The sequence below is a fragment of the Zalophus californianus genome, chromosome 4, assembly GCF_009762305.2.
Source record: "Zalophus californianus isolate mZalCal1 chromosome 4, mZalCal1.pri.v2, whole genome shotgun sequence".
In the NCBI taxonomy this organism is placed as follows: domain Eukaryota; kingdom Metazoa; phylum Chordata; class Mammalia; order Carnivora; family Otariidae; genus Zalophus; species Zalophus californianus.
Genome location: NC_045598.1, coordinates 115,025,846 through 115,095,490, shown reverse-complemented (window position 1 = coordinate 115,095,490; position 69,645 = coordinate 115,025,846). Strand labels below are relative to the sequence as shown.

The 69,645-nt window shown below is 38.1% G+C and overlaps 1 long non-coding RNA gene across 1 annotated transcript; it reads left to right on the top strand.

Annotated features, from left to right (window-relative positions):
* The first annotated feature begins 14,439 nt into the window (after positions 1-14,439).
* LOC113932934 lies at positions 14,440-40,738 on the top strand. The gene is made up of 4 exons (XR_003523181.1): positions 14,440-14,585; positions 19,794-19,873; positions 39,164-39,273; positions 40,606-40,738. It is a non-coding gene; the product is annotated as an uncharacterized LOC113932934 (long non-coding RNA).
* The last annotated feature ends 28,907 nt before the right edge of the window (positions 40,739-69,645 follow it).

The window sequence follows — 69,645 nt, the reverse complement described above, 5'->3', positions numbered from 1 at the left end:
GATATGATTTACATTTTAAAAGAAGCATTCTTGCTGCTACAGAATAGCGTGTACAAGGGCAGGAATTAAAGTTCAAGAGGCCTCTTAGGAGGCTGTAATGGTGAAGGAAAGGCATGACTATGGCTTGGACCAGAGTAGTAGCTGAGTAGGTGATGGCTAATAATCAGATTTCGATACATTTTCTAGAACAGGAGTCAAAGATGACTCTTAATGTTTTCAGCTTTGGGTAATTATAGGAATGGAGATGCATATACTGATATGATTAAGACAGGGGCTGAACAAAATTTGGAGGGAAAGTAAAGAATTTGATATTATACATATGTTTGAGATGCCTTAGTTAATTTTGTCAAGAGGAGGGCTCAGGACTGAAGATATAATTTGGGAGTTGTCAGCACATGCATGTCAGCACAGGATCCCGGGGCACAATAGCTCTCAGGATCTGGCACATGAGAAGGATCTAGTGAAGGAAACTGAGATAGGATAAGAACGAAGAAATAGTCATGTCTTTGATGTCAGGTGAAGAAAATGTTTCAAAGAGGTGATTATGTGTATGAAACACTGCTACTAGGTCAAGTCAAGACAGATAATTGACCAGTGAATTGACCCAGCTGTTTTGATTTTGTTTAGCAAATCAAACCTCTGGACAGGAGTCCATCAAAATCCTAAAGGACAACACAGGCAGCAACCTCTTTGACCTCAGCTGCAACAAATTCTTCCTAGAAACATCACCAAAGTCAAGGGAAGCAAGGGCAAAAATGAACTCTTGGGATTTCATCAAGATAAAAAGCTTTTGCACAGCAAAAGAAACACTCCACAAAACCAAAAGACAACCGACAGACTGGGAGAAGATATTTGCAAATGACATATCAGATAAAGGGCTAGTATCCAAAATCTATAAAGAACTTATCAAACTCAACACCCAAAGAACAAATGATCCAATCAAGAAATGGGCAGAAGACATGAACAGACATTTTTCCGAAGAAGACATCCAAAATGGCCAACAGACACATGAAAAAGTGCTCAACATCGCTCGGCATCAGGGAAATCCAATCAAAACCTCAATGAGATACCACCTCACACGAGTCAGAATGGCTAAAATTAACAATTCAGGAAACGACAGATGTTGGCGGGGATGCGGAGAAAGGGGAACCCTCTTACACTGTTGGTGGGAATGCAAGCTGGTGCAACCACTCTGGAAAACAGTATGGAGGTTCCTCAAAAAGTTGAAAATAGAGCTACCATACGATCAGCAATTGCACTACTGGGTATTTACCACAAAGATACAAATGTAGGGTTTCGAAGGGGTACGTGCACCCTGATGTTTATAGCAGCAATGTCTACAATAGCCAAACTGTGGAAAGTGCCAAGATGTCCATCGACAGATGAATGGATAAAGAAGATGTGGTATATATATACAATGGAAAATTTGCAGCCATCAAAAGGAATGAGATCTTGCCATTTGCAACGATGTGGATGGAACTGGAGGGTGTTATGCTGAGTGAAATAAGTCAATCAGAGAAAGACATGTATCATATGACCTCACTGATATGAGGAATTCTTAATCTCAGGAAACAAAGTGAGGGTTGCTGGAGTGGTGGGGGGGTGGGAGGGATGGGGTGGCTGGGTGATAGACATTGGGTAGGGTATGTGCTATGGTGAGCGCTGTGAATTGTGCAAGACTGTTGAATCACAGATCTGTACCTCTGAAACAATGCAATATATGTTAAGAAAAAAAAAAAGAAGAAGATAGCAGGAGGGGAAGAATGAAGGGGGGAAATTGGAGGGGGAGATGAACCATGAGAGATGATGGACTCTGAAAAACAAACTGAGGGTTCTAGAGGGGAGGGGGTTGGGGTGATGGGTTAGCCTGGTGATGGGTATTAAAGAGGGCACGTTCTGCATGGAGCACTGGGTGTTATGCACAAACAATGAATCATGGAACACTACATCAAAAACTAATGATGTAATGTATGGTGATTAACATAACAATACAAAAATAAAAAAATCAAACCTTTTGGCCAATTCAGTAATTTCTTATCGACTGCTACTTTTCCTGAGTATGATCATACTTCCAATTTCTTTGCATGGCTCACAATTTTTGGCTAAAAAATGGATATTTTATACAATATATTGAAGCAACTCTGGATTCTACCTTACAGCAAATCAAATGCAGCGACATACAAAAGGATTATACACCATGTCAAAATAGCATTTATCTCAAGAATGCAGAATTGGCTTTACATCTGAAAAAATCAATTAAAAACAATATTTTAAAACAAAATAAATATCAATATCAATATCAAAAATTAATGTCTAACAAGCTCTTAACTGCTGCAGGAAAAGCTTTAGACAGTCCAACATTTATTCATGATCGGAACTAGAAACAGAGACCTTCTTTAACCTGATAAAGTACCCACAAAAAACTTACAGCTAAGATGATACTAAGTGGTGAAGAATAAATTCTTTCCCTCTAAGACAGGAAATAAGACAAAGAAGTCTGTTTTCACCACATTTATTAACATTGTACTAGAGGTTTTAGCCAGTGCAAGAAGGCAACAGAAAGGGTTTTCTAGGTTGAAAAAGAGTAAGTAAAACTGTTTATTTGCAGACCACATGATCTTATATGTAGAAAATTATAAAGAATATATGAAACAAAAAAATCCCTAATAGATCTAATAAATGAGTTTACTGAGGTTGCGGGATACATGATTGGCATGCAAAATCAATTACATTGATATATACTAGCAACAAGTAACCTGAAAAAGAAATTAATGAAAGAATTCCATTTGCAATAGCATCAAAAAGAGTAAAATAGTAATACATTTAACCAAAGATGTGTAAGAATTGTACACACCCAAAATAATGAGATGTTGCTGAGAAAATGTAAAAAAAAATCTAAATAAATGAAGAGATATTCCATGTCGTGGGTTGAAAGATTTAATATTTATAAGATAATAATTTATTTCCAAATTGAGCTAAAGAGTCAGTGCAATCCCTATTCAAATCTCAGAATGCTTTTGTGGAATTTGAAGCCTACTTCCAAAACATTAATTAGATGTAAGAGACTCAGAATACCCAAAATATTTTGAAAAGAACAAAGATGGAGGTCTTATATTACCTGATTTCAAAAGTTACTATAGAGTTAAGGAAACAAGACTGTGCAGGTAAAGGTATAAGGGTAAACATAAAGATCAATGACACCGAATAGAGAGTACAAAAATAAACTCATGCATTTATAGTCAATTGATTTTGAATGAAGTTGCCTAGGTAACTCTTTTTAACAAATGGTCCCATAACAATTGGACATCCAAATGTAAAAATAAAAAAGCCTCCTCGTTCATTCTATATGCAGAATTAACTAAAATAGATCATATGCCTAAATGTAAGAACTAACTCTACAAAACTTACAGGTTAAAACATTGGAAAAACCCTAGTGATTTAGGTTTGACACGTGTTTCTTAGAGACTGCACTGTAAAAAGAGAAATAAAACAATAAATTAGATTTCATTAAAATTGAAAACTTTTGTTCTTAAAAAAGTACAACTAAGGAAACAAGAAGATGAGCCAAAAACTGGGAGGAGAATATTTGCAAATCAAATATCTGATATAAAACTGCTATCCAGAATATATAAAGAACTCTTAAAACTCAGTCATAAGAGGACAAACAACCTAATTTAAAAAATTATTTGAACCAATAATTTACCAAAGGTAAGAATCACAAATGAGTATACAAAATGATACTCGATATAATTTCCAGTCTAGGAAATAAAAATGAAAAGCATAATACAATACCACTACAAAACAAAAGCTAAAATTTTAAAAGATGGACAATACTGAGTCTTGGCAAAGACCTGGAGAAAGAGGCATTTTGTGTAAATTTGAGAATACACTTGTTTCATCCAGAAATTCTACTGCTAGTTATTTACCAGAGAAATAAGATGAACGTTTATGTATTTGCATATGAATATTCAAAGCAGCTTTCTTTATTTGTAATATCTCCAAGCTGGTAATAACTCAGATATGCATGGACATATGGTATATTTATACAACAGAAAATGACTTTGTAATATACAGGAATAAATTCTTGGCATATGCAACAATGTGGAGGAATCTCTAAAACATTATGTTAAATGGGAGAAACCAGATACAAGGAAATATATTCTGAGTGGTTTCATTTATGTGAGCTCTTAGAAAATATGAACACATCTCTAATGGCAGAAAGATCAGTGGTTGCTCTGGGGCCGGAAGTGTAAGTGTATTGATTATAAAGAATCAGGAGAAAACTTTTCAGGTAATAGAAATATTTTATATTTTCTTTGGTGTGGTGGTTAGATGGGTATGAACATTTGTCAAAATTCATTTTTACACTTAAAATGGGTGCATTTTGTTGATTGTAAATTATACTTCCATAAAACTGATTTAAAATATTTTTTAAGAGGTACCTGGGTGGCTCAGTTGGTTAAGCGTCTGACTCTTGATTTTGGTTCAGGTCATGAGATTGCCTCACATTGGCCTCTGTCCTGGGCATGGGGTCTGCTTAGGATTCTCCCTCTCCCTCTCCCTGTCTGTCTCTCCCTCCTCCTGCTCTCCTGCCTCTGCTTGCACACTCACTCTCTCTCTCGAAAAATAAAAATAAAATAAAATAAAATAAAAATTTTTTAAAAAGTAGTACAGCAATAAATATCTTGTACTTGCATCTTTTGGCATTTTTGCCAGTGGCTTATTGGTATAGACCTCCACAACTGTGATTGATGGGCCAAAATGTGAATTTGTAGGAGATTTACTAGATATTGCCAAAGTCCCCTTCATGAATGTTGCACCATTTTGCATTCCCAGTCGTAAGGTTAGAAAGAACTATTTATTTCCCCAGTCTTGATAATAGTGTGTGCTGCAAAGTTAGATGTTTGTCAATCTAACAGAAATATATGAAATCTTAGTGTATTTTTAATTTGCATTTTTAAAACATGAATGAGCAAGTTTTAACAACATTTTACATATTTAAGACCAATTTCTATGGGGTTTTTCTCATAAGACTTTTTTTTTTAAATAGGACTTTTGATTTTTTTAAAAATCTGTTTTTAAAAGCTCCTTATAGGAACGCCTGGGTGGCTCAGGCAGTTAAGCAACTACCTTCAGCTCAGGTCATGATCCCAGGGTCTTGGGATGGAATCCCACATCGGGCTCATTGCTCAGTGGGGAGTCTGCTTCTCCCTCTGCCTGCTTTGCCTGCTCTGCCTGCCACTCCCCCTGCTTGTGTTCTTTTTCTCTGACAAATAGATAAATAAAATCTTAAAACAAATAAATAAAAGCTCCTTATATATCAAGGACATTAATCCATCTGTGATGGAAGATGTAAATATTTTTTTTCCAATTTTTTGTTTTCACTTTGCTTATGGTGTTTTTTTGCTGTGGATTTTTCATTTTTTTAAATAAAATCAAATGTGATACGTTTATTTCATATATTTGGATTTTGACTCATGGTTAGGTAAATTTCCTCTAGTGTCAGGTTACAGAAGAACTCAACAGGAAGTCTATTCATGCTTTGTTTATTTTATTTTCAGATGGGAGATATCATAGTTAGTTGCAATGCTGATGGCAGTTATCTGGCAAAGAAAAAATGATAATGCAGAAAGGAGGGAGAACTTAAGAAGTTCAAGATTAGATAAGGTAGGAATGGGATCTAGTCAAAAGAGTAGGATTATAAATATTATCTGAGATATTTTAAAGGATATCTTGGGAAAGGGGAAAAAGGAAAAGAAAATTTCTGCCATAGGAAAATCAAAGTATTGCCTTCAGGGTTTTTCCACACAGATCTTCTATATTGAGAACTATCATTGTTCAGGACATCTTTTTTTTTTTTTTAATGTAATTGAGCTGAAATTCAAATAACATATTTACATAAAGCATAGCCATTTTATTTTTTATTTTTTAATATATGTGATTATACTGCACTTATAGTTTTATAATATGTGCTTTCACTTGACAGTATGTTTTTGATGATTTTTTTTTAAAGATTTTATTTATTTATTTGATAGAGACACAGTGAGAGAGGGAACACAAGCAGGGGGAGTGGGAGAGGGAGAAGCAGGTCTCCCGCGGAGCTGGGAGCCTGATGTAGGGCTCGATCCCAAGACCCTGGTATCATGACCTGAGTCGAAGGCAGACACTTAACTACTGAGCCACCCAGGCACCCCAAGCATAGCCATTTTAAAATGAACAATTTAATGGCATTTACTTGTTGTGCAATCACAACCACTACCTGGTTCTAAATAATTTGCTGCCTTCCCCCCTCAAAAAACTCCATACTCATTAAGCAGTTACTCCCCAATCTCTGTCCCCTAGCCCCTAGCAATCATCAATTTGCTTTCTGTTTCTGTGGATTTAACTATTTTGGGTATTTCATGTAATTGAAATTCTATGATATGTAACTTTCTGTGTCTCTGTTCTCTCAATTAGCATAATGTTTTTAGGATTCATTCAGATTGTAGCATATGTCAATAATTCATTCATTTTATGGCTGATAACATTCCGTTGTGCGGTTATACTAAGATTTTTTCATCCATTCATCTGTTGATAGACATTTAGGTAGTTTTCTTCATATCTTCACCAATTCCTGTTATTTTCCATTAAAAAAATTGTTGCCATCCTAGTAGGTGTGAAGTGGTATCTCATTGTGGTTTCAATTTACATCTCACTAATGACTAATGATGTTGAACACCTTTTCATGAGCTTAATGGTCACTGTATATCTTTTTGGGAGAAATATTGTCAAGTCATTTGACTCTTTAAAAAATTGGGTTGTCTTTTGTGCTGTTGAGTTATAGGAGTTTTCATACATTCTGGATACTAGACTCTTAACCTGATATGTGATTTGCAAATATTTTCCTCTATAGGTTGTTTTTTTACTTTCTTAGTAATATCTTTCAATGCATGAAGTTTTAATTTTGATGAAGTCCAATTTATTCTTCTTTTGTTGCTCATGCTTTTGATGCTTTATCTAAGAACCCATTGCCAAATCCAAGGTCATGAAGATTTACACCTATGTTTTCTTCTAAGAGTTTAATGGTTTTAGTGCTTATATTTAGGTTGTTGATCCATTTTGAGTTAATTTTTGTATATGGTGTGAGTTGGGGTATGACTTCATTCTTCTGTATGTAGATATCCAGTTGCCACAACACTACTTACTGAAGTGACTATTCTTTACACATTGGATGGTCTGGACACTTTTATCTAAAATCAATTGACTATAGATGTGTGGGCTTATTTCTGGACTCTTAATTATATTCCATTAGTCTATATGTCTATCCTTATGCCCAAACTACATTTTTTTGTAAATTACTGTAGCTTAGAAGTAAATTTTGAAATTGGAAAGTGTGAGCTCTCCAACTTAGTTCTTCTTTTTCAATATTATTTTGGCTATTTGGGGCTATTTGCAATCCCCTATGCATTTGAGGATCAACTTTTCCATTTCTGCAAAAAAAGTGTATTGGAATTTTGATAGGCTATTTTGGAATTTTTGAATCTGCAGATCACTTGGGGGTAATACTGGCATCTTATCAATATTAAGTCCTCCAGTCCTTGAACATGGGATGTCTTTCCATTTATTGAGTTCTTCTAATTTCACAACTTTTTTTTTTTCTGTTTTCACTATACAAATCTTTGCCCTCCTTGGTTAATTTTTTCAGATATCTTATTCTTTTGGATACTGTTATAAATGCAATAATTTCCTAATTTCTTTTTGGATTATTCATTGATGGTATATATAAACTCAACTGATTTTTGAACGTTGATCTTGTATCCTGCATCTTTGTTGAATTTATTTATTAGCTCTAGGGTTGTGTGTGTGTATGTCTGTATGTGTATTCTTTGGGATTTTCTGTATATGAGATCATGCCATCTGTGAAAAGAGACAGTTTTATTTCTTCCTTTCCAATCAATACCTTTATTTTTTTATTGCATAATTACTCTGGCTAGAACTTCCAGTAAAATATAGTATAGATAGAGTGAAAGCCTGCTTTCACTAGTATAGATAGAGTGAAAGCAGGCATCCTTGTCTTGTGGGGGGAAGCTATCAGTTTTTCACCATTGAATACAATGTTAGCTGTGGGTTTTCATAAATGCCCTTAATCATGTTGAGGAATTTTCCTCCTATTCCTAGTTTTCTGAGTGATTTTTATCATGAAATGGTAAACAATTTTCTCAAATGTTTTTTACATCAGTTGAGATGATCATGTCATTAGTTTTCTTTTGTTCTAATTGGTATATTATATTGATTAATATTCTCAAGTTGAACCATCTTTGCATTCCTGGGATAAAGCCTATTTGGTCACTGTGTATAATCCTTTTAATATACTGTTTAATTCAGTTTGCTAGTATTCTGTTGAGTTTTTCTTCATATTCATAAGAGACATTGGTTGGTAGTTTGTTTTTCTTATGATGTCTTTTCTGTCTTTGGTATCAAAGTTATCCTGGCCCCATAAAATCAGTTAGGAAGTGTTCTTTCCTCTTCTATTTTTAAGTAGTATTTGAGAAGGACTGGAATTTATTCTTTAAATGTAGAATTCCCAAGTGAGCCATCTAGTCCTAGATTTTTTTTTTGTTGTAAGGTTTTTGATGACTGATTTAATCTCTTGTTATCAATTTTTCAGAATTTCTATTTCTTTTTGTGTCAGGTAATCTGTGTATTTTTTATTTTTTTAAAGATTTTATTTATTTTTTGACAGAGAGTGAAACAGTGAGACAGTGAGAGAGGGAAACAGGAGGAATGGGAGAGGGAGAAGCAGGCTTCCCACAGAGCAGGAAGTCCAATGTGGGGCCAGATCCCAGGACCCCGGGATCATGACCTGAGCCAAAGGCAAATGCTTAATGACTGAGCCACCAAGGCGCCCTGTGTATTTTTTAAAAATAATTTGTCCATATCATCTAGATTATCTAATTTGTTCGCTACAATTGTTCATTGGAGTCTCATAATCCTTTATATTTCTGTGGGTTCGTAGTAATGTCCTCATTTTAATTTCTGATTTGAATTATTTTCATTTTGTCCCTTATATTCTTAGTCTAATTTAAGGTTTGTCAGTTTTGTTGATATTTTCAAAGAAATGATCATTTGGTATTGTTAATTGTTTTTTTTAAATTTTCTTTTATTCTGTTTTTCATTTATCTCCCTGAATAAACCATTAATGATGGGATAAGCCATATTAGCAAGGAATCATTATTTAAAGGCATAGAAAATTTTCTTGGTAAATTATTTCAAGCATGTAGGGGAGAAATAATTCCCATTCTTTAAAAACTTTCATAATGTAGACAAAGACAAGAAATGGCTCTTTTATTCTACAAAAATACACAATGTTAATGCACAAATAAGCACAAGAAATGCCAACATAAGTTATTAGCAATTGTGACTCCAGTGCATATTAAAATCCAAAAGCATAGCCTTTTATAAAATGGTTAACACAATACTATAATGTTGATTCAATATAAACAAAACACAGAATCATGTTCATAAATGTTGAGACATTAACTGCAAAAACTTAACATCCATCCTGAAAAGAAAACAGAAAATATAGCTTCTTAAACAAAGTCCAGATTAAATGCAAAGCTGAGTCAGTAGAGACCATTAAAATTAGGGTCAAATTAAAGATGCAACCATCCTTAATAACAGCTATCTTCACTGTTATGTAAACATTAGCTTGGAAGTTCTGTTTTCTATAGTAAGACATGGAACAAAAATCAGTATATAAGTATTGGCAAGGAAGAAAATGGATTACTTTGTAGTTAAAAAAAAAAAAAAACCCAGTCAATTGAAAAAAAAACCAAAATGTGAACAAAGTGATTAACACATAAACATTAAATACATTACCATGTGTCAGCAATGACTAATTAGAAAATAAAATAAAACAAAAATTGAAATGACACACTTCCAGTGTAGCTATAGTAAAGTACATTGGCATAATCCTAACCACCTCCTAGATTCCTTGGATGTTGTTCTGGGCAGGGTATTTATTCCAGGGGGTCTTTAGGGAAGGAGCAGTGCAACATGGAATCATTGTAAAGTAATACAACTCTTTTAGGAAGCAGTGTTGTGGTTTATGTTGAGAGTCATTAAGATATTCATGCCCATTTATTATACTAATTTTACCTCTGGAAATTTGCCCTGAGGTAATAATATAAAATGTAGGAGATTTTTTTTTAATTTTATTTTATTCTGTTATGTTAGTCACCATACATCATTAGTTTTTGATGTAGTGATCCGTGATTCATTGTTTTTGTATAACACCCAGTGCTCCATGCAGTATGTGCCCTCCTTAATACCCATCACTGGGCTAACCCACCTCCCCACTCCCCTCCCCTCTAAAACCCTCAGTTTGTTTCTCAAGAGTCCATAGTCTTTCATGGTTCATCTCCCCTCTGATTTCCCCCCTTCATTTTTCCCTCCCTTCTCCTAAAGTCCTCCATGCTCTTCCTTATGTTCCACAAATAAGTGAAACCGTATGATAATTGACTTTCTCTGCTTGACTTATTTCACTTCGCATAATCTCCTCCAGTCCCATTGGTGTTGATGTAAAAGTTGGGTATTCATCTTTTCTGATGGCTGAGTAATATTCCATGGACCTCAACTCTATGGTCAAATAATCTTCGACAAAGCAGGAAAAAATATGCAATGCAAAAAAGACAGTCTTTTCAATAAATGGTGCTGGGAAAATTGGACAACCACATGCAGAAGAATGAAACTCGACCATTCTCTAACACCATACACAAAGATAAACTCAAAATGGATGAAAGACCTCAATGTGAGACAGGAATCCATCAAAATCCCAGAGGAGAACATAGGCAGTAACCTCTTTGACATTGGCCACAGCAACTTCTTTCAAGATACATCTCCAAAGACTTGTGAAACAAAAGCAAAAATGAACTTTTGGGACTTCATCATGATAAAAAGCTTCGGCACAGCAAAGGAAATAGTCAACAAAACAAAGAGGCAACCCACAGAATAGGAGAAGATATTTACAAATGACATTACAGATAAAGGGCTGGTATCCAAGATCTATAAAGAACTTCTCAAACTCAACACCCAAAAAAACAAATAATCAAGTCACAAAATGGGCAGAAGACATGAAAAGACACTTCTCTGAAGAAGACATACAAATGGCTAACAGACACATGAAAAAATGTTGATCATCATTAGCCATCAGGGAAATTCAAATCAAAACCGCATTGAGATACTACTTTACACCAGTTAGAATGGCAAAAATTGACAGGGCAAGAAAAGTGCAGAAAGGGGAACCTCTTACACTGTTGGTGGGAATGCAAGTTGGTACAGCCACTTTGGAAAACAGTGTAGAGGTTCCTCAAAAAATTAAAAATAGAGCTACCCTATGACCCAGCAATTGCACTCCTGGGGATTTACCCCAAAGACACAGATGTAGTGAAAAGAAGGGCCATATGCACCCCAATGTTCATAGCAGCAATGTCCACAATAGCCAAACTTTGGAAAGAGCCGAGATGCCCTTCAATAGATGAATGGATAAAGAAGATGTGGTCCATATATACAATGGAATATTACCCAGCCATCAGAAAGGATGAATATCCAAATTTTACATCAACATGGATGGGACTGGAGGAGATCACGCTAAGTGAAATAAGTCAAGCAGAGAAAGTCAATTATCATATGGTTTCACTTATTTGCAGAACATAAGGAATAGCATGGAGGACATTAGGAGAAGGAAGGGAAAAATGAAGGGGGGAAGTAAGAGGGGGAGATGAACCATGAGAGACGATGGACTCTGAAAAACAAACTGAGGGTTCTAGAGGGGAGGGGGGTGGGGGGATGGGTTAGCCTGGTGATGGGTATTAAGGAGGGCACATACTGCACGGAGCACTGGGTGTTATATGGACACAATGAATCATGGATCATTACATCAAAAACTAATGATGTATTGTATGGTGACTAACATAACATAATAAAATAAAGTTAAAAAAAACAAAAAAAATTAATTCCTTGAAAGACATTCTCATGAAAAAGATACTCTGGGTTCACAAAAATATTTCAAAATTGATCCTTCACACCCTCAATTACTATCTTATTTAGATTATATTTAAAAATGTGGAACAGAACATATCACATAGGCTTACACATTTAAAGTGAGCACATAGTTTAGATAAGAGGAAAAAGGACAACTACAGCTCAGCTATCTTTTAAATTTTATGTGGTTTCTTATTTACATAAAACAGAAATGGAAGCACAGGTAATCAAAGCACAATAAACTCTAGTCTTGAAGGGAGCTTTGCTGGACTATAGGACAGTGTGCACTATTTATTCATAGTCCTAACTTTTAGGTTAAGCCCTGGGCAGATAATAATGAATCTACTTTGGAAATTCTATCATGAAATGTTGTTCAGTTGAATTTATGCCTTTGAAATAAAAGTTTGGGTATTACAGAAGGGAAAATAAACAGTATACAAGACATTTTTTTCCCCTATAGATCATATTTGAACATGTTAGCAATATATAAAAAGTAATACATTCAAAAATCATCTAGCAGCAGAGTATTGAGTTCACGTGCCAGAAATATATCTACCTACTATTAATGAATTATTGAGTCCTATTCATTCTATAGTCAGAGTAGGAAGCTGTCTATATTATAGCATATTTTGCAAGGCATTTAGAACCGCTGTCTAATGATGTTCTTCTTCCGTGGCTTGAAACATTTCCTATTAGAACTATAATTGAGGTCCAAAAGGTCATAATCAGACCACTTGTCACCTAGAAAAAGGCAGGACAATCTTGGTTAGGGAGCGGAATGCAGGACAAAGTTCCTTCCTTCTCTTAGTGTGTAGCACTGATTAGTTCAATGTATTATATGGTTGTCTCCTTTGCCACTTTGCAAGGCATCGAAGATTTTAAGTGACAAAAGAATATACATTTTATTAGTCACTCAATGGGAATGCTCATTTAGAACAAGCCTAGTAGCTAGAGAGAACCGAGATACTGTTGTATCAGATATACTCACCATGTACAAGAGGCACTCTGTGAATCTTCTTGTTATAAAAAGCCCACTACCATATTTTTCTTTGCCTATTTCCATATTTCCTCTCATTGTTCCTGGTACCTAGTCCATGCATAATACTTCTCATCGAAATTTCAAACTGCTTTTCAAATTGCTGCTCTGCTTTGATCTTAATTGCTGAGTGATAGTTAAATAAAGGCTTGGGAAGAAAAAGAACATTTACTTTTCTCTGAAAAGAAAATACATAAAAATGAAGTTTTACCACAAATGATGGAGGAACTGGATAGATGAACTAACTGCCTGAAAGTGCTATGATTATTTTGTCGAAGTGTGCAGTGTGGTTATTTCCTCTACCTTCTTTTTGCGCTCATCTCTGTCTTTTTTTTCACTTCCTCTTTATCATCACAGAAATCATTTCTTGTGTGAAGATATCTACTTTAGATACAGAAACGATCACAGACATGTTCCTGTATATGAGAAACTTGCCATGCCATTCAAGAATACATCAAGCAAGAATCAGAAAAAGTAACAATAAAACAAAAATAGGGACCTTATGGTAGGATTCTAGTTTTGTCTAACAAACCCGGAGGCACAACTGTGTTCTTGTGGTGGTTGGAAAGAGCCAGGTGATGCCATCACTCCCTGGAACACCTCCATGGTGATGGCGAGAATCCTAGACCCAACAGAAGTATATAGTGGGTCCCTACTCTGTGCCAGGCATTTGGGTGCTTTGCCTACAAGAACTTATTTTAATTCTCAATAACTATATGAATTAAGTATTATTGAAAGTCTTATAATTTCTGTTATTCAGGTGAAAAAACTGAGCCTTAAAGAGGGAAAGTAACTACACAGCTAATAAGGAGTGTAGTTTTGAGGCAAACCCAGATCTGTCTGCCTCCAAAGCCTGAAATGTTATCTTCAGTGAACAAGATTATCTTCCTGGGGCCTTTAAGATCAGTGTTTCTTTGTTTTTGTTTTGGTTCTGGCTATTTCTATGTGGCCTTTCTACCACACAATCTTCAAGCTTCTAGGTACTTTTAACTCCTCTACAGTGCTTTAACGCATATGGCAAAAAAAGTATGTGCCTGGCTTGAGCAGTTGTATAACTGGAGGTAGCCACTGGTTTTCATTAACTCTGCTCTCATTTCCATCTGCTGACCTCAGGGGGCTTTCTGTTTTTGGTAGTTTGAGATCCTTGTAGCTGTTGTAGTAGACAGCTGTGTTTTTGTTTCCCCAGCATCAATTCTTGTTTCCCTTTTTCATGACAACCTCAATTTTCCAGCCCAACTACAATTCCAAGACTTGGTTGTGATTGGTGGAAGTCTGCTGGCCATCCAATCTCGCGGGCCACAGGGATTGGTTCATAGATGAGCGCATAATCCAACCAGAATCAAAGAGATATAATGTAACATTGGCCTCCGGGAAGGGGAACTTTCTCATCTTTCAGAGCAGCCGCTGGTAGAGTCTCTCTTGTCCTCGATGGTGTGGTTGTGAGGGTGTGAGACTCAAAGCTGCTGTAGCCGTTCACAACCAGCAGGAGAGTTGCGGAACTGCCCGAGGACAAACCAGACGTGGGAAGGTATGGCAGAGAGATGGAGAAGTCCAGGGCCATTGGTGATATCGTTTCAGCTGCTGCTGATGTGTAACCTGAAGCAACACATTTGTTTCCAGACTTTTAAAGTATACGAATCAATAAATTATCTGTAAACTAGTATAAATTGGGAGTTTCCGTCAGTTGCACCTGATAAAACTGTCTTCTAGATTCTTCTAGAAAGGCATCATCAAAGACACTTTTGTGATTATAGTTACTCATTTGAAAAGACTTCATCATTGCTATTAGTGGAAATGGTAATTAACTGGAATAGTATTTCTGGTTAATTGATATTTATGACTTTCTTAAGATCAGTTAAAAATCAGTTTTTATTTCAACAGTTGCTATTGAAAAACATTTTTCCTCTAAGGGATGGCAGACGTGGCATGGGTCTGCAATTATTTAAAGGTTTCAGATTCTGGTTAATTGAGGTTTATTATAAATTGCGATTTCCAATATTTTATTGTTAAGAGCTTCCTGAGGACACATAATTCAATAGTACTTCTTTTGTCTAGATATTCCTTTCTTATCTAGCAGCTGTATTTACTGATACTGATGGTGAATTGCTTAACCTTTTGAAACCATTTTCTGTAATTCTAGGGTGATATTTGCACATGTACTTGGCTTTCTTTATAAATAAACTATACAAAGCTTATTTCAGAATGTTAGTAAATGTGGAAAAGCGAGGAGCAAAGGCATACTGACATTTTTACTAATTTGGAGGCCATTTAAAAATGGCTTATTCTGCAAACAGACTTCAAACCATTTGCTTATAAACACTGTAACCTAAAAAAAAGTGAGCTTAACATTGTTATAATATCTTATTTACTGCCATATAAGGGGTGGGTTTTAGAGATCAATTTTTGCTGACTTTTTTTGAGTTAGACTAGAAGCATTGAAACCCATTGGGGAAAATAGCTTCTATTAAGAGCAACAAGGAAAATATGATGAAGCACACTGTGGTGTAGAAATAATTCAGAGATTCCCAGCCAATTAAGATAATTATGGGTTACTTCAAAGATTCAGTGGGGTGCCTGAAGAAGAAAAAGCTTTTAAATTTTTATTAGGAATCCTGGGCAGGTCTACTGGGAAGTTTATGACGTTTCCTAGCCTTTTTGGTGGTGGGGGGGAATGGGAGAAAGAATATATCATTTATACTTTTATGTAAGTATTGACAGTGAAATCTGGAGCACCCTAATTCAAAATACCACCTTGAACAATTTGCTTCATTTTTCACTGTGGAGTTTCTTCTCCAGAAAGTAATTGGAAATCATGTGGGTTTTGCTTGTTAGAAAGGAAGAAGATAGATAAGCTGAGAGTCTTTGCTATAAGCAACCTCTGCAAAGCCAGTACCATGTTTGAGCAGACGGAACACTGAGGAAATCAGCTCTGTTGGCAACAGGGAGAGCTGCCCAGGCAGCTGGTGGTAGAGGAATTAATTCACGGAAGGCTCTTCTGCTGCCACGGTACAGATGGGATTATTTGGCTGACTTTCTCCAAGAGGAGGAGAGTGATACTATTGTAGCATATGTTTGTTTGGTTACCGTGGAAAAGCCAAGACTCTCCTGAAGGAGTTCTTAACAACTGGTAACTACATATCTAGCATCATAAAGACCATGTTGAAATGAGAAGAAAATGCTATTTAGAACATCTGCAAACTTGACAGTGAGGGACATAAAAGTGATACAGGCCTTGGAAGGAAAGATATGACCCAAAGACCCCAGCTCTGTTACTGAGCTATGTAACTGGGGGCTAGTTATTTATGAGTCCACCATGATAATTTTGTTGTTGAAAGCCTGACATCTGATCTGGTTTAGCCCCTTCATCAGAAATGGGGGTAAGAGTATGACAAGCAGAGACGAGTGTGTGAAAGCTGTAGGAGATTACTCTTTTGTGGACCTCCAGAGGCAGTGCATGGAGGACACAGAAGGGTCCCTGCTGGAAAGGGGAATTTAGGAGTGGGTGGGACCCTGTGGGTTAGGGCCTGATGAGAATTTGGAGAAGTAGGAATATTAACCAGAGGTCAGTGGTGAGTTTCAAATGAGCAAATGGCATGCACAAATGTCTTTTTTTTAGTAAACTTAAATTTTTTAGAGTAGATTTACAGAAAGATTGCAAAAAATAGTACAGGGAGTATCCATATAGCCTGCATTTGGTTTCTCCTATTACTAATATCTTATATTACAATGGTACATTTGTCTTATCCTAATGAACCAATACGTTGTTATTAACTGATGAAATTCCATAGATTATTCAGATTTTGGTGCCATTCCTGCTGGGCTATCTCAACTGACAGCAAAGAAATGTATGTGTGTATATTACTCTGTATATATACACATATTTACTAATATTTTTGTATATAACCACCTGTATCTATTAAGCTAAACATGAGTTTATACTTGCTATAGACTGAATGATTGTGTCCTTCCCAAATTAATATTTTGAAATCTAATCCCCAATGTGATGGTATGTGGAGGTGGGGCCTTTCAGAGATTATTAGGTCATGAGGGTGAGGTCCTCATGGATAAGATTTTTGAACTTATGAAAGAGACCCAGAGAGCTCTCTTGCCCTTTCTGCCATGTGAACACACAGCCAGAAGACAGTCATCTAGGAACCAGGAAGTAGGCTCTCATCAGACTGAATCTGCCAGGGCCTTGATCTTGGAATCCTCAGCCTCCAGAACTATGAAAAATAAATCTCTGTTGTTTATAAGTCACTCAGTTTATGGTATTTTGTTATAGTAGCCAGAGTGGACTAAGACTGTACTGATGATTCCACCTCTCATTCATTACCACATGGATCATTCTAGCATCTTCCCGTGCTTATCTGTAGCTCCCACTCCAACAGTGAAAAACTTGGTTCACACTATCTACCATTGGTCATTGACTCAACTGGTCCATTCCAGTGGACACGTATAGCAGGATCAGATTTGTCAACCTATATTCCCATGGGATACAACTTTATCAACTAGAGTATGGAGAAAATGGGTGATTTCTTCTGCCTTAAAGTTTACAAACTAATTTCTAAGCCATGGACAATTTTTGTGTTGAAAATAGCTCTCTGCTATGTGGAGAAGAAATTAGGGAGAGTAGAAAAAATGAGTGGAGAAGCTAAGTCCAAGAAATAATCGTGGTTTGGCTCAGGATAAATAAGAACAAATATTTATTAAGTTCTTATTAGCAAGCTCTGTATAAAAGTTAGTTATTACCTTTGTGTACCATAAGCTGTTCTAAGTACTTTATGAACCTTAACTCATTGCATCTTCACAACCACTAGTGAGCTGTACTATACTGACCCATTTCATAGATGAGGAAGCTGAAGCACAAGTTTATAACTTGCTCACTATCACATTGCCAGCAAGTGTTGGAGCTAGGATTCACATTCTCACAGTCAGGTTGTAGGTCCTGAGCTCTTAACCAGTTTCAGTTATTCCTGGCAGTCAAAATATCCAGACTCTTGACTTTAGGAATGCAGTCAGTCTCTTGTTTACTTTTTGTAAAGTAGTAGTATACTGTTATGTACTATAGAATCGTCCTAAATAGGTTAAATCAACATCCTTGACTGACAAAAAATTACATCAAAACCACAACAGCAAGAAAGAAAGAAGGAAAGGAGGAAAGAAGGAAAGCAAGGAAGGAAAGAAGGGAGGGAGGGAGGGAGGGAGGAAGGAAGGAAGGAAGGAAGGAAGGAAGGAAGGAAGGAAGGAAGGAAGGAAGGAACCACTTGAGCCCACAGTGATGGAGGACCACACGCTTCATCGAATGGGAATGCCATGTTGCTGAGCCTTGAGCTTTCTGCCATCTGTGGACTGTAGAGGTAGATGGACATAATCCAACAGCTGTGAGCTCTAATGGCTCCTGCTGGGCTGACAGAAGGTGGGGGTGGGGTGCAGCTATAAACTACATTTTGAATTCATGAGAGCCTTTCAGGCACCTGGTTAAGTGGTTCCTAACCAAGAAAAAAATTTTCATGTGCATTGTAAATCCTAGCTTTTTAAAATAAGCCATTGATAAAAGATGAAATACAATTCTAATAAAAATCTACTCAAATGATATGAAAAACAGTCTTTTGTAGGAAGCTTGTGCCTATTTATATTTGTGAATCAGTTATCACATGTCCCTCAGGAAATCAGAACAATCATTCTGCATGCTGAATTTTACCATCAGGGGCCAAGTTTGCTTTCAGATACTTGTGTGTGCAGTTGAGGGCATATTTTGCCATCCTCACAATCAAATAAAACACATTGATTTCCAGGGTCTCCTGATGTGAATGTCCTCTTATGGTCACATGTGATTTCAAGGAGGATCTGGAACCCTAAGTCTCCCCTGATTTAGAGCAGGGATGGGCCATACTTAACACAAAGCAAGTGGGTGGGGTTACTCCCAACAATGCTGCTTTAGGCAAAGATAACCTGATTTTGATCCTGAGACATAAAGCCAGTGGCCTATGTTTTTAGTAGATTCATCTTTTGTGGTAGATATTGGGTTCACTACCCAGACCCTGGGTTCAGAAGCATCTGAATGTGAAGCCCCAGGGCAGAAATATGTCTTATTTCAGTGTTTTGTATCCTAAGGGCTCAGTATGGCTCTGTTTCATGGTGGGCATTCAATGAAATGCAGGTATCTGTTCATTTCAACAACTGACTCACTGACTGACAGAATGAATGGATAGAATAGAAAACTGTTTCCATCTCTAAACATGTACCTCTCTTTCTTTCGTGGCCCATAGGAGAGGAGCCCAGAAAACTAATAATTCTCATGTAGAGCCTCTGAAGAAGTTAACCATCATAGAATCTTAGGCTTGTAGAGAGAGGAAAGTCTTATTTTCCACACTGATTGATGCAACAGAATTCATTTCCCCCAAATCCCTCACTTTATGCCAAAGACATGGGGATTTAGGTGTTTTTCCCTAAGTTACTTCTTGTTTGGGGAGAAATGGTCAAACTGCTCCCTGGGGAAGAGAGCTGAGATACCACATTGAGCTGGAGCTAGAATCAGTACTGTGGTTGCTCAGTATAGAGGCCACAGACTGGGTTCCTCAGGGAAGTGTTAGGACTTCCTGAAGTTCACACTATCTTTCCCTTTCCACCCACTGCCCCATCATAAACATGTTCTGAGTCCAGGCCTCTTAGGGGTTTGGGATCCTGTCCATAATCTTGTATCACCCATTGTTCCTTTCCTTTCCTATGTTTTCAGTCACAAGGAACCAAAAACTCCATCCTAAAGAGACTCGAACAACAAGCAGATTGATGATCTACATATGGAGAAGTCCCAAGGTAGAGTGACTGCAAGCAAGGTTGGGATTCAGTGACTGTGTAATGTCATTGAGGACTGGGGTCCCTTCCATCTTTCCATCCTTCCATCTTCAGAGTCCTCATCTTCTCCTAAAAAACGTGTCACTTTCATAGTCCTGTCTACAGGGGGTGTAGTGTAGAGGCTAAGCTTGGCCTTGGGTTCAAATCCTAATTCTGCCACCTAGAGGTTGTACCTTAGTCTCTTCATAAGCAAAGTAGAGGAACATCAAGGAACTAAGCCCACTTGTTTGCTATGAGGAATAAATGCTCTATGAGTTATCATCTTTATAATTAGAGTTTAACTACATGATGCCAGACTTCACACCCCAGCCCAGCAATGTACAATGGAGGAAAAAAGGACCACTCCTCCCAGTGTCTTTGTCTAAGGCCACTGTCAGTCTATAGCATACCTTCGGACTAATTAGCAAACGTGTCTTCCCCCTGGAGTAGCTTTGAGAGCTAAGAGTGATTTGTATGCATTAGACAACAGTGCTTCCCACCCACGTGGGTGCAGCCCAGTGGCTGCATCTGTGTGATTTGATGCTGCTTTTGTGTAAAGACAAAATGTTCTTTCTCTGGGTAGGTGGCATCCTACATTGTTCAAGAACCCATCTGGGCCCAGCCCCAGTTCTCTTGAGAATACCAGGGCAGAACAATGTGAAAGAGACTTGAAGGGCCATGCAGTGATCTTCAAAACCCTCTGAATATGCATTTCTAAATGCTGCTTTCACAAAACAGTAGCTATAATTTATGAATGTCTACTATGCATTAGACATTGCTCTAGATCTAAATCACATCTAGTTTTCACAGTAACCTTGCAAGATATATGTTATTATACCCACTTTGCATATAAGGAAGAGAGCTATCAGTGCGGGGCTGGGGAGGGTGCAGAGATTTGAAGCTTAGGAGACTGAAAGCTAAGGCTAGGATACAGTTATTGAGAAAGGTCAGCTGGCATGGTAGAAGTCAGCTCTATTTGAACAGAAGGCAGAGTTAACGTAGCCATTAAGTCATAGGCCAAGATGTTTTGTAAGCTTCAGAAACCTCTGTAAAATATTCATAGAATGTTAACTTGTTATTTTATTAAGGAAACTTTTAGCCTATTGAAATAAGATTTGCTTTATGGTCTGAATTACTAAATTTGTTCCCGTTTTAAAAGAATGTGTGTTTTGCAGTTTTTGAGTGCAGTGTTTTATATAAGCCCATGATACAGTGTGTTTATTTTGGAAATAAAAACTTCCACATCCTTATGAATTTTTGTCTGCTTATTCTATTGCTGAGAATGGTGTATTAAATCCACTATGATTTTCTGGCTTATATTTTAACACAGATTCCCAGATTCCCATATCATCACACTTTCTTTGAAAACATGGTAACTTGTGGGTACTGTATTTCTCTGTGTGTATATGCCATGATTTATTAATTACTATTTGGATGATTTCAGTTTTCCCCAAAGTTTTCACGTATACTACTGATAATCTAATTTTATGTATTATCCACATGATTTCTGTTTCAATTATAAGGCTTTAATTTATTCTTGATAAATTTTGTTTTGTTCAAATACTTCGAGTTTGTCCCACATTTAAAATGTGGGGAGAGGGAGAGGGAAAAGATGGTGAAGGAGTAAGGGACCCTATTCCAACTGGTCCCCGGAATTGAGCTGGATATCTACCAGACCACTCTGAACACCCATGAAATCAGCCTGAGATGTAAGAAGATCTGGATCTCTACAAACAGAATATTGCAGGTGGTTGGTTTCAAGGTATGAAGTGGGGAGCCCTGATTTCATGGGCACATATCAGAGGATAAACAGCAGCAAGAGGGAGCCTGGCTGTGGGGATCCTACATCACCAGTGAGCGACAGCAGATGGGGCACAGACTCGCAGACCAGTAGAGGTGGGGAAAGGATTTTAGGGCAGTCCTCTGGACGGAAGCCCAAGGGGCGGGGCCACACATGTGAACTAGGGGTGGCTGGTGGTTTTAGAAGCACAAAGGGCAGAGATGTGTCCCGACCTGGAGGCAGCACTGGGAGTGCAGGTGAGGGGCGCACAACCCAGGAGTGCTGCTTATAGCAGCACAGACAGAAACAGAGGTAGTGTGGCCTGGAGAGCTCACTGAAGCACAGAATGAGATCTCTCTGCTCTGAGGCAGAGGGTTGGAAATGGTCTCTTTTGCTCTGACTCTCGGAAGAGATGTGGAAAGCCACCAGGGAAAGCAACCAGAGAACAAAAGCCCCCCAAAACCGGTTCCCACTGAGCCCATCCCCCGCCACAGGGGGACAGGGCAACTCTGCCCAAACAGGGTTGCTTGAGTAACAATGCGGTAGGCCCCTGCTCCAGAAGACAGGCTGGGAAAACAAGAGGCCAGCAAGCCTAAGGTCCATAGAAAACAGGTGCATCTTGCTTGGGTTGTGGTCAATAATTTGGACTCTATTCATTCCCTCAACCACCCATCAACAGAATGACTAGGAGGAGGAATCCCCAAAATAGGAAAGACTCAGAGATTACGACTTATGCTGCAGATTTACAAATGGATTCAGATATAACCAAAATATCAGAGAAAGAATTCAGGCTTGCAATTGCGAAGACAATAGCTAGAATGGAGAAATCAATTAATGGCAACACTGAGTCTCTAAGGGCAGAAATGAAAGCTGAATTGGCAGAACTTAAAAATGCTATCAATGAGATCCAATCTAATCTAGATAATCTAACAGCTAGGGTAAATGAGGCAGAAGAATGAATTAGTGACCTGGAAGACCATTTAATAGATAAAAAAGGAAAAGAGGAGGCCAGGAAAAAACAACTCAGAATCCATGAAAATAGAATCAGAGAAATAAGTAACACCATGAAACATTCCAATGTCAGAATTATTGGAATCCCGGAGGGGGTGGAGAGAAAGAGAGGACTAGAAGATATATTTGAGCAAATCGTAGCTGAGAACTTCCCTAATCTGGGGAATGAAACAAACATTCGTGTCCTAGAGGCAGAGAAGACCCCTCCCAAGATCAAGGAAAACAGGCCAATACCCCAGCATGTAATAGTAGAACTCGCAAATCTTAGAACCAAGGAAACCATCTTAAGGGCAGTTAGGGGGAAGAGATACCTTACATACAGAGGGAGGAACATCAGAATAACGTCAGACCTATCCACAGAGACCTGGCAAGCCAGAAAGGCCTGGTAAGACATATTCAGGGTACTAAATGAGAAGAACATGCAGCCAAGAGTACTTTATCCAGCAAGGCTGTCATTTAGAATGGATGGAGAGATGCAGAGCATCCAAGACCAGCAGAAACTGAAAGAATATGTGACCACTAAGCCAGCCTTGAAAGAAATATTAAGGGGGGGGTTCGATAAAAGGAGAAAAACCCAAAGAGTGATATACAACAGAAATTTACAGGGATAATCTATAAAAACAAGGTCTTCACAGGCAACACGATGACAATAAATTCATATCTTTCAATAATCACTCTCAAAGTGAACAGCCTAAATGCTCCCATAAAATGGCACAGGGTTGCAGATTGGATAAAAAGACAGGACCCATCCATATACTGTCTACAAGAGACTCATTTTGAACCTAGATACATCCAGACTGAAAGTGAAGGGATGGAGATCCATCTTCCATGCCAACAGACCTCAAAAGAAAGCTGGTGTAGCAATTCTTATATCAGACAAATTAGATTTTAAACTAAAGTCTGTAGTTAGAGACACAGAAGGACACTATATCATTCTTAAAGGGTCTATCCAACAAGAAGATCTAACAATTGTAAATATCTATGCCCCCAACATGGGAGCAGCCATCTACATAAGCCAACTGTTCACCAAAACAAAGAGTCATATTGATAACAATATGTTAATTGTAGGAGACCTCAATACTCCACTCTCAACAATAGACAGATCATCTAAGCAGAAAATCAACAAAGAAACAAGAGCTTTGAATGACACACTGGACCAGATGGACCTCATAGATATAGACAGAACATTCCACCCTAAAACAACAAAATACTCATTCTTCTTGAGCGCACATGGAACTTTCTCCAGAATAGATCACATACTGGGTCACAAATCAGGTCTCAACTGATACCAAAAGATTGAGATTATTCCCTGCATATTCTGAGACCACAATGCTTTTAAAACTGGAACTCAATCACAAGAAAAAATTTGGAAGAAATTCAAACACTTGGCAGCTAAAGACCACTCTGCTCAAGAATGTTCTGGTCAACCAAGAAATCAAAGAAGAACTTAAACAATTCATGGAAACCAATGAGAAAGAAAACATATCAGTTCAAAACCTATGGGATACTGTAAAGGGAGTCCTAAGGGGGAAATACATAGCCATCCAAGCCTCACTCAAAAAAAAAAAAATAGAAAAATCCCGAATTTACCAACTAACTCTACACCTTAAAGAACTAGAGAAAAAGCAACAAACGATGCCTAAGCCATGCATTAGAAGAGAAATAATTAAGATTAGAGCAGAGATCAATGAATTAGAAACCAAAAACACAGTAGATCAGATCAACAAAACTAGAAGCTGGCTCTTTGAAAGAATTAATAAGATCAATAAAACACGGGCCAGATTTATCCAAAAGAAAAGAGAAAGGACCCAAATTAATAAAATTATGAATGAAAGGGGAGAGATCACGACTAACACCAAGGAAATAGAAACAATTATTAGAAATTATTATCAACAACTATATGCCAACAAACTGAGCAATCTGGATGAAATGGATGCCTTCCTGGAAACCTATAAGCTGCCAAGACTGAAATAGGAAGAAATTGACAACCTGAATAGGCCAATAACCAGTAACAAGATGGAAGAAGTGATCAAAAACCTCCCAAAAAACAAGAGTCCAGGGCCTGATGGATTCCCTGGGGAATTCTACCAGACATTCAAAGAAGAAATTATACCTATTCTCCTGAAGTTGTTTCAAAAAATAGAAACAGAAGGAAAGCTTCTGGACTCATTCAATGAGGCCAGCATTACCTTAATCCCCAAACCAGGCAAAGACCCCATCAAAAAGGAGACTTTCAGACCGATATCCCTGATGAATATGGATACCAAAACCCTCGACAAAATCCTAGCTAATAGGATCCAACATACATTAAAAGGATCATCCACCACGACCAAGTGGGATTTATCCCCGGGATGCAAGGGTGGTTCAACATTCGCAAATCAATCAATGTGATAGAACACATTAATAAGAGGAGAGAGAAGAACCATATGGTCCTCTCAATTGATGCAGAAAAAGCATTTGACAAAATACAGCATCCTTTCCTGATTAAAACTCTTCAGAGTATAGGGATAGAGGCAACATTTCTCAAGTTCATAAAATCCATCTATGAAAAACCCACTGCGAATATCATCCTCAATGGGGAAAAGCTGAGAGCCTTTCCCTTAAGATCAGGAACACGTCAAGGATGCCCACTCTCGCCACTACTGTTCAACATAATACTAGAAGTCCTAGCAACAGCAATCAGGCAACAAAAAGAAATAAAATATCAAATTGGCAAAGAAGAAGTCAAACTCTCTCTTTTTGCAAATGACTTGATACTTTATGTGGAAAATCCAAAGACTCCACCCCCAAAGTACTAGGACTCATACAGCAATTCAGTAATGTGGCAGGATACAAAATCAATGCACAGAAATCGCCTGCTTTCTTATACACTAACAATGCAACTGTAGAAAGAGAAATTAGAGAAATGATTCCATTTACAAAAGCACCAAAAACCATAAGATACCTCGGAATAAACCTAATCAAAGAGGTAAAAGATCTATACTCTAGGAACTACAGAATACTCATGAAAGAAATTGAAGAAGATCCAAAAAAAAAAAAAAAAAAAAAAGGAAAAACATTCCATGCTCATGGATCAGAAGAATAAACATTGTTAAAATGTCTATGCTACTCAGAGCACTCTATACCTTCAATGCCATTCCAATCAAAATTCCAATGACATTTTTCAAAGTGTTGGAACAAACAATCCTAAAATTTGTATGGAATCAGAAAAGACCCCAAATCGCCAAGGAAATGTTGAAAAAGAAAAAGCTGGGGGCATCATGTTGCCCAATTTCAAGCTATATTACAAAGCAGTGATCACCAAGACAGCATGGTACTGGCACAAAAACAGACATATAGACCAATGTAACAGAATGGAGAGCCCAGATATGGACCCTCAACTCTATGGTCAAATAATCTTCGACAAAGCAGGAAAAAATATGCAATGCAAAAAAGACAGTCTCTTCAATAAATGGTGCTGGGAAAATTGGACAACCACATGCAGAAGAATGAAACTCGACCATTCTCTAACACCATACACAAAGATAAACTCAAAATGGATGAAAGACCTCACTGTGAGACAGGAATCCATCAAAATCCTAGGGGAGAACATAGGCAGTAACCTCTTTGACATTGGCCACAGCAACTTCTTTCAAGATACATATCCAAAAGCTAGTGAAACAAAAGCAAAAATGAACTTTTGGGACTTCATCAAGATAAAAAGCTTTGGCACACGCAAAGGAAATAGTCAACAAAACAAAGAGGCAACCCACAGAATAGGAGAAGATATTTGCAAATGACACTACAGATAAAGGGCTGGTATCCAAGATCTATAAAGAACTTCTCAAACTCAACACCCAAAAAAACAAATAAGTCACAAAATGGGCAGAAGACATGAAAAGACACTTCTCTGAAGAAGACATACAAATGGCTAACAGACACATGAAAAAATGTTGATCATCATTAGCCATCAGGGAAATTCAAATCAAAACCACACTGAGATACCACCTTACATCAATTAGAATGGCAAAAATGCACAGGGCAAGAAACAACAAATGTTGGAGAGGTTGTGGAGAAAGGGGAACCCTCTCACACTCTTTGTGGGAATGCAAGTTGGTACAGCCACTTTGGAAAACAGTGTGGAGGTGCCTCACAAAATGAAAAATAGAGCTACTCTATGACCTAGCAATTGCACTCGTGGGGATTTACCCCAAAGACACAGATGTAGTGAAAAGAAGGGCCATATGCACCCCAATGTTCATAGCGGCAATGTCCACAATAGCCAAACTGTGGAAAAAGCCGAGATGCCCTTCAACAGATGAGTGGATAAAGACGTGGTCCATATATACAATGGAATATTACTCAGCCATCAGAAAGGGTGAATACCCAACTTTTACATCAACATGGATGGGCCTGGAGGAGATTATGCTAAGTGAAATAAATCAAGCAGAGAAAGTCAATTATCATATGGTTTCACTTATTTGTGGAACAGAAGGAATAGCATGGAGGACATTAGGAGAAGGAAGGGAAAAACGAAGGGGGGAAATCAGAGGGAAAGATGAACCATGAGAGACTATGGACTCTGAGAAACAAACAGAGTTTTAGAGGGGAGGGGGGAGGGGGTATGGATTAGCCTGGTGATGGGTATTAAGGAGGGCACATACTGCATGGAGCACTGGGTGTTATACGAAAACAATGGATCGTGGATCACCACACCAAAAACTAATGATGTATTGTATGGTGACTAACATAACATAATAAAATAAAATAAAAATAAATAAAATGTGGGAAGAGAAGAAAGGAATATTATATCCATCTGTTTGCAACTCTTTCGAGGGAGAGTGGTATGGGGACATATTCCAGAATTTAGGGCCTCTTTTGGGGCCATGCTGCTTTCCTCCTAAACTTCATAACCCTGCCTAACGACAAACCTTCCTGAAAGTAACACACACACACACACACACACACACACACAGAGCCAACCCATCCTGAAAGTAGCAGAAACAAATTTATAAAATATATAGGTCTCTATATTATAAGTACATTTATAATATATACAAAGTATTTATAAGTATAAACAAATTTATAAAATATATGTCTATATATTATAAGTACATTTATAACATATGAAAAGTATTTATTAGAAGTATATATACAAAATATATAAGTATCTTTAGGGTAAAATGACATTCAAGTAGGTGGTTCCAAGGATAGAAAGCGTATAAGTGTAAATCTAACCAAGTTTCGGTCCAAGCAATTTCCCAGCCTGATATTCCAAGAATGCCACATTAGTTTTTTAGTTCAAATAGGAACTATTCTCCATCAAAACTGACCAAGACCAATTTACATCTGATCTTCAGGATCTCCACCTCTACTAAAACTGCTGACCTTTTTTCTAAAGTCATTCTCCACTCTACCTAGAGCCTCTGGTCTTATTTTTCTCTTCAACTCATGACCGTGTTGCTTTTCTTCCAGAGAAAGCAGAGTCATGTCTTGCTCTCTCCTAAAGAGCAAACTGCTCACACACCTCAACAGAGGGAGTGAACAAGGTTGCCAGGACAATGCCATACAATTTATATGCCACAACAAAAAAAGAATGATCTAGATCGGCAATAAGAAGATGTGCATGATAAATGTTGGGGGCAGGAAATATGTGAGTACAAGATAATATGAAATTCTTTGGAACGAAGATAAATTGTTTTGTAATGCTCCATTTTAGACTCCCTTGGAATGAGGGACTCAGCAGCAGCAGCGCCCCCTCTTGGGCAGAGATGGAAGAGCCACAGAGGAGCCCAGACTCCCCAGGGTAGGTGCAAGGATGGTTAGCCTCTCCACAGGCACACTCTCTACCAGGACTACCACATTTTATTTTTGTGAGGGTTAAAGAAAATAAAATATAAAATGACTATCATTGTGTCTAGTACATATAAAGCACTGGAAAATAAAATAAGATGGTTCGTGGCATATAGGAAAGTCTCCTGAAAAACTACATTATTTTATTTTTGTAAAAATTACGGATCTGGTTTGGTTTTCCCTGGCTGTTCTGCAAGAGCCACGACATGTTAAAAAAAAAAAGGTACAGGAAGATTCACAGGGTTGGAGAAAGTAACTGTGTCTTTAACAGCTCCTTACATTCGAGAGAAAAGGAAAGAGCTAGGTGCACAGCTTGCAGAGTGAAGAAGTGTGCTTTTTGTCACCAGTCGGTCTTAGGCTTCCACGGCCCTGCGCACTTGTCCCAGAGCCCTTGGCTGGTTCTGTACCAACTCTCCCCCCGGGCCATGTCTTTCCTTCCTTCACACAAAAGGGAGCCCTTGGGGGACTTTTGGGCAGATTTTTCTTCCTCCTGTGGCTTCCTCAGGGCCATATTTTTATCTTTGAAAATTCCTTTAATTTATGCATGACACTAAAGGGCAGAGATTGTCTCCAAGCAGGCACTTCAAAATGCAAAACATATCCTCATCCATCTCTAGAGGCCCAAATCCCTTGACAGGAGGTGGCCATGATCAGGTTGTGGTTGCTGTCTGCAGAGCCTGGTCATGAAGACAGATGGGCTGGGCTCTGTTGAAACATTCTATACCTGCCGCTATCCTTAAAGACCTACTTCCCATGTGCCCAGTGGGAACTGGAGGGTCTTGCCATTATCTGAAAGGATAACAAAGGATTTAGCTTAAAAAATGCATATTTTATTTTTCAGTGTTTCATAGGCACTTGACACAATAATAGCAATAATTTATATTTTGGGGTGCCTGGGTGGCTCAGTAGATTAAGGACCAGACTCTTGATTTTGGCTGAAGTCATGATCTCAGGGTCCTGAGATGGAGCCCGCTGCCGGCTCCATGCTCAGCATAAAGTCTGCTTGGGTTTCTCCCACTTCCCCTTTGCCTCTCCCCTTGCTTCTGATCTCTCTCTCTCTCAAATAAATAAATAAACAAACAAAAAAACAAATACAATCTTTAAAAAATAATTTATATTTTATCTGCTTTAATTTTCACCAAAAAAATCCTGTGTTAAAATCCCCGTATTCTGAAATCAGAAAGGGCATCTGTGGCGGGGCTAACCGCCCTCACCCCTGCTCTGGGAGCGTGGACTCCTCCGTGGCTATTCCCTCTCTGCCCAAAAGGAGGCGCTGCTGAGAAAGGAGGTCTCACTGCCCATGGTCACAGTTGGATTGTGCAGCTCAGTGTTCGGGTCTTCAGGTGCAACAAGAAAATGGCGAGAGATGAGCAGCAGAGGTGGGGAAGCCAGTGACGAGCTGACCGCAGTGTACACGGAGGAAGTGGCTGACGTCCTAGGAGATGAGGAGGCCGGCCTGGCCTGCCTGTTCTTTTTCCCTCCCCGCGTCCTCCCTCCTCCCCTTCCTCCCCTCCTCCCTCCCTCTTTCCCTTGTCTACTCAAAAATGTATTTGATTAGCTCGGCATTCTAAGTTTTACTAACTAAAAGCAGGCCTCATTAGAACTAGCTGGGTTCTCCTACATCTTGTGTTCCTGGACTGCATCCTTTACTGTTCCACATCTCCATTATCTCTGGGAAATTCCCTTTAAAAACAATGTCCAACAGGCAAATGTTGTGGCATCTAATGTCATACAATTCCTCTTATTTCTTTTCTTTTCATTTTCTTCCTTCTCTCTTCTTTCTTGCGTTCTCTCTTCCAAAGTTCCATCGCCTTATTTAGATGTCCCTTCGAGTTTTACCTGGTGGGTGTGCTCAAGTTGTTTTTCCAGAGGGAGGGTGACAGGTGGCAGGAGGGCGGTGTGTGACTGAGTCTGTGTGGGTGTGCTGGCCTAAGGAGGGCGCTGTGAGGTATGAATGGATGTAGATCCGTGTGGAGAAGCTCCCCGCCCCCCCCCGCCGAAGTTGCCTGATTTCCTTCAGATGAAGCATATTCAGTCACCAAGGCAGGCCTTAGCATTCCAAAGAGTGAGATTGGTCACATCCTTAGATCTCTAGATTGTTCGGTGTAACTCTTTGGCCTTCTTTGGCTGCTCTCTCTAATCCTGCATTGCTTGCCCTTCAACTTCAACTGCCAAGAGATAGGAAACCAGGGGAATTTGGGAAGCTGAAAAGTTTTTTTTTTTAATCTGGTTTGGTCAGGGGTGAAGAATGAGTGGGAAAATCTTTTGAGCATTTGTTTGCTTCACAGACAAACAAGCCTCCTCTCAATTGTTGGGACTCAGGAGGGTGGCTACCCTGGTTTCATTCTGGAGTTCCAGTGGCACTGCTTCAAAGGCTGGGGATTTGTCTGGTTTTTAAAAATATAAATACATATATTTATTTTATATGTTTTTATATTTTATATATTGTATATAGTACATATATGTACATTAAATATATATATTTACTTATAAATATATATCTACACTATATATGTATCTATAATATATATGCTAAATATATATATTTAATGTACATACATATGTGCTATATATAGTTACACTATATTATATATTAATGTTATGAATTATTTTAAAAAGTGTTCTATTGATGGGGAGGATATTATAAAACATATCTCAGCAGTCTTTTTATGACACTTAAACCATCTGATGAAAATAAAAAGTTTACTAATGTTTCTTAATTGATAAAATATCAACATTACAAATGGAGATTAGTTGCATGGACATTATAAACAAATTAGGAGCCATAAATTAACTGGATACTTTCCTCACACTATTAAATCTTCCACTCAGTCTTTCTACAATCTCTTCATATTTAGCAAATGTCATTACCTGATACAAACGTTTGCTGAGATTGTTATTGTTGTTGTTGTTGTTAGCTTTACAGTATTAATATGGATGAGCTATATGATACATTTCGGGGGGGGGAAACAAGTTAGTCAGGTTCTTAGTGATGACCTCAAAGCAGAAAATTGTTTCAGTGCAGAATCCTAATGGAATTTTTTTCCTGTAGAATGTACTGGAAGAAATCACCTGGAAATGACCACCAGAGTGATGCTCAGTTTGGGCTTCCATTTGATTCAAATCTAATTGCTAATTAGACATCAATTTCACTACCTGAAGGAAGTATAGAACATATAGTCTTTAAAAAATTTAAATTCTACATGTCTTATGCCCATTTCTTGATGGGATTTTTTGTTTTTTGGGTGTCAAGTTTGATAAGTTCTTTATAGATTTTTGAATACTAGCCCTTTATCTTATAAGACATTTGCAAATATCTTCTCCCATTCCATAGGTTGCCTTTCAGTTTTGTTGACTGTTTCCTTTGTTTTGCAAATGTTTTTATCTAGATGAAGTCCCAGTAGTTCATTTTTGCTTTTGTTTCCCTTGCTTTTGGAGATGTGTCTAGCAAGAAGTTGCTGGAGCTGAGGTCACAGAGGTTGCTGCCTGTGTTCTCCTCTAGGATTTGGATGGATTCCTGTCTCACATTTTGAGTTTATTTTTTATATGGTGTAAGGAGGTGGGCCAGTTTCATTCTTCTGCATGTGGCCGTCCAGTTTTCCCAACACCATTTGTTGAAGAGACTGTCTTTTTTTCCATTGGATATTCATTCTTTCCTGCTTTGTTGAAGATTAGTTGACCATAGAGTTGAGGATCCATTTCTGGAGTCTCTATTCTATTCCACTGATCTATGTTTGTTTTTGTGCCAGTACCATACTGACATTTCCCCAAAGAAGACATACAAATGGCTAACAGACACATGAAAAAATGCTCAACATCACTGGGCATCAGGGAAATACAAATCAAAACCACAATGAGATATCCCCTCACACTAGTCAGATTAACAACTCAGGAAACAACAAATGTTGGCAGGATGCGGAGAAAGGGGAACCCTCTTACACTGTTTTGGGAATGTAAACTGGTGCAACCACTCTGAAAAACAGTTTGGAGCTTCCTCAGAAAGTTAAAAATAGAGCTACCATATGACCCAACAATTGCACCACTAGGTATTTACCCAAAGAATAAAAACATTGTGAATCGAAGGAAACACACACCCCAATGTTTATGGCAACAATGTCCACAATAGCCAAACTATGGAAAGAGCTGAGATGTCCATCAACAGGTGAATGGATAAAGAAAATATGTTACATATATGACATGGAATATTATGCAGCCATCAAAAAGAATGAGATCTTGCCATTTGCAATGACATGGATGGGACTAGAGGGTATTATGCTAAGTGAAATAAGACAGAGAAGGACAAATAACATATGATTTCACTCATATGTGGAATTTAAGAAACAAGACATGAACATAGGGGAAGGGAAGGAAAAATAAAACAAGATGAAAATTGAGAGGGAGGCAAACCATAAGAGACACTGAACTCTAGGAAACAAACTGAGGGTTGCTGGAGGGGAGGTGGGTGGGGGGAAGGGATAACTGGGTGATGGACATTGAGGAGGACACCTGATAGAATAAGCACTGGGTGTTATATGCAACTGATGAATCACTGAATTCTACATCTGAAACTAATAAAAAATTTAAATTGTAAGATATATCATAATAAAAAAGAGCATGTAAACTAAAATGAAGCAAATATCCAAGGGCCCACGACCCAGGGTAGAAAGAGCACAGTCCTTAAACATCTCCTCTGGGCTCCTCTTCATTGTTTTCCCATCTCATCCCCTGCAAGTTGACTCCTATGTCTGGCTTTAACCACCCCCTTACTTAAAAACAAATAAATAAAAAAGGTTTTAACACCAATTCATGTATCTCCAAGCAATATCTTATCACTTTGAAAAAAATTGAGTAATAATTACTTAACTAGCTTTGTAATCGAGAGGCATTTTGGCCAGGATCAGATGACAGTTGGGAGGAAAAAATTATTGTGGCCAGCATGTGGGACCCAGAGGACCTTGTCTCCAAGAGTGACTAAGAGTGTCTGTCCAGGAAGCCTGCAGGTGAGGTGATCAGTCCTGGAAGTCCTCGCATCTTGCAGGTGGAGCATCATGCTGGTTTTGGTGTGGACTGGGAACTGAACATGGGGCAGAACTGGGGTAGGAGGAGTGCTGCTTTTCAAGGTTCTGCTTCTAAGCTCCCTGTGGCCTCTCTCTCCCTCTCTGGTGCTATCAGAGCAGAGCCTTTGGTGAGGTAAAAGGAGCATATGCAGGTGTGTAGTGTGTACTCTGGTGTGCTATCCCTCGACAGGTGTGTCTCTCTGGTAAGCCCCATGGACTCTCCATCTGACATAAGCTCTCATTTTGGGACATTCTCCTCCATCCTCCAAGGAATTGCCTTGACTTTCGCCTGTAGTGGATGTCCTGTTTCCTTTATCCTGTGTCTTTCTTTCCCTTGGATTTCACTCCCATTTTGCTGAAGCACATTCTGTAGTCGCTCTTTAAGAAAAGGTCCAAAGGTGAAATATTTTTTGAGGTCTTGCAGGTTTGAAAAATGTCTCTATTCAATCTTTAAACTTATTGATAGTTTGGATATGGACTTATAGGTTAGAAATCATTTTCCTTCAGTGTCCTGATGGGTTGCTCCTTGTTTTCAGGTTTATTGATGAGAAATCCAGTCTTTTAACTCCTCATTCTTTCTATATAATTTGTTCTTCCAACCACTGCTGAAAGATTCTAGAATTTTCTCCTTGGTTCCAATATTCTGAGATTTCATAAGGGCTTTTCCTGTTGTTTGTTTACTTTATCTATTTTGTGAGACATTTGGTTGCCCTTTCAGTAATGGGAACCTTTCTTGAATTATTTTAGTCATGATTTCTTTTCATGTATAGTCTCTGTTCTCTCTTTCTGAAATGCCTATTGTTTAGATATTGGACTTCCTGATATGGTCCTCTGGTTTTTCACTTGGTTTTCTTTCAATTTCCCATCTCTTTGTCCTCCTTTTTGGGAGAGTACTTTGACTTTGTCCTCTAGATCTTCTGTTGTGTTGTTATTTTGTGCTCTTACTTGTCAAGTGCTTTCCAAATGCTTCTTATTGTTCTCTGAATATTTCTTTTTATAGTATTCTGTTTTTGTCTCATGATTGCAGTATCTTATTTTGTATCTCTGGTGATATTAATAATTTTTATTGATATTTTCTTTCCTTTGCAGAATTTCTATTATATCCATTTGCTTTTTTCTCTGCTTGTTTTTAGTTCTGCTTTCTATGTAATGAGTTCTTCTCATGAATCTGTTAACTTTTGCTTGTCTGTTCATGATTAAGAGGGAATTAAAAAGCCTATCAAAGCTTTGACTGTATGACAATGATTATTGATTTTGAATTTATTACAGGGTAATCTGTGTGGGCCATTTGTTACATCTTTCCTGGTAAGAATCTGTAGAAAGGATTCTTTAACTCTCGTGTCTCAAAGCTAAAGAACTGGCTTCTAGCATCGTAGGAACTGAAAAGGGAACAAGACTAGGCATTTTAGATTTGGCTTTCAATACATATGTGATAATTCAATCTCCTTGTTTTCCTTATAGGACTAGTCCCTTTTACTTGTGAGGAATTTCAGATATTCCTGGTTTAACTCTTTCCAGGAAATATAGCTCTAAACTTTCGTTGGTAGGGTTAGGTTTGTTATTCAAAGGGGCACTAAATAGGAAAGGTGATCCAGGGGGGCTAATGGCTTATCCAAGAGCTCTTACCCACTTTCCTTATTTTATGCACCCCTCCCCCACCTTGTCCCTAGTTTTGCTTCCTGTCTTTCTGTATCTTTTAAGGATTCTGATGTATAGATAGGATTAGATCTTAGCTTTCTCTTCTGGAGGCTTTGTGTTCAGGCTCTTGGGCTGCCAAGCCACTTATCATGCATCCATCTGTTGCTGTTGGCTCTTCCTGTGTTCTTTTAACCTTCAGTGAGCATATCTTAATTTGTGTGTGCATGCGGTTTTACAGAGTTTTCAGGAGGAGCAAAATTGTGTGCATATGTTCAATTAACTATCTTTTTTTAAAAGATTTTATTTATTCATTTGTCAGAGAGAGAGAGAGAGAGAGGGCCCAAGCAGGGGAGCTGCAGGCAGAGGGAGAGGGAGAAGCAGGCTCTCTGCTGAGCAGGGAGCCCGATGTAGGGCTTGGTCCTAGGACCCTGGGATCATGACCTGAGCCAAAGGCAGATGCCTAACTGACTGAGCCACTCAGGCACCCCTCAATTAACTATCTTAACACAGAAACTGGCCTGCAGTTTTTACAGTACAATTCATTTTATTTATGTTCTATAAAAACCATAGAGTTTAGAGTAGAAAAAAATTTTGAACTTTATGTACTCTAATGCCCTCATTTTATTTATGAAAACATTGTCTCTAACAAGTAAATAACTTGTCTAAAACCACATGGATAGTTTGTGTTAGGGCTCAGATGTACAGAAAAAAAATCAAGCTCGAATTTCTAGATTGTCCCAATGTCCGAAACTGCTGAAGTATCAAAATTTAGCTTCTTCTACAGATTTCCTGAGCATAGTATGTAAAAGGTGATATGCAGATCATGAGTTGTAGAGACTGAAACTTTGTCCTATAGGAAATTATGGTATTTGTCAGACCACAGTGATGTAAGCAGATAATGGGACCTCTCCAAGATTAAACAATTATTGAGTATAATCCAGGAACAGATAATTAATTTGGATTGTGAAAACACAGAAGTCAGTCTATATCTAAGCCAATGACTAAAGAATCAACGTGCAGGAAAAAGAAGTCCTATGTTTTTAAAATGTTCACAAACCATGGTATGTGCAGAGAGTATCTCCCATCAGTTCTTTTGGGGGTTGTTCCTCTGAATTCTTGGACCTCCCTTCCCTATCCTCCAAGGCCTCAATGTCCCTTTGTTTTCCAAGGCTCTTGGAGTCCTAATGTGATGGGTTTCCTTTACCTGCTGTGTGTTCTCCCACCCACCTACCTTTCCTTTCATTAACAAAGCAAAACAAAACAAAACACTTTAATTGTGCTGACATATGTCTCAAAACAGCTTTTCTGCATGATCAACTAACTCTTCTTTGAAAATCTTTTGTTATAATTCTCAGTGCCTGAAGGATGGGGGCATTGTAATAAGCATGAGGGGAATAGGAGTCTTGTTGCTGTCTGTCATGAGTTATGTGACTTGGTCGAGCCATGGCAGGTATCTCCCTTTCCTGATTTGCAAAGTGATCCTTGCAGCAGGATTCCTCAATTATTTTAAAGAAATAATTATTGGTTATGTAGAGTTCATGATCAATGAATGGATGTCTAAGTTGACATTTCACTGTATTGTGGAGGGATGTTGGGATTTAGGGCCACAGGAGGGGAACTACAAAACCCCACCATTTAGGTAATTATCTTTCCTCCAAAAATAGAGACCAGCCAAAAATTTGAGGTGCGAGGGAACAGGTGTGATTTTGTGGCTGTGAAAATCCATGAGATACAATTTTAATCTTCATATATTGGTGACAGATGTTTATTTTGCAGCTGTACAACTGATGATCTAAAATTTAGGCCTTCACTTGTTTTCTCTTGAATTAAGGATCTAAAAATATAAATGGAAAATAAATGTAATTGAATTCTGACTTCCAAAGGGAAATGACATTTATACTGTTATAACCTTGATAAATATATATATTCCTTCCCAACCAATGGATGATAAATCAAAGATTTAACTGTCTTTTATGGTGACTGCTTTGGACTTTATAGCCATTTAGTTTTGAGTTAGCCTAGTAGTACATCATCCTGAGAAGGAGTCACATAATTTAAAAAGAGGAACTAAAAAATTTACCATGTTGGTCGGGTTTGATATCTGCGTTATGAGTGTTATGCTTTTATGCTTGTTTGTCTTTTTTTGATGTGGGAGGAGTGGCTGGGAGTTTTATTGATGCCTTGCTTTTTTTAAACTTTTAAAATATTAGTTTTGAATTATTATTGAATTGTTATTAAAAATAATTTATCATAAACATCAAAGTGAGTGAAAAGAGACTTTAGAAGTCATTAAAAAAATAAGCATATGTCCCGAGCCACTTCAAGTAATTATTCTTCCTTGCTCATTCAGCTGTCTTCTGTTTCTGCTTCCCACAGCCTCAGCCCACCACCTCCAGGTGAGCTCTTAGATGTGGCCCTTGATTTTGCAAGGCTGAGGCTCAGGCAACAGTCCTGGGGGGCTTCAAAAGCACAGAGTTCTCAACCCCATAAGGAAATACTCAGATGGTGGCTTTCAACAGGGTGACAAAGAAGGAAATGAGACGTATTTCCCTATATATCTGCTAAATTGGAAGACCAGTATGTTTTTTTAAAGGGAAGCAGAGTTGATATCAAATATTACATTAGTTTCAGATGTACAACATAGTCCACTATTACGTGCATTGGGAAATGTTCACCACAATGTGTTGTTACCATCTGTAACTGTACAGTTATTACAAGTAATTGACTATATTCCCTATGCTGCACTTTTCATCCCCCTTATTTATTTTATAACTGGAAGTCTGTAGCTCTTCTTGCCCTTCATGTATTTCACCTGTCCCCCGCCCCCTTTCCTGTATTTGTTTTGAAGACTTTTGTGAATTGTTGGTTTTTGAGTCACTGGTGTCCAGATGACACTGGGCTAGATTCCTGCCCCTGGAAATAGCCTTATTCAGTCCACTTGTGGTTCACACCAGGAACGTCTTCATCGTTCTCACAGGTAGTAGTGATGCTGTTCACTGTTGTTTTCTTGCCATGCTCATTGTCTTTGCTAATGAAACCAGATGAAAGCAGACAGGATATTCACAGACCAAGGAAAACAGTGACCTTCTTCCCACCCACAAACAAAATTGGAGGAAATAATGGATGACTTTAACAGAGACCCTTTAGCTTGCTGTGTCTCCTGATGCAGATAAATGATTAAATTTCAAGAAGACAAAATGTGAAATGGAGAAATAAATTTGAATAAATTGGCATTTTATTTATTTATTTATTTTGTAAATGGCAATGAGTTTGATACTAAACCATGGTTTTATTACATGGTTCTCATATAGAAGTTCTTTATATTCTGTCAGGCTTGGATAATTTCCAATAAAATGGGTCTTCCCCATTTGTTATTTAACTTCACTTTGTTTCTTAAATTGGCTTCAAAAATGCCAATTCCGAAGGACAACAGCATTTGCCAGTTTCTCTTTGGTGCTTTAGTTTTACAGTTATCAGTCATAGCTGCCAGATATTTTTCTCCTGTGAATATCAGTGATACTTGTTTAATCAGATTTACATTGTTTCTCTTTTATTATTGGCATTTTTATATAATTGGATGATTGTGGGCTTAACAATAGGAAAGAAAGGAAAGCTTTCTTTAGTGTTAACATCAATCCTTGCAAAGTAGGAGCATTTTTCTACTGAAAACATGTATGGATGCACTTAGCAAGGGATTTGTGCTTTAGAAGATGTGACAAGTAAAGCAATACCCTTGCTCATATGGTTTCAGATTGATGAGAAAAACACACATACCTTACAATGAGGAAAGTACAAAGTGTACAGGAGACGTGGCAAAAATCGATCTGCAGGTCCACAGTGTGATGACATTTTCTATGGAATTTATACCCACAGAATATGGGCCATTTCAATGGCCATTGTATAAATCTCCCGTGAGTGCCGCATATGGTTTCTCTTTCTGCTTTCTGGTTGCAGATGACAATGAAGCCCCAGGAGACAGACCTTCCTAAGGTGGAAGGAGCCCAGGTCCCTGCATGGAAGAGAGCCACCCTGGTCCAGGAAAACAGTCCTGCCAGGAATGTTTGGTGAGCAAGAAGCACCCTTACTGTTCCATGAGACTCTGAAGTTATGAGGTCTATATTCACACAGTTTAAGCTAACTGTAATAAGCCGAGTCCATGAAGCTGATAGGAGAGAAGTAGAAGAACAACAGCAAACATCTACATGGGTGTTAAGTGCTTTGGTTTAGCTATCGTTATCGCTACTAGTAACTATCATTTTAATAATGAGTGAAGTGAAGCTTACAGATTAAAAAGAGACATTCCATGCAATATAGTTATTTGGGAGGACTGCCCAACTGAAAATTCTGCCTATCAAATGATCTGTAAGGAAGAGCCATGCATGTCCTTAAATCTACAGTGACACAATTGAGAGTAAGATGGATTCAAGTATACGAAAACAATGAATTGTGGATCACTACATCAAAAACTAATGATGTATTGTATGGTGACTAACATAACATTATAAAATAAAAAAAAAGATGGATTCAAAGCTCAGAGAAGTATACATCTTAAAAAATTCAATGCAAATCTAGTCAGATGAAATTAAATAAACTTTACTACACTCAGTGAAAAACTTGTCCAGAGAACTTAAGTAGGCAGAATTTAAGATGCTTTAAGTGCCACATCCTTGCCTTTTTTAAAAAAAATCTCTGTATCCCAACCTCCAGGAAGTCCTGAACATTGGATACTAAAATTAAAAAAAAAATGTAGATTACCACAGATCTATTTAAGGGCAAGTTACAAATAGTAAGGGGGAATAAGGACAAGTTCAAAAGCTTGAGGGTCCACTGAGGCATTACTATAAATATAATATATGTTACTATATATCTTCAGGAAACTCTTAAAGATGCAGTGTTGCAGATCAGCTAATCTAGGGCTTGGCAAACTTTTTCTACAAAGGTCCAGATAAATACTTTAGGGTTTGTCAGTCATGAGGCAAAATGAAAGATACTGTGTAATTTGCCATCCTTTAATAATGTAAACACCATTCTTTCTTTGTGAGCAGTATAAAAATAGGTAGTGGGTTTGTTCCACAAACCTCTGAGCTAACAGTTCTGGAGAAATATATGCATATTGAGTGTGGAGGGGTATGTGCTCGCACATGTGCCCATGAAACTTATGAGTCATTTACAAAGGGTACCAATACCTTGGTTTAAAACTCCAGCCAGATGAAAAGCACTTCATTGGTTAATATGGGACCATAGAAGAAGATGATGCAGCCTGAGCTCATACAGCACCAACAGAACTAGATGAAGGAATCACGATTGGTTATTGATGGGTACACTTTTCCTGGAGGGGGTAGGAATGTTTCTGTTGTGCTAATAAAATAATTTTATTAACTGACTTCTCATTTTAGTGACCCATAGGTGTAGTTCGTAGCCTGGAAACAAGCACCTCCCTGCACAGCTTGTGCAGCCTCGGATTCCCCACGTGAACTTAGATTCCTAAGACCTCCCAACATCGCAGGAGAGAGGTGGATGCGTTCGAGCTCTCGTCTTGGAGAAACGGCTGCTATGGACAGGAAAATGAGGCTGCAAATTGGGAAAGCCAAGTGCTTGGGGGGTCCCCATGCCATTGTTTTTCAAAATATTTCATAGAACAAGTAATATTCACATTATAGGAAATTTTTAATAGAAAAAATCCTTTCCAACAATTCAACTCTCATAATCATGATTAGTATTTTGATGAGCTTCCTTCCTTAATATGTTCTTATACAAATTCTTAAGTGGCTGTAATCTCATAATCCGTACAAATCCGAATTTGGCTTTTTCTTGCCTGATTATATAAACAATAATTTTACATTAGTGCAAAATCTTCAAATGTTTTCAGTAAAAAAAATAATATATGTTGATTAAATAAAATTGGGTTAGAAAATAGTAGGAGAATGATCTCTCTTGTGTCCATCACTCAAACATAATCAGAATATTCTACTTCATGCACTCAGTATGACATTATAACGATTCTTCTATGCTGTTATCTAAGCTTTAAAAACTGACTTTGATTGGTAATTATGAAACAAACACAAATTCTCTGCACGTTACTGAAGAATACAGAAAAGCACAAGGACAAAACAAAATGCCTTATAATCCTACCAATGTGAGATAAATAGTGGTAAACCGATACATTTGCAGTATATTTGTCTACTAAGATATCTAAGTATATGTACATAGATAATTGTTTTTATAATGGGAGCATATCATACACATCCTTTTATGGACTGATTTTTTTTTTTTAACTTCGTACTATATCTGTGTTGGTTAATTTTATATGTTAATTTGGGTAGGGTATGACGGCCAGTTGTTAGGTCAAACACTAAATATTGCTGTGAAGGTATTTTGTAGAAGTGACTAAATTTACCATTGGTTGACTAAGTAGCTTACACTTGATAATGTTGGGGGGCCTCATCCAGTTAGTTGAAGGCAATAAGAACAAAAACTGAAGTTTCTGGCCGGCTAGCCAGCCAGTCTAACAAACTTCAGTCTTAAGACTGCAACATTAACTTTTGCCTGAGTTTCCAGACTGTTGGCCTGTTCTATAAATTTTGGACTTGCCAGGTCTCACAGTTGCATAAGTCGATCCTTAAAAGAAATCTCTCTCTCTCTTATATATATATATATATATGTCCTACTAGTTCTATTGCTCTGGAAACCCTGACTGATACAATATCACTAATATTTTCCCATGTCAGTGTTCTCCTACAAGATTTTAATTGTTTTCCAATATTTAATTAAATGGTAATCATCATATTAGTAAGTAGAAACATAATGTTCAGTTGAATGAATGTTACATAATTTTTGTATCCATTTATCTACTGTTAGACACTTGGATTGCTAACCATTTTTTTCTTGTAAAATACATCGAACATAAAATTTACCATTTTGACCATTTGAAAGCAAATGATTCAGTGGCATCATTTACATTCATAATGTTAGGCAACCATCGCCACTACCTATATCCAAAATGTTTTTATCATTCCAAAGAGAAACTCTGTAACCATTAAGCAATATTTCTCCATTGCTCTACCTTTTCAACTGGTAACTTTAATTTACTTTCTGTCTCTATTAATTTGTTTATTCTAGATTTTATTTTTTTCTCTAGATATTTTATTCTAGTAGAATCATACAATATTTATCCTATTGATTGGCTTATTTCACTCAGCATAATGTCCTCAGAGTTCATCCAGGTCATAGCATATATCAGAGCTCCATTCCTTTTTATGGATGAATAGTATTCCATTGGCTGCATAGACCATATTTTGTTTATCCATCTACTGACGGACACTTGGATTGTTTCCTCTTTTTGGCTATTGTGAGTAATACTGTAATGAACATTGGTGTACACATATCTGTTTTGAGTCCTTGTTTTCATTTCTTTTGGGTATATGCCTAGTAGTGGAATTTCTGGGTAGGATGGTAATTCTATGTTAAGCTTTTTGAGGAACTGCCAAACTGTTTTCTACAGTGCTTCATAATTTTACATTTCTACCAACAATGTACAAGTGTTGCAATTTCTCCAAATTCACATCCTGCCAATACTCGTTATTTTCATTTCCTTCTTCTCCCTTTCCTTCTTCTTTTTGATTATGGCCAACCTAGTGGATCTTCCATATAATTCTTTTATAATACTTTTTATTTCTGTAAAGTCAGTAGTTGTATCTCCAATTTCATTTCTGATTGCAGTTATTTTCATTTTCTTCTTTTTATCAGTCTAGGTAAAGGTTTGTCAATTTTGTTGATTTGTTTCAAAGAACCAACTTTTGGTTTTATTGATTCTATTGTGCTCTATTCTTTACTTGTTGTTAGCCTTATTGTTTATTTCCTTCTGTTAGCTTTGTGTTCAGTTTGATTTTCTTTTTCTAGTCCCTTGTGGTGTAAAGTTAGGTTATGAAGTTGGAATATTTCTTCTTTTTTAACATAGGCATTGCAGTTAGAAATCTCCTTCTGATCACTGCCTTACTGAATCCTATGAGTTTTGGTAAGTTGTGTTTTCATTTTCATTCATCTCTAAGTACTTTCTCATTTCTTTATGATTTCTTTTTGACTTATTATCTGTTCAGCAGTGTTTGTTTAATTTTGACATATTTATAAATATTTCTCTTTTCCTTATGTTATTGATTTATTCTATTGTGGTTAGAAAAGATACTTTATACAATTTTAATCTTTTAAATGTATTGAGAATTGTTTTGTGACCTAACATTGTCTATCTTAGAAAATGTTCTATGTGCACTTGAGAAGAATGTGTATTCTGCTACTGTTGAGTGAAGTGTTCTATGTATCTGTTAGGTCTAGTTGGTTTATAGTGCTGTCCAAGTTCTCTACTTTATTACTGATTTTCTGTCTAGATGTTCTATCCATTATTGAAAGTGATGTATTGACTTCTTCAAATACTATTGCAGAATTGTTTATTTCTCTCTTCAATTCTGGCAACACTTGTTTCATATAATTTGGGACTCTTGTTTGGTGCATGTATGTTTATAATTGTTATATCTTCTTGAATTGAAACCTTTATCAATATATAATATCTTTTATTGTCTCTGGTAACAGTTTTTTTTAAAGATTTTATTTATTTATTTGACAGAGGGAGACACAGCGAGAGAGGGAACACAAGCAGGGGGAGTGGGAGAGGGAGAAGCAGGCTTCCCGCAGAGCAGGTAGCCTGATGTGGGACTCGATCCCAGGACCCTGGGATCATGACCCGAGCCAAAGGCAAATGCCCAATTACTGAGGCACCCAGGCAACCCTCTTGTAACAGTTTTTGATTGATAATCTCTTTTGTCTGATACTAGTATAACCCAGCCATGTTTTGAACATGTTGAGTATTTATTTGTCATTAAGGGAGACTGCCCTGAAAAAAGATACTTGTCCAGCCATACTTTAATCTAGAGACAAAACACATCTCAGGACAAATCAATTCAAAATTTGCATTGGTTGTGCCCTAGAAAAAGTCACTTAGTTGGTTCATGTTTTGTTTAATGTTGAACATAAAAACACTGTTTTTGCATCTTGCCAAATTCACTGAAATTATTTAGTAAACTCAATCTAATGCTTTCATGGCTTTATTTTGGAAAATCCTAATTTATTCACCCCTCAAAACCTCAGATCAATTTCTGCCTCTTTCCTCTCCTTCATTTTTAAAAATCCAAGTGTTTTATGTTCCTTGTAGTGTCTTATGCATTCATCTCTTTCTTTCTAGGGTCATTGCCACAGGCACAATTTAATTTTTATAAAGAGAGGGGTGCCTGAGTGGTGCAGTTGGTTAAGTGCCTGACTCTTGATTTTGTCTCAGGTCGTGATCTCAGAGTTCTGAGATTGAGCCCTGTGTTGGGCTCTGTGCTTCGTGTGGAGTCTGCTTGATATTTTCCCTCTTCCTGCCCCTCCCCCTTGTGCTCTCACTCTCTCTCAAATAAATAAATAAATCTTTAAAAATTTTCATAAAGAGAGCTTATATAATTAAAAAGATTTACCTAACTACTATTTCTAATTTCATTAATAAAAGTTGTTGTACCGGATTATCTCATCTTTGTTTATCTGAAAATTCCTTTATTAACCTTTATTATTAAAACATAGCATTTTATGGGTACCAATACCTTGGGTACACATTTCTAGAGTGACAGGGTTTAGACATCCCACCCCCACTTAATATACAGATTACACACTGGTTTCAGACAACTATTGTTTCTCCACAGATTCTAAGTTGAGTTGTGTTTGAATTGCTGTTAATCCACTCACTGATTTTTAAATTTTCATCATCTTTAACTTCTACAAGTTCTATTTAGATGTTTTCCAAATCTGCCTGTTTATTTTTGATAGTCTATTGTACCTTTCTGGTTTTGTGATATTTTTGAAACCTTTCATTCATGGTTGTTTTACAAACTTGTATCTGATGATTCTATGACTAAAGCTTCTGGAATCTACATCTGTTGTGTGTTATTTCTTTGAACTGATAGTCAGGGTGGATGAGCTTCTCTGTGCCTGGTGATCTTTTTTCCTGATCTCATAACTGACTAGTTTTCATTGTGCAAACACTGGGGCTTAAAACAGAGAATGTTTTCCTTTGGAAAGGAGTCACACCTACTTCTATCAAGTGGGCCATGCCCAGCTCCCTTCCAGTTTCCTCAACTAATTATGAATTTCCATGACTTCCAATTATACTCCATGAGTTCCATGACTAATCATATTTAATTCTTTCATCTTGTTTGGGCTCTGTCCTCCTACCTTGATACCTATATGAATATCTGCTTTTAAGGGGATCCTACCTGTCAAATAGACTCCTGCCTTCACTTTCAGTTCGAGATTTTCCTATGATAGAAACAAATGTTATGTACATCTCAGATCCTCTTGACAGCTTTCTCTTTCCCAAGGTGCTGTCCTGCCCTCTGGCTGAGATGTGATCATGTTCTGCCTATGCTGGTTGCAGAACCAGTCTGAAGCCCAGGACCACAAGACAGCTGTCCCATGGGGTGTGGAATTTAGCATCTAGAGGCGCCACTGGAGGGGACAGATGACTCAACTCAAAGGGACAATTAGTTCTTCATTGGATAAATGTTGAGTATGGAAAAAGAGGAGATGAAAGGGAGCAAGGAAGAGAAACTTGCCCTCAACCCTCTTTCCTCTTGCCTGAGGATCATTGCAAGGTACATTTTTTCTTTCTGCCTTCCCAAGGAAGTCTTATGTGCTGAATGGATGCACTAAGCACCTCGGTGTGTTCCCTCACAGATGGTGAGGAGTGGTAATTAGTGGGCAGTGCATCAGACTGCATCACTTCACATCTCTCCTTACTCTGGTAGATTATTTGAAAAGATGGTTTTAATGTCTCTTCTCCTCTTTGTGCCCATGTATTTTTGCAATGTAACCTTGATAATCTTCCCATGACGAGGGGAAGTCCCTGCCTTTTGAGTCTGCAGTGGCCATGTGACCTGTGTTGACCAACAGAAAGTGATGTTGTGCTTAACCTGGAGAACTTGCGGCTTTTGCTCTTTTGAAACAATGCCCTCTAAAGATGACCATGTAAAAAAATCTCTAATGAACAGGAATCTGTGACAAGAGAAGCCTGGCCATCCCTGCAGTTCTAGACAAGCACAATGAGAGCCCGAACATGTAAACGATACTCTGATAGGTCATCTAGGCTAAGCCAGGCCATTTGCTGGCTGCAGTCTCACAGCAGGTGAGGACAACTGAGGAACTGCCAGCCAGCCAACAAATCCTTGGGAAATGATACACTATAATTGTTTTAAGTTGTTAAGTTTGGGAGTGTTTGTTACATAGTCATGTATTTATAAAACACATAAATTGATACCATGACTTGGGTGCTATGAAGAAAAATTGAAAACAAATATCATTGGTCTTGGGACTAGGTAGTGGGCAATGCTGGAAAAGTGGTGAAGAGGCTGTTAGAACCACTAGTGGAGGATGAAACATGTGCGAGAAAATTCTTTTGTTGAGACTGGAAAGAGGGTGACTTGCATTAGGTAGTAATGGACTAACTGGCAAATATGTCACCTGTACTAACTAGGAAGACAAGAAATGTCCCTAATGAACTTGTGTCTCTGGTTAAGGAGATCTCTTGATAGAATGTTGAAAATGCCAGTTGGGTACTACTATCTATGTATGAAAATATGCAAAATGACAGAGAAATGCTATAAACAGAATTTTTCAATTTCCAAGCAAAATTTTGAGGAAATATAGAAGATGCAGTCCTTTCTGGGTTGGGAGATAAAGCTGTTTCTCATTTACCATTTTTCCAGTCTCTCCAACTGTCACAAGGATTTTAGAAATAAGAAGTAACCTCAGGGTAAAGGCCAAATCAAGGTTGTGGTTATAAGATCCTTTGTACCTTGGAAAGATTTAAAGTCATGCCAGAACCTCTTAAAAGGCAAAGGGCTTCTAAAAATCTTTTTTTAAAAAATATTTTATTTGTTTATTTGACAGAGAGAGATAGCAAGAGCAGGAACACAAGCAGGGGGAGTGGGAGAGGGAGAAGCCGGCTTCCAGCTGAGCAGGGAGCCTGATGCAGGGCTCGATCTCAGGACCCTGGGATCACGACCTGAGCTGAAGGCAGACACTTAATGACTGAGCCACCCAGGTGCCCCAGGGCTTCTAAAAATCTTAAGGGTATTATCCTACAGCAATCTCACAGACCTCAAACTGAAAGAGGTCTGTCTCAAAAAGAATTATATTTATGAAATTTAGGGCGTAGAGTGAACCCCACAGTTTTAAGAGTCATATGAGTCATGGCCCAATTGAACTAAAGAGGTAGAAAGTTCAAAATGAAAAGAGGTTTTTGGAACCCCAAATTTTATGTCAAGGGAGAACACTAGAAAGCAACTTGGCTGCAAATCCGGTCCATTTCCTATTGAAAAGGAAAGATACCTCAGAAAGTAGAGTTAAGAGCAGAGAAGAAGAGAGGATTAGAGATGAGAGAACCACCCTCATGGAGCAGAACCAGACTCAACTCTTCCTTCTCCTTTGCCAGGATTAGGGGACTCGACAACATGTCTGACTGGATTTGGAATTGGTACAGACAAGTGATTGCATTGTATCCTAATCTTCTTTTTGTATAGGGTGCCTGTTTGGGTTTTCCTGCCCCATTTCACCAATTTTTAAAAATTTTATTATATTATGTTAGTCACCATACATTACATCATTAGTTTTTGATGTAGTGTTCCATGATTCATTATTGGCGAATAACACCCAGTGCTCCATGCAGTACGTGCCCTCTTTAATACCCATCACCAGGCTAACCCATCCCCCCACCCCTCTCCCCTCTAGAACCCTCAGTTTGTTTCTCAGGGTCCATAGTCTCTCATGGTTCATCTCCCCCTCCGATCCGCCCCCTTCATTTTTCCCTTCCTACTATCTTTTTTTTTTTTTTTAACATACAATGTATTATTTGTTTCAGAGGTACAGGTCTGTGATTCAACAGTCTTACACAATTCACAGCGCTCACCATAGCACATACCCTCCCCAATGTCTATCACCAGGCACCCCATCCCTCCCACCCCCCACCTCTCCAGCAACCCTGTTTCCTGAGATTAAGAATTCCTCATATCAGTGAGATCATATGATACTTCTCTTTCTATGACTGACTTATTTCGTTTAGCATAATACCCTCTAGTTCCATCCATGTCGTTGCAAATGGCAAGATTTTGTGTTTTTTGATGGCCTCATAATATTCCATTGTATATATATACCACATCTTCTTTATCCATTCATCTATCAATGAACACCTTGACTCTTTCTAAAGTTTGGCTACTGTGGACATTGCTGCTATGAACATTGGAGGACACGTACCCTTTCGGATCACTACATTTGTATCTTTTGGGTAAAAACCCAGTTGTGTGATTGCTGGGTCGTAGAGTAGTGCTATTTTCAACTTTTTAAGGAACCTCCATACTGTTTTCCAGAGTGGCTGTACCAGCTTGCATTCCAACCAACAGTGTAGGGGGGTTCCCGTTTCTCCACATCCTTACCAACATCTGTCGTTTCCTGACTTGTTAATTTTAGCCATTTTGACTGGTGTGATGTGGTATCTCATTGAGGTTTTGATTTGGATTTCCCTGATGCCGAGCAATGTTGAGCACTTTTTCATGTGTCTGTTGGCCATTTGGATGTCTTCTTTGGAAAAATGTCTGTTCATGTCTTCTGCCCATTTCTTGATTAGATTATTTGTTCTTTGGGTGTTGAGTTTGATAAGTTCTTTATAGATTTTATCTGAAATGTCATTTGCAAATATCTTCTACCATTTTGTCAGTAGTCTTTTGGTTTTGTTGTGCAAAAAGCTTTTTATCTTGATGAAGTCCCAATAGTTCATTTTTGCCCTTGCTTCCCTTGACTTTGGCGATGTTTCTAGGAAGAAGTTGCTGCGGCTGAGGTTGAAGAGGTTGCTGCCTGTGTTCGCAAGGATTTTGATGGATTTCTGTCTCACATATAGGTCTTTCATCCATTTTGGGTCTATTTTTGTGTGTGGTGTAAGGAGATGGTCCAGTTTCATTCGTCTGCATGTAGCTGTCCAATTTTGCCAACACCATTTGTTGAAGAGACTGTCTTTTTTCCATTGGACATTCTTTCCTGCTTTGTCAAAGATTAGTTGACCATAGAGTTAAGGTCCATTTCTGGGCTCTGTATTCTGTTCCATTGATCTATGTGTCTGTTTTTGTGCCAGTACCATACTGTCTTTATGATGACAGTTTTGCAACAGAGCTTGAAGTCTGGAATTGTGATGCCACCAGCTTTTCTTTTCTTTTTCAACATTCCTCTGGCTATTCAGGGTCTCTTCTGGTTCCATACAAATTTTAGGATTATTTGTTCCATAGCTTTGAAAAAAGTGGATGGTATTTTGATAGGGATTGCATTGAATGTGTAGATTACTCTAGGGAGCATTGACATTTTCACAATATTTATTCTTCCAACCCATGAGCATGGAACGTTTTTCCATTTCTTTGTGTCTTTCTCAATTTCTTTCATGAGTATTTTATAGTTTTCTGATTACAGATCCTTTGCCTCTTTAGTTAGATTTATTCCTAGGTATCTTATGGTTTTGGGTGCAATTGTAAATGGGATCGACTCTTTATTTTCTCTTTCTTCTGTCTTGTTATTGGTGTATAGGAATGCCACTGATTTCTGTGCATTGATTTATATCCTGCCACTTTACTGAATTCCTGTATGAGTTCTAGCACTTTTGGGGTAGAGTCTTTTAGGTTTTCCACATAAAGTATCATATCATCGCAAAGAGTGAGAATTTGACTTCTTTGCTGATTCAGATGTCTTTTATCTCTTTTTGTTGTCTGATTGCTGTGGTTAGGACTTCTAGTACTATGTTGAATAGCAGTTCTGATAGTGGACATCCCTGCCACGTTCCTGACCTTAGGGGAAAAGCTCTCAGTTTTTCCCCATTGAGAATGATTTTTATAGATGGCTTTTATGATATTGAGGTATGTACCCTCTATCCCTACACTCTGAAGAGTTTTAATGAAGAAAGGATGCTGTACATTGTCAAATGCTTTTTCTGCATCTATTGAGAGGATCATATGGTTCTTGTTCTTCCTTCTATTAATGTATTGTATCATTGATTGATTTGCAGATGTTGAACCAAACTTGCAGGCCAGGAATAAATCCCACTTGGTCATGGTGAATAATCCTTTTAATGTACTGTTGGATCCTATTGGCTAGTATTTTGGTGAGAATTTTTGCATCCATGTTCATCAGGGATATTGGTCTGTAATTCTCCTTTTTGATGGGATGTTTGTCTGGTTTTGGGATCAAGGTAATGTTGGCCTCATAAAACTGATCTTAGAAGTTTTTCTTCCATTTCTACTTTTTGGAACAGTTTCAAAAAAATAGGTATTAATTCTTCTTTAATGTTTGGTAGAATTCCCCTGGGAAGCCATCTGGCCTTGGGCTCTTGTTTGTTGGGAGATTTTTAATTACTGCTTTCAATTTTCTTAGTGGTTATGGGTCTGTTCAGGTTTTCTATTTCTTCCTGGTTCAGTTTTGCTAGTTGATACATCTCTAGGAATGCATCCATTTCTTCCAGATTATGTAATTTGCTGGCATAGAGTTGCTCATAATATGTTCTTATAATTGTTTGTATTTTTTTGGTGTTGGTTGTGATCTCTCCTCTTTCATTCATGACTTTATTGATTTGGGTCCTTTCTCTTTTCTTTTTGATAAGTCTGGCCAAGGGTTTATCAATCTTATTAATTCTTCTAAAGAACCAGCTCCTAGTTTCATTGATCTGTTCTACTATTCTTTTGGTTTCTACTTCATTGATTTCTGCTCTGATCTTTATTATTTCTCTTCTCCTGCTGGGTTTAGGCTTTATTTGCTGTTCTTTCTCTGGGTCCTTTAGGTGTACGGTTAGGTTGTGTATTTGAGAGACCTTTCTTGTTTCTTAAGAAAGGCTTGTATTGCTATATACTTTCTTCTTAGGACCGCCTTTGCTGCCTCCCAAAGATTTTGAACAGTTGTGTTTTCATTTTCATTTGTTTCCATGCATTTTTTAAATTCTTCTTTAATTTCCTGGTTGACCCATTCATTCTTTAGTAGGATGCTCTTTAGCTTCCATGTATCTGAGTTCTTTCCGACTTTCCTCTTGTGACTGAGTTCCAGTTTCAAAGCATTGTGGTCTGAAAATATGCAGGGAATGATCCTAATCTTTTGGTACTGGTTGAGACCTGATTTGTGACCTAGGATGTGATCTATTCTGGAGAATGTTACATGGGCACTGGAGAAGAATGTGTATTCTGTTGCTTTGGGATGGAATGTTCTGAATATATCTGTGACATCCATCTTGTCCAGTGTGTCATTTAAAGCTTTTATTCCCTTGTTGATATTTCACTTACATGATCTGTCCATTTCAGTGACAAGGATATTAAAGTCCCCTACTATTATTGTATTGTTGTTGATATGTTTCTTTGCTTTTGTTATTAATTGGCTTATATATTTGGCTGCTCCCATGTTCGGGGCATAGATATTTACAGTTGTTAGATCTTGTTGGATAGACCCTTTAACTATGATATAGTGTCCCTCCTCATGTCTTATTATAGTCTTTGGTTTAAAATCTAATTTGTCTGATAGAAGGATTACTACCCCAGCTTTCTTTTGATATCCTTAGGATGGTAAGTGTTTTTCCACTCCCTCACTTTCAATCTGGAGTTGTCTTTGGGTCTAAAATGAGTCTCTTACAGGCAGCATATGGATAGGTCTTGTTTTTTTATCCAATCTGATAGCCTGTGCCTTTTGATTAAGGCATTTAGCCCATTTACCTTCAGGGTAACTATTGAAAGATATGAATTTAGTGCCATTGTATTGCTTACAAGGTGACTGTTATTGTGTATTGTCTCTATTCCTTTCTGGTCTATATTACTTTTAGGCTCTCTCTTTGCTTAGAGGACCCCTTTCAATATTTCTTGTAGGCCTGGTTTTGTGTTTGCAAGTTCTTTTAGTTTTTGTTTGTCCTGGAAGCTTTTTATCTCTCCTTCTATTTTCAATGACAGCCTAGCTGGATATAGTATTCTTGGCTGCATATTTTTCTCATTTAGTGCTCTGAATATATAATGCCAGTCCCTTCTGGCCTGCCAGGTCTCTGTGGATAAGTCTGTTGCCCTTCTAATGTTTCTACCATTGTAGTTTAAAGACCTCTTGTCCCGAGCTGCTTTCAGGATTTCCTCTTTGTCTCTGAAACTTGTAAATTTTACTATTAGATGTCGGGGTGTTGAACTATTTTTATTGATATTTGATGGGGGTTCTCTGTGCCTCCTGGATTTTGATGCCTGTTTCCTTCCCCAAATTGGGGAAGTTCTCTGCTATAATTTGCTCCAATATACCTTCTGCCCCTCTCTCTCTTTCTTCTTCTGGGATCCCAATTATTCTAATATTGTTTCATCTTATGGTATCACTTATGTCTCGAATTCTGCCCTCATGATCCAGTAGTTGTTTATCTCTCTTTTTCTCAGCTTCTTGATTTTCCATCATTTGGTCTTCTATATCACTAATTCTCTCTTCTGCCTCATTTATCCTAGAAGTTAGAGCCTCCATTTTTGAGTGCACCTCATTAATAGCTTTTTTTATTTTGACTTGGTTAGATTTTAGTTCTTTTATTTCTCCAGAAAGTGTTTCTCTAGTATCTTCCATGCTTTTTTCAAGCCCAGCTAGTATCTTTAAAATTGTCATTCTGAATTCTATCTTACTAATGTCCATATTGATTATTTCCCTGGAGTCGGTACTGCATCTTGTTTTTTTGTTTTTTTTTTGAGGTGAGTTTTTCCATCTTGTCATTTTGTCTAGAGGAGAATAGATGAATGAGAGAACAAAATGTTAACAGGGTAACAATGGCCCCAGAAAAATATACACGAAACAAATCAGAAGAGACCTCAAACCGGGGGGAAAGGAAAGGGAAAGAAAGAAGAAAAAAAAGAATATGAGCAAGCATGGTCAGGCTGGTGAATAGATCAGTGCCACACAGTAGATTTGGGGCATATTTTGGTCTGTTAGAAAAAACTGCCTCCCAAAACTTTAAAGAAAGAAATACTTTTATATGTACAAAAATGTAGGTAAATACAATGAAGGAATGGAATATGACTGTAAAGATGAAAATTATAAAAGAATTTATAAAAGGAATTGGTAAGATAAGAAGGTGGTTGAAAAAAGAAAGAGAAATAAAAAAAAGGGGGGGAGAGAATGTGATCAGGCAGGAGACTAGAAGAAAGCCATACACAGAGATTTAGGGTATATTTTGGTCTATTAGAAGAAACTGTATCCCAAAATTTTAAAGAGAGAACAACTTATATATATACAAAAAGTAAGGTTAACTACAATGAAGGGATAGAATATGACTCTAAAAATGAAAAATAAAAGATTGTTTAAAAAGGGATTGATAAGATGTTGGTTGAAAAAGGGAAAAAGAAAAATTAAAAAAAAATAGAAAAAGGAAAAAGGAAAATTAAAAAAATTACCTTTGAAAGACTAAAGAATCATGGGAAAAAAAGACATGAATTCTATATGATGTATTCCCCTAGTGCTGGAGTTCTGCAGTTCTCATTGATTGGTAAACTTGGTCTTGGCTGGCTGTTCTTGCTGATCTTCTGGGGGCGGAGCCTGTTGCCGTGATTCTAAAAGTCTTTGCTGGAGGCGGAATTGCCCCGCCCTTGCTGGCCGGGCTAAGTAATCTGTTCGGGTTTGTTCTCAGGAGTTTTTGTTTCCTGCAAGCTTTCCGTACAGTTTTGGAGGACGAGAAAGAAAATGGTGGCCTCCCAATCTCTGCTCCAGAGGAGCCAAGAACTCAGGGCCCCACTCCTCAGTGAGCCCCCAGAGAAAAGCAGACAATCACTCCTGTCTCCCCGGTCTCTGGCCACACTCCGTGTTCACCTGGCCTGTGACCAAGTGTTTCTATCTCTGGCACACGACCCCGTTTGGAGTCTCCAAACCCAGCAGATTCCTGCGGTGCACTCCCATGCCACTCCTGGGAAAGGATGAGGATTCTCCCCGGATCTGTCACTTGTTGGGTCCCTGCTGGAAGAGCAGTGGCCCAACTGTGCCGTGGATCACGGTTTATAGCAACCCCAAGCTGAGAGCCCACTCCTTGGCTTCATCTTTGCAACTGGCTTCCCTGCTCATATACCTGGGAGCTCTGCCACACTCAGGCACCCTTGGTCCTTCTGTGACCCTGAGGGTCCTGAGACCACACTGTCCCAGTGAGGGTTCCACCCCCACTAGCCACTGGAGTGACATCCCTCAGCGGAGCAGACTTCTAAAATTCCGATTCTGTGCTCTGCTTCTCTATCACTTGCTGGTAGCCGGTGATGGCAGCTCCTTCCCCCCACAGTCTATCTTCCAGAAAGTGGTCTCTTTGAGTTGCTGCTAATCTTTTCTTCAAACTCCTGTTGAGTTTGTAGGTGTTCAGAATGGTTTGATACCTATCTAGCTGAATTCCTGGGACCAGACAAAATTTAGTTCTCCTACTCCTCCACTATCTTGCTCCTCCCCACACCCATCTCACCATATTAGGTTTTGCTTGTGGATGACAGGAAACTTTTCTTTTTTTTTTTAATTTATTTGTCAAAGAGAGAGAGAGAGCACATGCTGGGTGAGCAGCAAGCAGAGGGAGAAGCAGGCTCGCTGAGCAAGGAGCCTGATGTAGGACTCAATCCCAGGACTCTGAGATCATGACCTGAGCTGAAGGCAGATGCTTAATCGACTGAGCCATCCAGTGTCCTGGCAGGAAACTTTTCTTAAATCCTTAGTCTCTTGGATTACAATGGGCCACATCTAAGGAGCTACTCCAGGGCTCTAGGGATCCTCTCATCTGCCTTTGTCCATGATGCAGGACAGGGATTGTGGATAATCTGCGGCCATGGTCATCAGATGAGACTTTAGGGGTCTTGGGAAGGGATGTTTACTCATCAGGAGAACAATGAATTACTGTGGCCTGAGGGTGGGCTAAGGCAGATAGTTTGTGACGGTGGTCACCATAACTCTCTCATCCCTATTGGTGCCTCTCTGCAATGACTCCACCATGCCTTCCATCAATAGGTAGAGTCTAGTTCTTGGAGAAGGCACTGTGACCTGTCGTGACCATAGATTATGGCAGCAGTGACATAGCACAAGTTCCAGGGCCTAAGCCTTAGGAGGCCTTACAGCTTCTCTCTCTCACTCTCTTGAAATGCTGCCTCAGATCACCTTATAAAGATTCCCAGCAGGAAAGAGCATGTGGAATGTATGACCAGTCCTCCAGAAACGTATGTGACTGAGACCCAGACAAAACATCCAGACCCCATCACACTTGTGGAAAGACAGGAGAAACAATGCCAACCAAACAAGAGTGCAGAGAAATACTCACTGGTGTTAAGCCACAAAGTTTTGATGTTTTGAAACCATAGGTAATCAATACAGTCATTGGTTTTTTAGGTTCTCCATAACTTTACTGTAAATTATATCAAAGTTAGATAAAATATAAAGGTAAGTAGAAAGCTGATGAATTTTGTTTCTTCATATGGTAGTTAATAATCTCAAAGCCTTGAAATTTGCTATCTTTTACATCTTATTAGGAGAATTGGAAATCTTGAAAGAAAATCTTCCTCTTGGGAAAGAGGCAGGGTTCATGCAGAGGTGTCTGGTATTGGTAATAGTGCAAAATCAGATCTGTCCATGGTGGAATCATATCAGACCCAGGACACATTCTCAGACAAAGTCATATACCCCCCACCTTGGGCAAGCAGAGATGAGTAGAGTACTCTCATATTTTTGAAATAAAAGGATGAGCAGCATCTAATTTAACTAGAAAAAGAAATACAGTTTCTGCACATTTTGTTTCATGAAGTTTTCACAAAAGACTGTAATTTTTTGTGTATAATACTGAATTCTCAAGGATTAGTACATGGTACTTAGTGAAAATTCATTACTGAAGCTTTTAGGTAGTCGTGGCCTTGGTCAGATGGAACCAAATCCATGACACTCTGGATCAGAAACTCAGATACTATGGACAAACCCAAAATGACTGCTTTCAAAGATTCACTTTGATTTTTTCCATGTGGTGCTGATGAAAAATTATCACAAAAGATAAAGCAGTTATATTCAACTAATGAATCATTGAACATTTTATCAAAAACTAATACCTTGGCTAATTGAATTTATTTATTTTTTATTTTTTTAAATATTTTATTTATTTATTTGACAGAGAGAGACAGAGTGAGAGAGGGAACACAAGCAGGGAAAGTGGGAGAGGGAGAAGCAGGCTTCCTGCTGAGCAGGGAGCCCGATGTGGGGCTCGACCCCAGGACCCTGGGATCATGACCTGAGCCAAAGGCAGATGCTTAATGACTGAACCATCCAGGTGCCCTGGCTAATTGAATTTAAATTAAAAAAAGATAAAGCAGGTTGGAGGGGCTGGTGAATAACCAGAAAACATAATGTGAAGTTTTCTCATACTTTTACTTGGTCCAACCAAACAACCACTATAAACACAAACGGAATCCTTCTTATCTTCTGGTTGTTTCAGGTTTTCAAAAGTTGTCACAGATGTATTAGAAGGCTCTCCAAAAACCAAGTAATATTTCCATAGTAGGCCCAGTAGCACTAGAGCTTTCCACAAGTGGAAATCCAAAGGCATTGACATAAAACACTGGATCTTCAAACCATCCTTCTGCTAAGATAGAGCCTCTGTATAAAATACAATATAATTTCCCACATGTCATAACAAGATGGCCTCGGCAGCTCCAGATCTTACATCTGTTCAGGTGAAAGCCTCTGTATAAAACCACTATGAACTAAGCTTTATGGAGACTGAGCTGTACTGTTCCATAGGGTCTTCAGGAAAAAAAAATTCCCTTTTTACCTGGGTTGTCATTCCAAAAACTATTGCCCTTCCAACTTTGATTGTACTAACCAATAAGGTTGTTCTTATTTTAGCTGGGGTTTGCTTCTGCTTTCATTGGGATGAGAACGTAACCACTAGAGGAATCAGGAATTCAGGGCTGTGGATTCTCTGTTGCAAAAAGGTGTGCGGTATACAGTAGGTGCTTCCTAAAAAGATACCTGTGTTTTAGTTGTTTCAGCTTCTGTTTTGGGGCCAAATCTACAAAATTCATTGACTTCCCTAGCATTTTTTTTTTTTACTTCCTATATGCCCAACAATGCAATACAACATTTGTTTTATGCAGGATGTAGTTGCTTATAGGGGAAAGGACTTCCTCCATAGTGTGAAAACAAGCATGCTCTGCTCTCTTTAGTCTGGACTTACTCTCTGCCATTGTATCTTGCCAATATGTAATACATAATATGCCAATGTCAGATTAATATTTCCAGGGATTTACTTAATGTTCATCTATCCACTCTGTATTCTTAGAACGCACCATGGAAGCATGTTGTCATTCACTTGTTGTCATTATTGGGTACCTTGGATGTGCACTTCCAGGATGGGGATGGACACAGGGGTTTACAGTCCCACGGGGGACACACGATTACCTGCAGTGATAAGTGACAGGTGCCTCCATTTGAAGTTCTTTTTCTGTTTCTGCACGCAGGAAAGCCCACCTGGGCTTAATGCTTAATAATGTTCCCTGATCCTCTCAGACCAAATTGATTTCCCCGAACTTAGGTGCACTTTCTCCTGTACCACTCATGATATGCCACCTTAAGTTTCTATTTATTTTTCTTCTGTCTTGTGAATAAATACATTAATTCCTTGAGGGTTGGGAGCATATCTAACAGTTTCCTTATACTTATCAGAAACTGAGAAATAAATATCTATTAGTAAATCTAGAAATTTCCTTTTAACTATATTGATTTATACAGGAGTAAGCTTGTAGGGTATTACAACTGTGAGGTAGTCTTGTTTTAAGCACAGATTAATTTGAGTGTTCAGATTATGTCACCAGTGTTTAGTTTCTGTGTCTTTGTTTTTGGGCTCTGCTTCCTCTGGTTTGGTTCCATTTCTCTATTTTCACATGTCATAGCAAAATGGCCTCAGCAGCTCCAGACCCAGGTGAAAGCCAGCATGATGAAATATTTTTACTACCTGACACAGAGCTGAAAAACATCCTAAGAGTTCCTGGACCAGCAGCAGAACCAAATCTGTTGGCTCATATAAATAAAGGCAGAGAAATGGTGTTTCATCAGAACTAGGATGACCAAACCTCCTAGTTTGTAGGGGACCATCCTGGTGTTAGCACTGCACAGATCTGTGTTCTAGGACATCCCCAGTCTTAAACAAACTCACAGAGTTGGTCACCCAACCAGAAGCAAAATAAAGATGTTGTTCCCTGAGGCAGGGTGAATGGAAGCTGGATGGCCGATGAACAACAGATGTCCCCCATGTTGGAGAGGGTAGAACAGCTTTTTAATAAGTTCCAACATCTGTCTTAGTCTGATTTATATTCATTTCACTAGGGTTGCAATTGTAGGAGTTCTACTCTGGATGTGCTAGCCTCATTTATTCTTTCATAAACATTTATGGGCACCTGCTTATGGTTGAGATCAGTTCAGTTCTTGCAATATGATGGAATTAAGCTTCAACAACCGTAATATATTATGCTCAGAACGTGGAGCTTCACACTGAGGGGAAAAAATCAGTGGAAGATCTCCCAGGGTCCCGTGGGAGTGATTTGTATTGTGTGACTGGCAGCCCATCTTGGAATATCATCTGGGAGAGAGAGGCTGGTGGTTATTCCTAGTCCTGGGAACTGACCTCTTTTATATATTCACCAATGTGATATTTATTTGGCATACAATAGGTTCAAAATAGTGTTGATAACTAATAGCATCTCTGTTTTGTCATGTGCCAGGCCTGCTTGAGCATTATGCTCTTGGTATGCACTGTGCATTCCCAATGTCTAGAAAACGTGTCAGGAATAGAGCAAACACAAAATAATTATGTCAAATGAATCTGTGAATTTGGGATTTCTTAACTCTTCTCCAGAAGTCCTAGGAAAATATCTATAATCTGATCATCGTTTAACCTTTCAACAGCTAAGCTTTCTTCTCCAAGCTTCTCAATATTAAAAATTAAGTGTTTTAAAAGAAAATCAGCAAATATATGTAAGATCATTTGAACATCCTAAACAAAGTTGAATTTTCACTGAACAGTGTCCAATTTTCTAAGAAGGGGCTAATGTATTATAGATACCAACTTTCCATCCCTCACCAGCTAGTACCAATGGCTACCGCAAGAGTCATCAGTATTCAGTGCAGAGACTACACATGGGCCAGTCCAGCAGGTAGTTGTTGAATGAATGCCTGAACCGATTGACTGATGGATAGGCTCATAAACAAGAGTCAGCCTGCATCTGTGGACTAATAATACACCTCTGTTTCTTACTCATTACTTCAGAGATAGGTCTCAGATAGCCCAAGGGTTAGGCTTACAGAGGAAGAGTTAGCCTGAAAATTGAACTTCAATTCACCCAGTCTCCCAGTAAATACTAAGACATGTTCAAGTTATTTGCACATAATGGACTGTCAGAGTGTCTAGAGCAGTCAAGCTGGGGAAGGGACTAACGGGAGGTGGATGGGTATATAATCCTGCCTCCACAAGAAGGGCAAAGGTAAGTGGGGAGCTTTTCACCTTCCATGGGAACCCCACACTACTAGCATATGACCATCCATAGCCTTATTTCTCAAGGGAATTCTGAGGTTCCTGGGGATGTGACTTTCCATGGCTTGCATGATTCACTGCCTCCTGCTCTGTTTAACTTTCCGAGTCTTCACATTTATATCCTCTCCCTTTGTTAATGCCTTTCAATCATTCATATCACAGGCCCATTGTGACGACATGTAGGGCAAATGTGCTTTCAGAAACATTTCCTCACTTGATTTGAACATAAATGCAAATCTGTGGAGTAGGAAAAGAATTTCCAGGAAAATAAGGAATGAGGTTAGACAGTTTGTAAGTTAAAGTCAGAAACAAGACCCAATCCAAATGTAATTTTTTTAAAGATTTATTTATTTATTTGAGAGAGCAAGAGTGAGAGAGAAAGAGTACATGAGGTGGGGAGGGTCAGAGGGAGAAGCAGGCTCCCTGCTGAGCAGGGAGCCCGATGCGGGACTCAATCCCGGGACTCCGGGATCATGACCTGAGCCGAAGGCAGTCGCTTAACCAACTGAGCCACCCAGGCGCCCATCCAAATGTAATTTTGGGGGTTTGAAGCCTGCTATCTTTCTATCATGTTGCTCAGCTTCCAAATTGTTTGGCAAATTGCCGCGATAGTGGGACTGCCCCTTCTCGTTGATTCTTGAGGATATCACGAGGAAGTTGGATTGGACCTCCCCTGCCCCCGGATGCTCTCTGGGGTGGGCAATCTCTCCTTGTCCATTTTGCGAGACTCTATTATTCTTTAGTTTCCTACAAGGGCTGAAAGCCCTTCTGAAAAGCTTTTTGACACCTTCCTTACTTTACAGATTACGTCTGAGGGAATTATTGAACTGCCGTCAGTGTTAGCCTTCATGGGAGAGGCTGCAGCATGGGACATGTTAAAGGCTCTCTGGTGTGGGAGAGAGGACCTCCACTGTCATACTCACAGCCCTTGGCGCAGGACCTGGCATGCACAGGTAGGGGCCCACTGGACGCTTGCTTACAGCGTTCACACATTGGTCTTGTGACCAGTGTGTTTAGGGGTAAACTTCTTCCCCTCTGTCTTCACATTTCTACCTAGAAGGAAGTTTTCATTCCTATCCTCGGTGTGAGTGTCAGAGTGCAGTGGGTGGTTTTGGAGTAAACACATTTAGTTGCTCTCCCACATTACCCACCTACTCGTCCCTTCAGGAAGAGGAGTAGACAATTTGACATTGCAAAGGACCTGCTGTGTGTGTGTGTGTGTGTGTGTGTGTGTGTGTGTGTGTGTGTGTGTGTGTAGGTGGTATATGGAAAAGGCATGGTCTCTTTTGCTGGCTTCTTCTTGAGTGTGTGTGTGTGCCTCTGGGTATGGTGAAGCTGGCCTCCCCTGCAAGTTCCTGGTCCTGTGCTGAGTTGTCCCCGCCAAGCCATGGCCTCCCCAGAGGACTGAGCCTGCTCTTTGCAGGTGCTGGGCTGCTCCTCATTGGCTGCACCTCTGCCCTGCAGCCTAGGGTGCACAGGACTTAAAGCAGAAGAGACTGGAAGCTTCAGGCCTGTGTTCTGCCATTCAAACAAGCTTCATGGGGAAACTCTGCCACTTCAGCCATTATTGACTAAGTTAAGACTGTAAATTCCTATGTGGCTTCTGTCTACTCCATACTAGGTAGAACTTGGGAGTCTGGAAATCGCAGGAGGGTTAGGGTTAGCATTAAGGGTGAGGGCAATCCAACCTTACACCAGTTTGGATTTCTTTGAACTTGCCTTCTCCATTTTTCACCCCTAGCCTGGAACCCTTGGTTACAGGCAGTCTCTCTAGTACAGAGAATTAGTTTCTTCACTAGTAAGAGACATTGTTTTTTATTCTTCAAACTCCTGCCTCATCAGTTCCACCAGCCTTCCCGTTGGAGTACGACCTAACCTGCATCTCCAACTCACATATGTCACCACGTAGGACATCAGGGATCGTGGGGAGGCCATAGCTGCACAGGGCTGTCACCTGCCTTCCTGGGTGGTAACAGCCATGAGTAGTCACCATCCCTTGGGGAGAGCAGCTGCTGAGCATCTCTGCTGAGCCATGACCTACAGTGGTAAGAAAAGCCAGCTGAGCAGTTTTATTGGGAGTGATGAGGCTCCTTCACTCACGGAAATTGCGGGCACCTGGTATTTTCACTAGTCAATTGATTAATTATACATCAACTATTGGGTGCCCTCTGTGTGTTGGATAATAACACTAATACCAATTTGAGTTTATTCTATAATAAACATTTTGCAAATATTATTTCATTTCACCTGCACAACAAACCTGTGAGGGATACACTTTGGTCACCATCTTGCAGAGGAGGAGGAGGAGCACTGGATGATTGAATAATTTTTCCAGTGTCACAAAGTAAGTGTCAGAACAGAAATTTGAATCCAGGCAGTCTATCCAGGCTCAGACCTCTTAATGCCTTTGCTCTGCTGTTTCCAGATGAATGAGGGTGGGCGGGGGAAGAATGGAGAACAGTTCGAAGACGACTGACACAGGATCCCTGAGCTCCAGGAGCTCAGAGACTAGGGCAGAAGATAAATCGCTGGACAACAAACACAACTTGAATATAAGTTCATACAAAGGGTTATGAAATAACGGAAAGGCAAAAATGTTATCTGGAAAATTGTTTGTTCTTGAATAGACGTGAGTCTTCCAATGGACACAACCGGGTCCTTGCCTTCTACAAATTTGTGCTTACAGCTAACCAAAAGTATTTCCCGAGCATCTATTTTATGCTCTCAATTAGCCAGGCTTTGAATCTACTCACAAAAGACAGAGATTTAGCTCTAACTTCCAGCTCAGCACTCTCTAGTGGGGAGACTAACGAAGGTCATTCCAGCTTAGAAAGTTCCTGACAGGGGCATCTGGGTGGCTCAGTCTTTAAGGATCTGCCTTCAGCTCAGGTCATGATCCCAGGGTCCTGGGATTGAGCCCCGCATCGGGCTCCCTGCTCTGCGGGAAACCTGCTTTTCCCTCTCTCACTCCCCCTGCTTGTGTTTCCTATCTCACTGTGTCTCTCTGTCTGTCAAATAAATAAAAAGAAAAAAAAAGAAAGAAAGAAAGTTCAGAAGTTTTAGAAATTGCTGCTGCAGTGCTGGCCAGCTTCTCCCTGGGTCTTCCCAGGGTGCCCGGGGTCATGCAACAAGGGATTGGGGATAAGGCAGGAGCTCTGAGAGTCATCTTTCCTGGGCACAGTGGGCTTCCCCTCCCCCCCAAAACAGCACCCTCAGAAAGTGGGAAGCAGTGCTTATTTGAGGCACTACAGGAATTACAGTCTGAGAGCAGGGCAGGAGAGCTAAGAGAATTCTTCCCAAAACATGCTGGGATCAGGAAGACTATTAACAGTTTAAAGCAGGAATAATGATAACATATATTGTATATTTTACAGCACATATAAAAGAGATATGGGATAATAAAAGCGTTATAGGCAAGAGGGGGATAAATGAAATTATATACTTGTAAATTTTTTACATTCTTCATGAAATAATATAATGTTATTTAAAAAATGAACTGTGGTAACTTAAAGATATATATTCTAATCTTTAAAGTTATGCTGCCTTCTACACTAGGCACTAACACAGGTAGCTATTTATATTTTAAGTAATTAAGATGAAATTAAATAGAAATTTCAGTTTCTTAACTAGCCATACAAAAACTAATCATAATAACACTGGTCTAGCTATCTTCATATCACACAAAGTAGATTTCAAGACAGAAGTTTTACCAGAAATAAAAATAGGACATGGCATAATGTCACAAAGATGGATTTATTAAGAAGACGGAAACATTCTGAATGTGCATGCATCTAATAATAGATCTTCTATATATATGAAGCAAAATTTGGAAGAACTAGAAAAAGAAAGTGACAGAACTATAATCATAAGTATAAATTTTAATGCCCCTCTATCAGTAATTTAGAGAAGTTCACAAAAAATTAGTAAGCACACAGAATATTTAAATAATTTGAATAACATTATTAACCAACCTGACCTAACTGGCATTGATAGAACCATAAAACCAACACTGTGAGATGTTCTCTCTCTTCAAGTGCACATAAAATCCCGGCAAAATTGGATGATGGATTATAGGCTATGCCATAACCCAGGTATTGATAAAGAGAAATATCAAAAGATTGACATTTTACAGCACCGCAATGGTATTTAGAAATCAGTAGCAAAGACCTATCTGGAGAATTCTTAAATATTTGGGAATTTAACAATGAATTGCTAAATGATCCTTACATCAAAGAGGAAATCACACGGGAAATTAGGAAATATTTTCAAAGAAATGATAATGGAAACCTAAATCCCCAGATGCTGGGGATTAAGGAGTGCACCTGTCAGTGATGAGCACAGGTGATATATGGAAGTGTTGAATCACTATATTTGTACACCTGAAACTAATATCACACTGTATGTTAACTACACTGGAATTAAAACAAAATAAAAATTTGGAAAATGCAAAACAAAAGCCCTAATACATCAAAATTTGTGGGATACCACTGAAAAACTACTTAGAGGAAATATAAAGCTTTCATTGTTCATTTTAGAAAAGAAGATATGTATAAAATTAATTTCCTAAGTTTCCATATTCCAAAGATAGTGCTAGGACAAGAAATTATACCTTAAAAATGTAGAAAACAGGAAACGAACACAAAAGCTGAAACCGGTGAAATGAAAAATAAACAATAAAAAAAGAGCAAATGCAAGTTTGTTAAAAAGATTAATGGAAGTGGTAAACTAGCGAGACTAATCAAGACAAAAAGACTGGGAACACAAGTTACCATCAATAATGAAAAAGTGTATCATTAAAAAATGTACTTAACAACTTTATGCTGATAATTTCATCGACTTTGATAAAATGGACACATTCCTTGAAAAACATAACTTACCCAGAGACTTCTGAAGAAATAGAAAATATAAATGGCTCAAATTTATGGAAGAAATTAAATTTGTATTGAAACCCTATCCACAAAGAAAATTCCAGGTTCAGGTAACTTCACTGGTGTGTTCTATCAAGAAAGAATGATATTTGCACATTTAAACTTCTGACCCTTAAAAGTTAATTGGGAATAAGCTCTTAAATGTTGTAATCAGAGAATTTTAGAACTGAAGAGGGCTTTGAAGAATAAACTGAGCAATTACAAAAATAAAAAGAAATAACATGAATCCTATATACACTCTTTCAGAAAATAAAGGAGAAGGAAAAAACCTGCAAATTTGTTTTATGAGGCATGTTCTGGATATGCCAACCTGACAAATATTCAATGAAAATTTACAAAACAATTTCCTTCATGAACATAGATATAATATTAGTGAATCAAATCTGGCAATACACAGAAAAGATAATATATTATGACAAGTGGGATTTACCTCAAGAATGTAAGATTGATTTAATACATGAACATTAAGTGTAATTCACCACTTACCATCCATGTGAGTATTTCAGTAGAGTCAGAAAAAGTAGCTGAAGAAATTTAACATCTCTTCAGGAGAAAAACTCTCAGCAAACCAGAAATGGAAAGGAATGTCTTCAATCTTATATGAGGCAGCTGTGAAAAACTCACACCTAACTTCCTACTTAATAGTGAAATATTAAACTACTTCTCCCCAAGATTGGAACCATGGCAAGGATGTCTGCTCTTGTTGTTTTTATTCAACTGAGAGTCCTAGTCAATGTAACAAGGAAGAGAAATGTCACAAAAGTTTGAAAAAGTCAACATGATTTTGTATGTAGACAACACTATAAAGTGAATTTAGAAACTTCACAGAGTAAAAGGTCACAAAGATAAAAACAGTTGCATTTCACAGACTAGCAATAAATTTTTATAGACTAGCGGATTGAATTTAACAAAAGAATAAAAAGTCAAATATTAGGAATACATCTAAAGAAGTATGAGACCTTTATTCTTAAAATTGTAAAACATTGCCAAAAGAAAGTAAAGGTTTAAACAAGTAAGAAGATATACAACTGTATTTATGATTGGAAGGTTCAATATTATTAATATGTCCATGCTTCCCAATTGACTTATAAATTCAAACCAATCCCAATAAAATCACAGCAGGCATTTATGAGGAAATCAGCAAGCACATTCTTACATTTTTTATGGAAATGCAAAGGGTCTAAAGCAGCCAAAATAATTCTAAAAAAGAAGAAACTTGAAGGACTTTTACTACATGATTTCAAAATTTACCTTGAAGCTACAATAATTAGGAGTGTGTGGTATTGGCATAGGGATACACATATAGTTCAACAGAACAGAGTAGAAAGCCTACAAGCAGACCCAATGTATAGTCCTTGATTTTCAGTCAGTCCATTTGAATCCAATTCAAATGATGCTGGAAAAACTGGAAATCCTTATAGAAAAAATATGAACCTTGGCCTCTATCCATATGGAAATATTAATTTGAGATATATCATAGACCCAAATACACAACCCAAACAAATCTAAAACCTGGATATAAAGCCAGATAAGGTTGCTAGAATAGAACATAGGTAGATGATTGATTTCTCAAGCAGGACACCTAAAACACTAACCATAAGCAAGGTAGATTGATTTCTCAAACAGGACACCTAAAATGCTAACCATAAGCAAAAATTGATAGACTGGGCCAACAAATTTTTTTTCTAATAAAAATACACTATTAAGAAAATAAATATGTAATTTTCAAAAGATATATCTGAGAAGAAACTCACATCCAGCATATATAAAGATTTCTATACTCATATATAAAGATTTCTAAAGAAAGAAGATGAACAACTCAATTTAAAAAAATAGGCAAAAGATTGGAACAGATACTTCACAAAAGAAAATATATGAATGTCCAACAAAGGCATGGAAAAGTGCTCAACATAATTAGTTATCAGGGAATTGTAAATTAAAACCACAATGAGATACAATTCCATACCAGCTAGATTGGCTAAATTCAAAAAGATTGATGCCACCTAGTTGTTGACTCAGTGGAGTAGTGGGTATTCTCAGACATTGCTGGTGGAATGTAAAAAGGCTCAGACTTTAGAAAACTGTTTGTGACATTTTTGTATGAAATTAAACATAATCTATTGTATGACCCAGCAATTTTACTAATAAGTATTTGCTCAAGAGCTATACACATTCATGTGTACAAAATACTTGTTGAGGTAATGCTCACAACAGCCTTATTTATAATATTCTCAAGATGGAAACAAACCAAATATCTATTAGTAGAATAATAGGCAAATTGAGGTGTAGTTATATAATGGAACAGTACCCATCAATAAAGCCTGAAAGGTACTGACACAGGCATAACATTTTGGTACAGATAATACTGATGGCAGGATATGAGGACAAAGTTTCCCTTGTACTATTCTTAGGCAAAATGTGAATTGTTACAACATTTTTTTTGTTTTTTATTTTTATTTTATTATTATTTTAAAAAAATTTTATTCAAATTCCAGTTAGTTAACATACAGTGTTATATTAGTTTCAAGTGCACAACATAGTGATTCAACACTTCCATACATCACCCAGTGCTCATCACTAGTGCATGCTTTAATCCCCATCACCTATTTCACACATCCCCCCCCCATCTCCCCTCTGGTGACCATCAGTTCGTTCTCGATAGTTAAGAGTCTGTTTCTTGGTTTGTCTGTCTCTCTTCCCCCTCCCTTTGCCTGTTTTGTTTCTTAAATACACAAAAGAATGAAATCATATAGTATTTGTCTTTCTTTGGCTTATTTTGCTTAACATTATACTCTCTAGCTCCATCCTTTTTAATGCAAATGGCAAGATTACAATCTTTTATATGGCTGAATAATATTCCATTGTATATATACACCATATCTTCTTTATCCATTCTTCAGTTGATGGATACTTGGGCTCTCTCCATAATTTGGCTATTGTAGTTAATGCTATTATAAAGGTATCAATATATATTAATAAATATATACATACCTCAGAAATTCAATTCTAATGAATATATCCCATCAAAATAAAGACATCAGCATATAAGAATACATAGTCAAGATATTTGTTGCATTTTGTTTATAGTAGCAAAAGAACATAAAGAAACCATGTCCATCAATAGGAGAAAGGTTATATGAAACAGAATATCTTCAAATCACGGAATTTTGCGTTTTCTTTGAAAATAATGACTTCAAACTTGTTAATCTGATTTGGATACAATTGAAGACAGGGTTGATGTGGCTAAATGGGAAATGCAATATGCAGAGAAGGATGAATAATGCAATTTCACTTTTATGAGAAAGAACACAACCTTTATGTGTCTGAATATAACTATATAATCAAAGAGAAAATTTGGAAAGATGCATTTTGGGTTAATAATAGGAGCTGTACTGGGGATAGTGGTGATGCAGTCAGTGGTGAAGGAAAGAAGAGGGAGAAAAGAAAAAAGAGTCATCTAACCAAACAAAATGTAAGATCCCATGTGCACCTTCAGGTAAGTTCTTCCCCCACTCTCCTCACTTCATTCCAGCTGGGGGGCCTCTTTGTTGCTTTCCTGATAGACCAAATATGCTCCTGCCTCCTGGTCCTTGCACTTGCCACTCACACTGTCTGGAACCCACTCCCTTCAGGATTCTGTGCATGTCTTACTCTCACTTCTCGCCCCTCTCCTCAATGCTACCCATCCTGGAGGCCTTCCTTGGCTACTCTTTATATAGTGCAACGCATGTCACGCCGACACTCAAGGATTCTCCTTACCCTGCTTTGTTTTTCTCTTTTGAACTGATTACCATCTGACATGTTCTGTTCTTATGCATTTGTTTTTGTCCTCACTGTCTCTTTTGGCAAGAATGTCAGCTTTGTGGAGTAGGAGCCATTTTCTCCTTTTATGTAACTCTGGGAACAAAAATAGTGCCCAGTGAAGATCAGTCACTTACTGCACACTTGCTGAATTAATGAATATGTCTGTGAGTGAGTGACATATACATATGTGAGAAAATCGAGCAGCCTGTCTACATATAAATGAGAATTCTCCTCTTAATGCTTAACTGGAAAATCAGTTACTGATTCTCTCAAGGGAGAAAGCAATTTCCTCACATGAATTAAAATGTATTTTTACAGTTGAATTTGACTTGATTTTTACATTTGACCAAGAAGGAGCATCAGAACAGTGAATTGGGATCCCTCTTCCGCTGGGACTCAGCAGGTAATCCATTTTGGTCTTTATTTTATCTGTGGCTAATCTATGAACATTGTTGTAAAGTGTTGTCAAAATCTATTTGTGAAAGTACTTTGTGTTATCGAGGTGACTTTCCTCCAGATTTCAAGTTATTCAGGCTAATAAATGCCACTACCTTTATTTTAAAAAAAATTCTGGGTGCACACTTGGTGTCTGCCATGTACACTCCATTAGCCAGCCACTGAAAGCCACTGTCATTTAGAAAATGAGCAGATACCTTTCTTTAACATCTGAGCCTGTTTTTATAAGATGATTGGTGGAAAAGCTGTTCATACAGTTGGATGACACAGGATTAGGTCATTGTGCTTCAGTTTTGGCTTTCAACCAGCTTTGTAATGCTTTCCGCATGGTTCTGTGCATATGTGGATGCTTTGCAAAGTGCTTCTAGGTGTTTTTGACCTAGATTTGTTGGTTTCTGTTGTTTGTATAATAGCTTGGAAATGAACAGGCATTATGTGGTCTGTGGCCTTTTAAGACCTAGACATTTTGGACTCTTGCCGCTAAACAGGAAGTGAAAACCTGTAGTTAATCATCTCATTACTTAATAAGATTAAAAATATATATTTAAAACTTGCTGTGATGACTAGAACTGTTCATATATATATCACATTTATATCATAGATATATCACATTTTTTAAATTC